This window comes from Ixodes scapularis, unplaced genomic scaffold, assembly GCF_016920785.2.
Source record: "Ixodes scapularis isolate PalLabHiFi unplaced genomic scaffold, ASM1692078v2 PGA_scaffold3__209_contigs__length_174095766, whole genome shotgun sequence".
Lineage (NCBI taxonomy): Eukaryota > Metazoa > Arthropoda > Arachnida > Ixodida > Ixodidae > Ixodes > Ixodes scapularis.
The window spans coordinates 21,285,543-21,357,631 of record NW_024609868.1 but is presented as its reverse complement, the minus strand read 5'-3'; the positions used below and the strand labels follow the sequence as shown (position 1 = coordinate 21,357,631).

At 45.3% G+C, this 72,089-nt stretch overlaps 2 protein-coding genes across 2 annotated transcripts; both read left to right on the top strand.

Moving 5' to 3' along the window:
* The first annotated feature begins 28,030 nt into the window (after positions 1–28,030).
* On the top strand, positions 28,031–35,261 carry LOC120838433 (indolethylamine N-methyltransferase-like). Its single transcript, XM_040208351.3, has 4 exons — positions 28,031–28,134; positions 29,017–29,177; positions 30,102–30,309; positions 34,782–35,261. Exons 1-4 carry the CDS (start codon positions 28,031–28,033, stop codon positions 35,206–35,208), a joined length of 900 nt encoding a protein of 299 aa, XP_040064285.1. The 3' UTR covers positions 35,209–35,261.
* An 11,138-nt stretch (positions 35,262–46,399) lies between these two features.
* LOC115325719 (indolethylamine N-methyltransferase-like) lies at positions 46,400–67,784 on the top strand. Its single transcript, XM_040208354.3, has 5 exons — positions 46,400–46,430; positions 53,462–53,579; positions 61,126–61,286; positions 63,565–63,766; positions 67,358–67,784. Exons 1-5 carry the CDS (start codon positions 46,400–46,402, stop codon positions 67,782–67,784), a joined length of 939 nt encoding a protein of 312 aa, XP_040064288.1.
* The last annotated feature ends 4,305 nt before the right edge of the window (positions 67,785–72,089 follow it).

Sequence of the window (72,089 nt, the reverse complement as noted above, 5' to 3'; positions counted from 1 at the left end):
CGCCAACCTTGTAGGGCTGCAAAAGATTCTTCATTTTCCAGCCCTGCTGCCCCACTGAACTTTGTTTCCCAGTTGCCCGCGCAAGCTCGAGGTCGATCCTGGCCTTCTCGATTGCTCTCTCCTCGGACTCTTTCTGCGCCTTTTCTCTTTCCACGCGTTTCCTTTCTTCCTCTTGCTCTCTTTTCTCGCGTTCCTGAATAAACTCCCAACACTCCTGCAGTTCGTCTCCGTCAGCACCCGACTGATGAATAGCATCCATAATTAGAGGCTTTCTTTTCAGGCCCGCAATGTCGATCCCCAACTCTAGGCAAATTGCCTCTAGATCTGGTTTGCGTAGTGCCTTGAGATCCATGATACCTGACGTGTAAGTCACTTTTCCTAACACACACCTGGAAGTAGCCCTTTTCTTTCTTCCAGGTAGACGTTCAGAACCAGATTAAATATTACTCTTTGATATCCAAATCCTGGTAAATCTCAAAGGAAAAGTGTCGAACACTCACCGGTGCCGCAGCCCGAACTCCGCAGGTTCCGTGCCGTCGCTCCCATCAGGTCTCTTCCGCGGCTTGGCGTCGTATCGTACCAGGTCTCCTCAGTGGCTTGGAGTCGAATCGTACCGCTGCCATCCAGTTGTTGCGACTCGGGGCTTGTCCATGTAGTCGATCTCCGCTGGAGCCATGCGTCGCCCAGGACATCGGGCAGAGTTGGTAGCGAGCCAGGGTGTCTCTTCTCAACTGTTTATTTACATACTATGTACAGTCTGCCGTTCGGCATGAGAACAACGTGAGAACACACCGAGAGCGCGTAAAACCGCTCTTTTTATAAGGTCCTCCTTCCCTACGTCTCTAGGCCAGGACGCCGTTCCCCAACTGGTCAGGCCCCGCCCACTAGCACGCACAAGCACACAGTGTAGTAGCGGCCGGACATCACATCCTGGCGCCGAGTCACTCCCGCCCTCGAATGCCGCGCCGAGGAGGCGACAACAAAGGGTCCACTCTCAGCCCGGGAGACGACGCTGGCCGAGGTGGTGCCGATCTCTCCATTAGGCGGCTTTGTGGCACGAAAAGGGTTGGGCCGGAACAACCGCAAGTGGCGTCCGAAGATGATCCGTGCTGAACACACCCTCACGGAGGTCCCGCAGCTGGCGCACCGTCATCCGGAATCTTCGCACAATAATCCCCGGTTCCTGCGTCGGGTGACCCCGTTTCGGGCCAGTGTAATCCCCGCCAGAAGTAAGGGTCCGGCTCAGCTTCGCGCCTAGGCGTGGCGGCATCAACACGGTGGTCCTCCGTCGAAAGCCATCCCTTTTTCGCCGCTCGCTTCGTTTCCGGGCTCAATCTCAACTGACCGGAACCATATGGCGACGATTCTCAAGGGGGTTCCCCAGTGCCGGGTGGTTTAGATCGAGAGGGACTGGTCCGGGGGCCATTCATAACAACAGTTACCTCGGAAAGTTTTGGATTCGGCCGCCATGAATTACCTTTCCCAGACTCTACTTGTTTCCGAGTCACTAGAATTGACATCCACGAATACACACAGGTAATAAATTGCAGCAGCCGGAATAGTAACGCGACAAAAAATTAAGTTGGGTTGCAACGGCTGTCGTGCAACGTCGCCTCAAATAAATAAGGAAGGTATACTATAAGGAGGATAAACTAAGTATAGGCGTTTGTCACCTTTAAGTATGCGTCTTCACTGGAATTATACATTTTTTTGTTGTTCTTGCCCTGTTGAGTGGGTACCAACTTTACCGAATGACCCCTCCCAGTTTTTGAAATAGTTTTTGCATAAAGCGGTCTGAAGCAAAACTGAGTGAGCTGACGCCGTGATAAAGTACACATGCCACTAAGCGGAAATTGTATCATACCAGAGCGAAAAAGGAAAATGTATGTCTAATATACAAAGTGCTCAATATCGATATGAAGCCGAGAGTAGTATACTATGTCAACCTCAGAATTGTTTCGTTTTCAGGAGTTACAGTTCGGACGCCTTGGGAAGCATGGAAACCCTAGCCCTCAGAGATGTCTACAAGAACAAATTTCTGCCCCGGACATATATGGACACATATGGTCGTTTACAAGGAATGATTGACACTTTGTACATAGAAAAAGTTCATCGCATACTTCAAACGGGTAAATTACATTTAGCGTTTCTGAATGTTAAGTTTTCTTACTTTCCAGAGTTGTACCTCCCCCAAGATGATCGATTGAAAAACACGCAGGTTTGCTGGTCATTTTTTTTTTTTCTCTTTCTTTGCACCGTGAAAGTATTATACTTACTACACAATTCGAGGCAAGATTATAGTCCAACCCAGAGTGCACGCCCGTAGCATACCTTGGCGGCGAAGAGCGGGCACTCTGTCGAAGATGAAGACATTTCCTTATTTTGGGTTTTAAAGGGTGTCAGTGCAGGAACGAAACTCCGCACACCACCGCGAATCGCATTCACACTACTCGTGCATCACGTCAAAAAAAAAAAAAAAAAAAAATGAATGCGTTTGTTTGAGACATAATGACATAATTATTATCCACGCCTCATACATGTTCGAAGCACGTTTGCTTCATACACATGCGAACATTTCTGCAGACAGTTTTTGTATGGCCTACGTGACAGGACCCTTCCACAAGTTACATAAGCCTTAGAAGAGAGTGCCTGCAAACTCTCTTTTGTTTGCTTTATTAGCCGAGGCTTAATACATCATACGAAAGACAGTCTGGAGAGACTGTCTGATGCGTGTTCCTTCCTTGCATCACAATCCCGCCACAGTGATCGTGCAAAAGAAAGCGACGAGTCAAAGTGCGATTGACAGCGATATACGTGCTGCGTTGTGGAAAGGCATGCTGAAGGAGATGCTTCAATCGGCCAGTGTACTGTACAATGCTTGCAATGGGTTCTTTCGCTTTGAGTAGAATTAATGAAGGAGACGTGCGCGAGGAGATGTGTGCTTTGGTGGAACGATTGTGCGAGATGTTGCGTATGTTTGAAAACGACCCAGAGGCTTGTTTTTGTGTTATTTTTTGGCTAAAACGCTTTTTTTTTCTTTAGAACGGGGGATTCCGTTTGTGGTGGAACAAGCCGAAGTGCGTGCACGACGTGTTTTGTAGTGGCGCGGGAGTGCACGAGAACGGAACCTGGGCGGCGGCAGTGGAGAAGAGAGGGAGCGTGTCCGCACAAGGCTACCACGCGGGTATTTCGCAACGGCGCAACGGCGGCGGGAGAGCGTCACCGGAGCAAGGAAAGCGGCGGCCTACGGGGGGGAAGGGATGGGGAAGCGAGAGCGAGAGAGAGCCTTGCCGTGTGGGAGGAACGATGGGGAGAGGCGGAATACTGCATCTGCTCTGAAGTTGACTTTGGCGTTCGTATACTAGCATTTCTTTTCGGGAACGAGCACTAGCAGCTACCGCTGTAAAACAGGAGGTCCGAAGAAGACATTACGAAGCGATCGCCGTGAATATAATTGGGCACTCCGAGAGAGGTGGGGTCAACGCACCAGATGTTTGAGAAAACACAGCTCCCACCTTTTTTTTTTTCCTCTCTGACTTTTCGCACATGCGGAATTCAAGGGAGGGGTCAGGATATCGTGCCTCCCCCCCTTCTAAATCCACCACTGACTGTAGATAAGAAAGTCATATAATGCTAAAGTTTTAGCATTTATTAAAAAAGACCCAAGCGGGCGACCACGCTTGTGCGCGAATGGTGTATCAACGTTCGACTGAAACTCCCGTTCCCAGCGACGGGACACGAGACGTAGCAGAATGCTGACGCAACGCTCGTGTACAAACTGTGCCTCGCGTTCACCTTTTTTTGGATGACACCGAAGATGCAGCACTTGGGTATCGCATTATATGAGACAAGCAACAACGCAGCATATGGAAGGGAAACCAAGCTGCGCGGGAGGAACGTACCCAAAGGGCACACGAGGTGCCCGCCATTCTCGCAAACGACTTATGGCCTCCTCCAAATCTAGGCGTTCTTTTGACCAGTAACGCTATGGTGCCATATCTCGGCAGGCCGTAATCGGAGAACAGCCTTGACCTCGATTTTGAGTTGAGCGAGGTGTTTATAATATTACGCTTTAGCAGATACTCTAAAACCTTTCATTTTCGCGGGCCCTATTTTTCGCGAATCGGTCACATAATTGCGACCAATAAATTTCGCGAATTCCAAATGCATTGAGACTCTTAAACGCCGAAATTTTCGCGCGAACTTATATATCGCGAAATTTTTTCAATTCGTCAAATTCGCGAAAATTAAGGGCTAGCGAACATTAAGGGTTTCATAGTACATTCATTGTGAGTACGAAATACGACATGCACGTGAACTGGGATATTGAAAATAAAGAAAAAAAGGAGCAGAAAAATTTTGAATCTCTGTTTGTTGGCTTGGCAAGTATCAAATTCTGGAATACTTTCTATGTCTCTAGCTCAAGGTGAGAGTCTGCTGGACTTGGGCAGCGGCCCGGTGATCTTGAATGCACTTTTGGCCTCCAGTCGATTCAAGCATATTGTGCTGAGCGACTTAGTCGAAGACAACAGGCTTGAGCTTAACAAGTGGCTCAAGAAGGACGAAGATGCCATCGACTGGACCTTCCGTGCTGAGATGGTTGCTGCCTTGGAAGGTTATGGGTATGTTGGGGTCTATAAATAATTGCGCCATAGGCGTATGTGAATCAGTTGTCATTTATTGGACCCTAGTTCCTTCTTCGGATCATCTTCGATTATCGCTAAAGCCACTTCACCCACCTGGACCTGAGAACTTCTCTAATTGGGATAATATAAAACCGTTTCTAAACGAAGCAATCTCGATTGTCTTGTTATACGGTTTCAAAGTGTCTTCCTCATACTCTGCTACGCAGCTGCTTTCAGAACGCGGTAATAACCATGAAAAGTGTTATATTTGAGGTCGCGTTGCCAGCTTCGTGGGGAGAAAGTACAGGGCTCGATCTAAAAAATGAAGCCCAGCTTTTAGTAGCAATTCCTCTTCAAACTCGACATCTGGTGAGTCCTTAGAAAATAAAAAAATTTTTCCAATGACCATAAAGTTTGGGCCACACACATCGCCCTGAGTGTAAGATGAGTTTGGTAGACACGGCTGCTTTAAGGCAGCACTTCCAACCACCAAGAAAACATCATACCAAATTGATCAGGCATGTACACGTTACCAAAAAAATGGTGACTAAATACCGTTACTCGTCTCACTCAAAAAGCTGTACTAAATACGTTACTCGTTACTAATTTTCAAGAGGAACGCGTTGCTTTGCCTCAATGGTAGCCAGTTACGTTTCTCATTACCTTGACGACCAAATACACAACTGCTCTTGTTTCATGGTTTCTTGTTCCCTTTTCACTAGTGGTTGCATCTAAGCAGTAGCTGCCTCTCAAAATTTTTAGCAGTTATATTTTCCCTCTTCACACAGAATACATCTTCGGCAACGCTAAAGGTGGTTCTTTTGACGCGCTTGAAGAAGCGGCAGTGTTGTGCTTCAGGAAGAGCTGGTGAAACGGGGATTCTCCTCTCTCTTTTGTTATCTCTGCTTCTAAAGTTTCGAGTTGACAATGGGTTTTGTTCCTTCCCGCGTTGGAAACCACCGGGTTTACATTCGGTGTGTACACGATTCTAAAAGGTTCAACCATCAAGTCTTCTTGTGTTCTCTGGATGAAGGGCGTTCCCAGCTGTAGAGTTCGACTGACGTGTTCAGCGATAAACGTTGCTATACTGTCATACGGTTTAGTTGTTTTTCAGGTCGCCCATCTGCCTTTGTCGCAGTAGACGCATACTCAGGTTACAGTTAAGACAAGGCTGTTTTAGAAGATGTTGTGCAAGTTACTCCTCAAAATTACCGAAATACCGTTACTCATTACTTGGACTTACAAGTAACTAAGCACGTTACTCATTACTTGGTCTTACAAGTAACTAAGCACGTTACTCATTACTTGGTCTTACAAGTAACTAAGCACGTTACTCATTACTTGGTCTTTCAAGCAACTAAGCACATTACTCATTACTTGGTCTTACAAGTAACTAAGCACTTTACTCATTACTTGGTCTTACAAGTAACTAAGCACGTTACTCGTCCCTTTTCCAAAAAGTAACTAAATATACGTTACTCGTTACCCAAGAAAGTAACTGAGTAGAAGTAATTTGTTACTAGTAACGAGTTACTCCGACTCAGTTACCACTAACGCGTTATGTAGATGCCTGATCTTGATGTATTGATCAACGGTCTCGACACGCTCGCTTAGCCAAACCCTCAGTTGTTTGATGACATGGAGCAGAGAACTCGAGTGAAATACCCTGCTAAGTGCCACTGTTCAGGATTCCTGCTTTTTAGGAAAGGTCTATCGTCGAATTTGACGACCTTAAAAGAACACTGACACACACACATTTGTATTTTCGCTGCCTTAAACGCTTCCCTGTAATCGTTTTTCTGATCGTGTGTCGCGTCGCCACCAGTGGTTTAATATGCAGAAATATGGAGGTTGCAAAAGTTGCAATTTTATAACATTCAATAATTGCTCGAAGAAAACATATTTTATAGAACGTGACTTGCGCATGACGACTTTGGATTCGAAATGCCAAAATCAAATTCCGGAATGACTCCGTCGTGACGTCAATGCGTAGACGTCACGACAATGCGTAGATGTCCTGTAGTCTATCTGCCTCATTTGCTTTGATCTCTAAAAGTAGTGCCGTTCTATAGCGAGCGCGATGTTGGCGACGGCTCAAAAAATGAGGTGACTTTTTTTGGTACCAGACGCCTTTTCGAACTTCGAGAAGGAATTAGTTGAAGGTTCGCAGAGGTCGGTTCGGGTACCGTACGAGATGTCTGATCGAGAGACAAAAATTCCCGATGAGGGCGTCGCCAAGTCGTGGGTTGTTTCGCCTGCTTAAGATCTGTGGCGCCGCGACAATATAGAATTGTAAGATCGCGTTTCATGCACCGAGCAGTTTTCCTGTAGAAATTTGCTCCAGCCACGCCTGCTTCTCCGCTTCATTATTTTGAAGCTGGAAGCAGCAAAAAAGAAAAAAAAAATAACGCAAATAATGGGTTAAATTTCTCTTGACGTCACCGAGGAGTGCGGGAATTTCAAATTCACCCTTCTTAAATTAATATTTTTTTCCTGCAAATACACTGTCTTCAAGCTTCATATTTTGAGGGTGATGTCTAAGCTTTATGTCCATTTCTTTGTTAAAATAAAAAAAATGCATTTGGGGGTGCCAGTACTTGGATATTTTACGGATGAGTAGAGTTACTCTGTTTGCATCGTCTTTCCCGGCTAGTATTGCCACCATTCTGATGCCCCCCCCCCCCCCCCCTCCCCCATTTTTTTTTTTTTTGTGGTTAACTGAAATTATTTCTTGAGAAATTAACATTTATGATAGGGAACGCACGAAGCGCCAACCGAGAGGTTCACATGGCAAAACACAAAGCAGCCTGCTAGCTATATTAAGTCATATCATATGACTTAATATAGCTAGCAGGCTGCTTCGTGTTTTGCCATATGGACCTCTCGGTTGGCGTTTTGTGCGTTCGCCAGGAGCCATCGTGCATCTCCGTATTCCGGGCTCTCCATAACGTTCTTGGAAAACTTTACCAACCACTAAAATTAAAACACTCGAAACGTTTCGTCGTAAAACAACAACAACAGATGTTCATTGTTTTGCAGTTTTGTTCGGTTTGCTATTTTTTGGTTCTCGTCATGAAGAAGAAACTAGGCGAAGGTGGCGACATGCCTTTTGGCAAATTACCCAAGCACCAAAGAGCATGCTGCGTGTAATAACATGCACTGCACGTGCTGGTGTCTGCTGTACTTACTGTTCTAAAACAAAAGCCTTAAACGAATTTCATCTTCCTTGCGAGTTCGTGAAAGCCTTTATTTGATTATTTACTTCCAATGTTTTATACGGGAAGACGAGCGCGAACGGCGCGTAGAATTACATTTCCAGCATTCTCCTTTATGTTTCGATAATTTAGTGACAGGTCTATTGAGCCTTAGGGTCTGCAGTGAAAGCTTTCGATTCACCTGCTTTTAGCTACACACGTCACATGTCTGAGGACAGGTCTAAAAAGTATAACCCCCAAACCCCAAAAACCCTGATACAGTTTTTCTTAAATTTTTCTTCACATATCTCTACACAGTGTCAGCAATAATACCTGCATAAAAGTAACATGCGCTTCGTTCTGCTTTTCAGCGACGTCAAAAAGGGAGCGCTGGAAATACTTGAGCGCACGCGCTCGGCCATCCATAAAGTGGTTCCCTGCGATGTCCTCAAGCCCGGAGTGCTCCCTGAGGAACACAGGGAAACCTTCGACGTCATTGTTTCCTCGGGATGCCTGGAATCGGCCACGGCAGACCACGAATCTTTCCGTAGAGTGGTCTGCAACGTGGGAACACTGGCGAAACCCGGCGGCCTTCTTATCCTTGTGGGCGCGGGACGTGTAAAGAGCTATCCCGTGGGAACAGTGAACTTTGTCCACGCGAATGTCACAGAAGATGTGCTGAAGGAAGCCGTTACAGACGCCGGCTTTGAGATGAAGGTGTTCCTTTCCAAAGGATTTGAAAAGGTTCTGGAAACTACTGATGAATTCCTTTTTGTTCTTGCGGCCCGTAAAGTATGACTTAGCTCATGAAACTGTACTTTACTTCGTGCGAGATATTTCTCTTTGCCCGGTCCTGCTCTATTTAACTCATGGCATGCGTATTTCAACGAATAAAAGTGCCGTGATTCTTCCTGTCAATTCCAAATGCATTAAAGTTATATCAAATGTGATATTGTTTATGTTTGAAGTCATGTTCATGTATTTAAAGGCCATAAGATGCAATACACGTGCTGCGTCTTAGGTTTCTAACTTATTTAGCCTTGCACTGACGTGTAAAAATGCAAATTTGAGTCAACTGTTTTTATCATCTTGAATTATTGTAATGAAGTAATACAAACGATAGTATTACTCATGTAGGAACATGATAAAAGAACACATTTATATATTGCGTTCCCATGCGGCTTCGTATCACGAGACGAACAATTTTGTTCAAAGAAAGGCACATGACGGGGTACTTGTAAAATGACTTGAAAGTGTATAGCATTCATTTTCCCGCGCCACATTCTCGGGTGTTACATTATTACGCACATGATGCGTGATGCTTGTAAAAATCGGTAGATTGATTTCAAATAAGACAGTACAGAGTGCTGGCTGGTCGGCATGACAATTTTAATAAACCCATCTCACCGAGTGTTCGACGCATGCATGACGGCGTTATAACTTTAGTTCGCAGGAGACAGGTGCCAGTGCACGAGACAGCTCCTGCCGACTCGTGTTCCACGCGCGCAGAGCTTCCGTGCATAGGAGGCTATGTTCAGCGTAATCGTTAGACGTGCAAAAAACAAACAAGAAACTAAGTTTCTCTTATGCATTTCGGCAGCAGTGGCGTAGGAAAAATCATGAGTTCGGCATATTAATTCGACATATTTCTTGTCACATTGCCTAATCTATAGTATAAATGAATCCACAAATATCTTTCCGGAGAAAACTTACTTGGAACATAAAATGGTGTCGGTCATAGATACTTGGGCAATAGCACGTACACGCACCGTAGATCTGCATAAGTGCACCTGCGTTTCGCGAAAGTGTCATGTTTAGGAGTTTTTATAAAATATACGTAACGCAAATAATAACGCGTCCCATACCTTTCCGGCAGCCTAGCTACAACTCCGAAGCGCACTGTGACCCTCTTCAGTCAAGGATCATTTAAGGAGGCTAGGATATTAAGATGATGGAACAGGCTGATCGGCCCACTACTCATCTTCTTCCTTCGTTTACCTGCGCACAAACTCTGGTGGGTTGGAAGCCCCCAAAACGTGTTCCAACATTATATTTGTATTGGTAGGTAACACCTACGGTATTATAAATTTAACAGAAAGTCACATATTCGACCATGCACGCACTGTATTTGTTCATGGCAGGATGGTGTGAAACGAGGTATGCACATCAAAGCCGACACCGTGACCCTTGGGTTCTCAAGATGTGTTTCGCGCGACCACGCCGCTATGATCGCTTCAGTTTTGCAAGAGGTCTACTATTAAGGCGAAACCCTCATATGTCTCATCGTTCAGTCGACCTTCAGAAAACACGTCGGCGACACAAAACGTACCAAAACAAAAGGTACCAATAAAACGGCGCCAAAAGTGCGTCGTTATTGTTGGTTATTGCAGTCCGCCATTGTTCGGGCACGTACTCTGGGCATCTATCTATTGGACATGAGGATTTTGTCAGCGTACGGCGAGAACTCGGCTCAGTTCGGATAGAGAACGAATGCTGCGACAGCGTTCGGTGAGGGCTCGGGATCCAATCACACGCTTGGTGCCGAAGAAATCGCGACCGCCATAGTTGCTTGACGAGGTTTTCAAAAGGGTTTATTAGACCCCTTTGAAAAGTTCGCGCCAACGCCTGTCCGCCGTTACTTACTTACATACCCTGAGCATGTATTGGACACGAGCGTTGCGTCAGCATTCGGTTTGAACTCGGATCCAATCACGGGCTTCGGGAGCAGGCAATGGTGACCGCCAATGTTGCTTGGTGGAATTTTGCAAAGCGTCTACTAAAAGAAAACCAACGCCCCTAAAATGCTAAAGTTGAGGCTTGGGCAAGTTGGTACATACTTTGGAATTAAAAACAGCGGGAAAAGACGAGGTTTTAAATTTTTTTTTTTTGCCAGAGGATTTATACTGGTGTCAGGAGACTGCCCAGTTAATGTTTTGCTGCAGAACCACGTATATATTTAATAAAGCAGAAAAAAAACCTAAAAACCTCTACTGCTCGAAACCAAGACCGAAAGACGAGCACGGAGACTCATGACCGGAAGTCACGTGGCTACACCCGACCGCGTTTTTTTTCCCGACTCTGGTGTGCGACAGCAGACGACGATACGACGAATAGGGGCGCACACTTTGTCGTGCGATTGTTTCGCACTTCTATCCCTTCCGCTCGATGTTCTGCGCTTGAAGATCGATTCCGCGGTACCACGATCCACTGTTTCGAAGTAGCAGCCCACGTCCGTCGCAACATTGGCCCGTCATGCGCCGCCGTCACGTCGTCCAGCCCGCGGTACGTCGCCATAGTAAGCATGACGTAAACACGTACTTCCTGTCATCTGTGAAACTTTTTTTTTTTTTTCGATCAACCTATTTGCAGTTTTTTGAAAGTCACAAAATTGAGGTTCATATTATTTTCTATATTTATTATGGGACATGCGCCTTAGAGCGCAACTACAGATCTACCTGTAGGGGGCGGGGGCTTCGTCAAGCTGCATCTCTGCAGCTTTTACTCCTGCCTCCATCGCCCATTTTGTATTATGGGAATAAATAAAAAAAAATTAATTGAATTGAGGGGACTCGCGAGTTCACATATATTTAATACACAATTTGAACGCAACGCGACCATAAAAAAAAATAAAAAAAAAGAGAGTGAGCGCAACAGAAACCGGTCAATTCACGACCGGATATTTTCGAGCGGAAGGAAAACAAATTTGTAGCAGAAAATGATGTTCTGTGTAGATGAACTCCTATAGGTCATGCTCAGATAAAAACGTCGGCGAGCCTAAACAGTGTGTCAGTGTTCCCTTAGGCTGCATCCTGCCGAGAACATTTTGTATCCTATCGACAAAAGTTGGGGGAAGGGGTTGGGGGGGGGGGGGGGGGGGAGCTTCCTCTCTTCGCCCACGTGCACTCACGTAGTCCCTGGCTGCTCGCTCCTGCGGCCTCGTTGGCTTCGTCCCCAACTGTAGCGCATGTGGCGCTCAATACAGCTGTGACCGCCTACGACCTTAGTACCATCTAGCACATCCGATCTGATAGCATTTCTGCAGGATGGGGAGTTGACCGCGCCACGCCTGGGACCAAGGTTGCGATCGCCCGTGTCACAGCTTTGTTTTTAATCTCTTTTTTATATTTTAGCAATACTTGAACTCTCACCTGAAAGCCACACCTGCACATGTACTCCGTACCCCCCACCCACCAAACCGCTCACCCTCCCTTTCCACACACACAAGCACACACACACGCAAAATTACAGTGTTTTGCTTAACAAAATATTTGACTGCATCGTCGAACGCTCATTTCCCTCCCAAATGTGGCGCTAGCGGTTCGAATCTGTTGCAAAAGTTTACGTACTAACCGCGTTACATTATTTAAAAGTTACAAGTAATTTTCATATAACTTCAAAGAGGTTATTGGGCCCATTGTTGTCTGTTATCAGCAACTGGCGCCACAGAGCTTCGTTTAATCGAAAGCTCTGTCGGCCGCCATTTTTCCATTGAACATTTAAAAAAATCACATAACTTTCGAGTAAAATGACGGTTAGTGCTAAACTTTGGCATCTGGTTCGGAAGGCGAGCGCTACATTTTGGCAAAGAATGTGCGTTCGCCGATGAGTAGTTTATTTTTGAGGCAAAAAATAAGAAAATCAACCCCGTAAACGTTTTTTTCATACCCTACACATCGTTTATATAAAATTATAAAAGCGAACATGGATCTGGCAATAAGACACAAACATCTCAACTTGCAGCAGTATAATATTGCCAAACTGAAGAAGGTGAAGTAAGCAGATGCTTGCGCATTACAAAAATTAACCAAATAATTACATTTACCGTTTCTTATGCAGTTAAATTGTTACAGCTCCTCGCCAGTGAAGTGAGGGACCGTTACAAAAAAAAAAAGTGACCCGTTGATTTCGCGCGTCTTTGCTTTCAACCTTATTGTCCTGCCTCCCAGGGTAAAATACGAAAGAAAAGAGGATTGGTTCAAAGAAGTGCTCACTGTTGCCACGAATCATACTTCCTTGACCTTGAGGGTCGTGTTTTCCTTTTTTTTTTTTCGAAAGTGTCTTTGGACATCCTGCCTCGTGGCTAGAAAACAAATATTTGTATCTAAGGGACGAGAAAAAACTTATTTGAACGCATGCAAAAAGTAGAAAATAGTTTTGATTCCGTCAAAAACACAATTTCAGCTTTCTTATCTTTTTAAAAAAAAAAAATAGTGGCAACTGTGGCTGGGCCTAGTCTCCAGGTCCAAATGCTGTGGTTCAAATAAGAGATCAGTGGCTGAAACCGTGTTTGAAACTAATCTGTACATGACTTCAACATGACGTCACCGCACCTTGTGATGCTCATTCCAACTTTTTGCCGAGACAACGTTTGCGAAGGTGTGAAATATCTGCTACGCTACGCGCTCCGCAGCAAGGCCGCCACAATGGCTGCTGATATGATGTCATTAAAAGTCATTCATATTCTGGTGACGAATGTGCAAACAAGCAGGGAAACCTATACGCCTTCAGATGTCATGAACGAAGTGGCAGTTGCACACTCTGCACTCTTCAGACGGGGGGACCGCTGCTACAATACATTCAATTGTAAAAAAAAAAAAAAACTAGTTTTTATACCATAATATAAAAGAAAACAGAAATGGCGAGAAGCCACCGTAGACTTTACACTTCGTGTCTTTACCAACTTAGCTAGTGCCTTCGTAAATATTTTTGTTTTCATTGTACATTAGCATTAGTATCCCATTTTAGTTGTTTTATTTGTATCCCTTTTTTAGTGTTTTACTGCTCACGTTTGAAGAACCAGAAATATTTTGCGAGCAGGACGAGCCCTCATTCCAACGCAGTTTGTGTTTAAAGGGTTAGTGAACCGAAATCTCGAGCACAGAACAAGGCTGGACTGATAGGCGGGATGCTGCGAAACCTAAAAACATCCCTCATACAGCGATATTTCTAACGGATCGCCGTATCTGGAAAAGACGAGCGCGATTTAACACGGCCGACGAAGCCGACGAGACAAATCACGTCACGATGCTCCATTCCCCCTCCTCCTCGCTTCGTCCCACCGAGCGACGCCGACCTGGTGAACTGAAGCGAGGAGAAGAGAAGCAAGGCCGCTTCCCCTCATTCTCAACTGTTTCAGGAGGATCGTGACGTCATTGCCCTCCCTTCATCGCGCCCTTCTTTTCCAAAAGCACGGCCACCCGTTTGAGATATCGGTTATGGGTAATGTTTTGGAGTTCGTAGCATCTCGTTTAACGCTTCTGCGGCCTTATTTTGAGAAATCCAAATGTCGATACAGTATCACCCGTGGAAAAAATAAAGGAAGAAGTGTTTTTAAACAGGCTGGTTATGACACGCGTATCAAAAAGTTAATTTTACGCGAACAAATAATTTTTGAGCAATATTGACGGCGCGAGACGCGATTTGGTCGGTAGTCACCTCCTTTCCACTTGTTTTCTCTTTCGGCATTTCGGGCGCGTGCCTTCAGCTTTAGGTGGAAAGAGGGAGTGACCATCTCGTTGAGGTCGAAAGAGCGAATGACCATTCTGTGACGTCATGGACTTTACGCGCAGAATTTCGAATAAATCTCTCGTCTTCAATATTGCTCTAATTCTTTTTTCGCGTAATTGTTTTTTGACACCTGTGGTATAATTAAACTGTTAAAAAACATTTTCTTTTTGTTTCAGGGGCCTTTTAGAGGGAAGCTGAAAAGCTTCTTGGAACAAACGTGGTGAACTCTAGAGTATGTTTATCCCGTGAATCTGAATACCACATTTGTTGTCCCGAAGATGTATACCAAAGACGAGAAAAGACTAAAAACATTCGACTAGTCGTCACATCGTACTAAGATTTTTAGACCACCAAGTGCGTATCGCACGTGTGGTCAGCACGTGCAATTGCAGCGTGCCAGGTATATTTCCCCGCACAGAGAGCAGTCGTGACATCTTTTTTATTATCCCTTTGAAAATAGCAAGAGTGCGCGTGCATAACTTTATTAGGTGATAAAGATGCGTGAGATCGCAGATTCCGAATACTTCTGATATGACATCACGTTCCAGGAAGGAGGGACTTCAACGATACTTTGAAAATTATTTTCAGCAGCCCCCGTACACCTAACGGAAATATAATCTTAATATTCGTTATCTTGAAGTCCAAATGAAGACGATTTAAGTGTTTTTCCTCAAACACAAAAGAGCGTCAGTTTTCCTTTAAATAAATATACAAGCAATAGAACACTTGTGTAAGGTTTTACACCACTTTTTATGAAGTCTGACTATAATCAGTCATGTAATTGTTTTTCTCCATTTTTTTTTAGCTCCTTTATCTTCTTGAATTTTCTTAGGTTCGGAGGTGTTTGCATGCGATTGCGTGTGATTCTTATTTTTAAAGAAAGCGGTATAGTGACTCAAAATTATCTCGTAGGAAGAGAGTGGAAATATTTCTTTGGTCGAGGGGAAAATCATTGTAACAAGTGTGGCAGCACTGCTCTAGCCCAGGCTTAGATAGTATTTTATAGGCTATACAGTTTTTTTCATTGTCTGCAAATTTAATAGTTCGTCTAAGAGTAAAAACTTGTTCCTAGATTTATTCCCAATACAAATATGTTGATTCAAGGCAGTGTGTCATTATCTGTAACAGCAAGGTATCTCAATCTTTCTAAGTTTTCATTTTATCCCTGTTCACAAAAAATAATATTGAGTGGAACGTTTTTTTATTTTTTTTTCCTTCGAATTATTGACATTGATACAAAATTCTCCTAATTTCTCCGCATCTGCCATTAGCCTCTTCGTTCTTGTTACTTGAACAGGGTCTAATTAAGTTGGAATCGATTTGGAGTGGATTCCACCCACGTATAAATACTACTTTCATTGGCAAAAACGTTTGATTGAAACATGGATTTATGTTAAAACGTAAACTATAGTAAAACAATAGAAAAAAGTAATTGACCAAGCAATGATCTCTGGGGTACGCCTGCTGTAAGGAAAAGATACGCGGAGGATTTACTATTGCTTTGGACATACTGCGTTAAATTAGATAAGTATGCAGTATGCAGTATGCAGCTTTCGAACATCATAAAAGTTTGTCTGTTTGTCCGATGTCGGTTACCAATCTAGCTGAATAGTTTGCACCTGCTGTTAGCAGAGTAACAGCAGGTAGAAATGTTTAGACATTTTGACATGAAATTAAATATTCTGATTTGTTTAGGGTCTTCTATCTTGCATACGGGGTTTAGTAGCTTTTAACGGCAAATATCCGGAAGTCAGTATATAAGTCAAGAAGAGGAACAACCTAGCCTATTAAGCTTCAAACATTAATTCAGAAAATGTTCTTTTTTTAACAAGAAAATTGTTTATAGGCGCTTAATATATATGTTTTTCTCTGTTCATTGCTGATTATTTCAAGAAAATGTATTTGCAGGGTAACCCCATTTTTATACACTTCCACGTGCGCCACATTCCTACATGTTTTCTTCGGGAATTTCCATTAAACAAAATGGACGATCAGTATTATAGTTACGCAACATTTCTAGCGCACGAAAACGACATCTCCCGACCCCAGACACAGACACACATGTCTCGATGCGCATATGGGCGTGAATAAACACTTTCTAGAGAATACAGATAAAACTTGGAGGACGCGTAAGCTCCGCCTTTAAGAGTGGAAAGCGATAGCGTTATCGTGCCCCGTTCGCATCGCCTTTTCATTCGCCGTGCAAGCGTGCCTTGTGTGGCCTAGACAGTAGCGTGTCTGGCCAACACCACCTGGATAAGCAGAAGGCATCCTTACCGTCATCAAAGTCAGATCGATCCAGGCCTAAGATTGGACACGACTGCTGCGTCAGTGTTCGGCCGGGGCTCGGGTTCAATCAGAGCGTCGAAGGTCGGGCTCAAGCCCAGTAGCCGAGTTAGCGCGATTCAACTGTGATGACGTTTCATGAAGGGAGAGGAGGCGATACGGAGGCTTTGCTTATTATACACCAACTCATCTCTGTGACGTCACGGCGCGGTGGTGGCGCGTCGGTCGCACTTCCGGTCTGGGGCTGTGGGCAGAAGTCCCCATGCCAGACGTGTATTCCTGCGTTGTTTTGAAAGGAACCAGACAAAAACCTGCCTTCTCGTCAAAACGCCGCGATTGGGGCCGTACCAAAAGTGTCGAGAAAGGTTTGAAGGTCAGTTTTCACGAGTTCGGTTCGTCCGAGAATCTGGATATTTGCCGTTAAAAGGGAAAAGCAGACGCCGCCGGACAACGATTGCTTGGGCGGGAAGCACTTTGGGCTGAAATCACGGATACGTGTGGTGATCAGATTTATTTGTTTTGTTCCAACATGAACGCCAGAAAACTCAAGTTGTGCGGACCACCTGTCTACGTTCAGTGCGTAAGTTCAAACGGCCGCCTGATTGTTCGAATTGTCGTCTGCTCTTTCAAATGTTTCTGCTTGTCGTCTGCTCTCTTACGCCCGTCCTTAAACCAAATGTTGGCCCGGTACTTGCGATAAGAAGTGAGTGCAGGCCTCAAAAGACTTAAATTTGAAGGTTGGTAAGCAGGCTCGATGTAAACAGAAGATACAAGGAGATGTTGGTCATTGTTACCAGTGACCAACACCGACTTGTTATGCCTAATTCAGTTGGTCCGATTCTGCTTGCTATTTTCAGTATCGTCGTCGACCATCTCAGCTACGGTTCACGCTTTCGCAGCCCGAGCGGCGTCGTGACTGAAAATTCCGAGCGAAATCTTATCATGCGAATCAGGCTTTAGCGTACAATCTGCGGCGTCCACGCGGAATGAATCGCCACATGTCACATTTTTCACGCGAAGTTTTGCGGTGTACGAGCCTCGGTAATTTCGCTGACGCCGCTCAAGGTAGTTAGACATTGCCGGGAAGACGTAGAACCAACAATTCGAACGCGAAAAAGGGCAGGGGGACTCACACCGACGCCGAAAACATCGCATTTCAATGGTTTGTTTATGGGCGACGGCGAGCTTTTTGCCCACACCCCCACCGCGCATGCGCGGCGCCGGTGGCGTCCGCTAGGGGCGCTCCGGGCGCTCCGGTTTGTTTGTAAACATGAGTTGGTGTATAGGTGGTGTTGGTCTGGCTCGCAACCGAAGGGTTGTGAATTCGAATTCCGCCGAAATTCTTCAAATGTTTCTGCAATGCAAAGATTTACGCTATAAAGTAAAATCATTTGAGACATCCAGCGACCTTTAATTTGCATTACATGTCATGTTTTAATCCCTTTCATTTCACGCGTGACGTCACGTTTCACTTGAGCGTGGTGGGTTGTTTGAAATTCCCACGCAAGGTCATGTGGTTGTGACGTCATGACCATATCGACCAATCAGGATTTTACCGTCACGTCACCGATGCTGTCTTTTGAGCCACACGAGCCAACACCAGCTAGACAGAAAGCCTCCGCATGGTGTCCTCTCCCTTCATGAAACGTCATCAGAGTCGGATCTCGCTAGCTCGGCTATTGGGCCCGAGCCCGACCTTCGACGCGCTGATTGGACACGAGCCCTAGCCGAACACTCCCACAACACTCGTGCCCTATCCCACGCCTCGATCGATCTGACTGTGATGACACGTGCGGAGGCCTTCTATCTAGGTGGTGTTGCATGAGCCCCTTAGTTTATATATCTTTTTTTTTTTCTCTGGTTCAGCAAGATCGCACTGCGAACGTGAGCTAAAGGAAGAGCTGAGGATGCTTTACAAATAAGGTGGTGAACTGGGCCAGTTGGTTGACGTTATACATGATGGGGAAAACAGCTCAGAAAACATGGACCAGGAAGAAGAACATGCACGACAGGACAATGATGTACTCGGAAATGAAGAATTTTAATGAAGGAAAAAGAAAACAGAAAGAAAAATCAGACGTTTACAATCCCCTGAAACGCCGAATTAGAGCGCAGCTCTTGAGGAGGAGGGGAAGGTACGGAGAGGAGCCTATGCCCCTCTTCCTCATCAGTACCCTCTCCTCCTCCTCTCCTGCTCCCCTCCCATTCAGCAGGAAATTTTTGCTATATTTCCCGCTAAAGTTATTGGAAAAAAATTGCCTGCTAAATGAAGCTGGGGTATTTTTTCGCTAAATTTAATGGGAAAATTTTTCCTGTTAAAGTTAGTGGGAAATTTTTTCACTAAATTATGTGGGAATTTTTTTGCTAAATTTATCGGGGAGTGTTTTACGCTAAATATAGCGGGAAACTTTTCCAGCTAAATTTTGCTGGATATTTTTTCGTTAAAGTTAGCGGGGCAATTTTTTTGCTAAATTTAGTGGAAAAGTTTTTCTGCAAAATTTTTTCCGCTAAATTTAGCAAAAAATTTTTCTCCACCCTCGAATTTTTTTCGCTAAATTTAGCGGGACAGTTTTTCCGCTAACTTTAGCGGGGAAAATTTTTTCTGATAAATTTAGCGGGGAAATTTCAGCTACATTTAACGGAGAAATTTTTCTGCTAAATTTAGCTGAAATTTTTTCCGCAGAATTTAGCGGGGAATTGTTTTTAGCAAAATTTAGAGGGAAAATTTTTCTGCTAAATTTAACCGGGGATATCTTCCGCTAAACTTTGCAGGAACATTTTTCACATAAATCTGGCGGAAAAATTTTTCCACGAAATTTGGTGGGGAAATTTACCCATAATTCAACGTGCGGTGACGTCACGAGTGACGTCATTATGGGAAACGTCCCGTAATGCAACACCCGATGACGCCGACGGCGACGACGCTGAAGCCGGAAAAGGGTGCCTAAAAGCTGCTCCCTAAAAAACATACATAGTGTCTTAAAAGGTTGCATACAAAGGACCCCCCTCGCAAACCGTGAAGCGTGTCAGTAATTTACTTTTCTACCCGTTCACTACGTGACTCCTTTTTCCCCGCAGGAAAGATATCTCTTTTGCTGACAGCACCAATGAAGGTTCACTAACACATGAGTGGCCATGACACGAAATGTGGAAGGCCTTTTAATCTCTCTCGTCACCCTATCGTTGTGTGCTCCCGGAACGGTGACCCTGCCAAAGAGAGGGCGAAGCCGGAAAGGGCAAGTAAGCGTGTGGCAGGGGTCCCCTACCTCCACCGCGTTTCCCATGACTTCAAAACAAGTAGGTCGTAGATGTAGAATGCGAGTAGTGTTTTCCGAGCCCCATAAAATAGGCTAGACATGTTCCAATGTTGGTGCGGAGGCAGATGGTCGTTTGAATGTGAAGTGCACCAAGGCCCGCAGAAAAACCCCTTGTCACTTTTTGTGTGTGGTTTATAAGATTCCTTTTGTCATCTAACCGGTGCTACGTGGGGCAGACAGGAAGATGTTTAAATGATAAATTATGATGACATTCGTATTCGCTCGGAGCTACGGTTGGGGGGGCTTTTGTCAATTTATTCCAGAGAGTGCAAATGTCGGCCTGACTTTGGCACGGTCTCCGTTCCGGGCGCAGACAAGGATAGGGCGACGGGAGGGAATAAAAAGGCCTTCCACACTTCGTGTCAGTCATTCATGTGTTTGTGAACCTTCATTGGCGCTGTCAGCAAAAGAGATATCCTTTGTGCGGAAAACAAAATGAGCCACGTATTGAACGGGTAGATTACTGACACGCTTCACGGTTGGCGAGTGTGGTCCTTCGTTTGTGTGCAATCTTTTAAGATACTATGTGTGTTTTTTTTTCCTGTCTTTGTTTCCTTAATTAAAGTTTTTTAGTTGCGAGTACAGCATCGTCCTGTCGTTCATGTTCTTCGTAGTCTGTGTTTGCTGAGCTGTTTTCCCCATCATGTATGCTTTACAAACTCTGTTGCACGTATGTGCCATTTTCGGCTGTCGTTTGGCACAATATAATTACGTTTACACAAACTTTAATTACATTCTAAAGGTCTTTCATGTGCGCTTAAAGAAGGAGTTGCCTCAGCGGTTCCATTCGCCTATGTTGATGGACGTCACAATTTAAAAAAAGATTAGATTAATTCTTCCGATAATAATCCCCGGGGAAGGGGAACATGGAGGACAAAGGACAAACAAAAATCTTGGAGATCTGTGTCTGTCCTTTGTCTCTCTTGTTCCTCTTCTCCATAGATTATAATCGTAATTTTTTTCCAGCGTTTTTTCACCTTTGCATTATTTGTATCATAATATATTTTCCGTTTCGTTCAACCATGTAAATTCTTACGAATTGTCTTTGATATGCACGTTGTAGATGTTAACCGTAATCACGACCATAAATATATTACATCTAAAACAAAAGCCAGTAATCCATATATTATCACACGAATAATACCTGACTCGCGCGTGATTCGGGACACAACTGAAGCCATAGGGCTTCGCGCGATACAGCTACAGTGTACTAGAATACTTGGGTAGTGTTGGAACCGGAGCGGCTCGGCAATGGGAGCTCGTGAGGGCGCGTGTATTGACAGTTTGTGGCGGCGCTGTAGTCGAGTTATCAAAAAATAAAATAAAAGATCGCGCAGCCCGGTTTTCTTTTTTTTACTTTGAGCGGTGCACGTGTCGGTACCACGATTTTATACACTCCGTTTCACCTTATGTTTTACCACAGCGAATGCTAGAAGCGCGAGCTCATAGCGTTGGCAGCTGGCCTTGGTGCACGAGAGCTTGTGCCGCCGAGGTGTGCCATAGAGCAAGGAGCTCGCGCTTGTAGCCTTTCCTGCGGTACGACTCAAGGTGAAACAGAGTATAGTTCCGTGTGTTTTTCACTTCGAGCGGTGCGCGTGTCGGGACCACGATTTCATAGTTCCGTGTGTTCGATCGTAATATGCTTTGAATCTTGTGTTCTGGTTTTGCGGATGGTGAATGCGTAAGGATAGTGCCCAAATGCCGTCGCCGGCGCCACACATCAAGACGACTAAAGGCCGGTTCACACATACAGCGAACCGCTAAGTTAGCGCTACGTGAGCGCTCCAAGGAGCGCTCATGTGGCGCTTCCCAGCGCGTGATGTAGCGCTCGGTTAGCGCTTAAGTAGCGCTCTGTTAAGGCCGGTTCAGACACTTGCGTTTTGAGTGCGTTTGACTGCGTTGCGTCAAGAAACGAATGCGAGTCACCGGCACATCTGTGTTTCGTACGAAGCGTGGAATTCAATTCAAGGAATCATCTTGGCACGCGATATAAGCAGCAGCGATGTCCTGGTTTCTTGCAGCCGCAACGCAGTCAAACGCAGTCAAACGCAACTGTCTGAACCTGGCTTTATACTTCGTCTCACCTTAGCATGAACCGCATGAACTAATCGCGAATGCTGTGCTAGCGCGAGCGGCTAGCCTTGACTGCCTTGTTTGGAGCACTCGCTGCATGAGCGCTCGTGCAGCCGCTGAGGCTTCATTCGAAGCAACTATCTCGCGCTTTTAGCACGCGCGGCTAACAATAGTCCATACTAACGTGAGACGAAGTATAGCGCTTCAGAAGCGCTCTGTTAGCACTCTGTTAGCGCTAGTGCCACTAAATAAGCTACGCTTCAGAGTAACGACACTTGGCCATATTGTGTCTTAAAATCATGGTTCCCAGTTATCTGAAGCTTTATCTGAAATCACAGGAAATGTTTTTGCGCCCTCCACAAATGTTTAAACCGCTCGCGACAGAGCAAAGCAATATTACATGACCTTCCTAACACCGAATCTAATGCTGAGGATGTCGCACTTATGAATCATGACGATCGGCAGTTGCGTCTGTCCTGCATACGAGCCAAAATGGTGGCGCCCACAACAATGTCGGGGAACGGAGTGCCGATACTCTAAGCGCAGCTTATTTAGTGGCTCTAGTTAGCGCTATAGAAGCGTTTTGTTAGCGCTCTCACGCTCCTTGTGCCATGCTTGCTGCTGCGGAACAGCGCGTGCACGGCGATTCCTTTGTTGTTGTTTTTCCTTTGGCATTGAAAGAAGAGGAAGTAAAACAGCCGCTCTACAAAAGAAGGGTCTGCCAGGCGATCCAGAGTCATGGACTCTGAGCGACCAATTGATTGGGTACGACCTCATTGCTTTCTATTCGATATGAATGACCCTGGTTTCAAAGACACGCAGTTAAAAATAACCGCCTTCAAAAGAGCTCTGTGTCTCGGTCCCTCAGCCTAGGAACAAGGTTCACCAGATACCCGTCGGTATCTCGGTAGCGAAAGATTTCGCGCACCCGGAAGGCTTTTCCGTGCATTAAGCCGTCTACACACATATGCACTAATCGCGTATGTAAGAGCATTTGTCGCTTTTCTATTTCAGCATACCACATGTCCGTCATGGTGCTGCTGAAGCACACCCAACCACAGGAATCGGAACCGCAGTGCACGCGCTGATCCGCAGCACCGCGGTACAAGCAGCGCTACTGAAGCGCTAACAAGGCGCTATACTGGAGCGCTAACAAGGCGCTACAGAAGCGCTAATCGCGCGCTATGTTAGAACTAAGTCACGCGCTAGGAAGCGCCACATGAGTGCTCCTTGGAGCGCTCACGTAGCGCTAACTTAGCGCTCCGCTGTATGCGTGAACAGGCCTTAAGTCAAAATTCTACGTATTATTTTCATAGCGCGGTTTCTGAATCAATAGAAGAAAGGCAAAGTTTTACGATAAATTTTGCGAACCTCGTTGCCTTTTCGCGAATTATCGGAATTGTGTTTGCCTTTAATAATGACTCCTTTTAAAACTGCAATTGCACCATGGCCAATTAAGCCGTTATAAACAAGTCAACTAACAGATTTTGGTTAATTATTAAACATTGCAAACGGTTATTCACCCATTTATTGTCCACCGAGCCCTACAGATATAACGAAAGACGGCATCCACATATCTGCCACATTCTTTTTTTTTTTTTTTGTAAAATACGTAAAGTTATGTAAATAATAAAACAAAAACACCCTGTATGTCTGCATGAACCAGATACGCCCCCTGTGGAATACCCAGTTCAGGCGAGACCTACCTTTTTTTGTCAAAAAGCAGCTGTCGGTTAAATGTATTGTTATGAGCTTGTGGGTTTCAGATGGTTTACCCTCAAGAGGATAATGCGCTGCATATTGTAACCATGTGTGCGCTGCACATTGTAACCATTATTTCAATGCCGTGCGGTAAACTATGACAACTTTTTCCTTGCCTGATCTACGTGTGCTCATGTTTTCTGCTCAAAATGGTGTGAGATTGTTGCTTGTTTTCTTTGAATCTTATAAAGCATTACTTGTTCAGCCCACGTTGTCTCAGTTTTTGGACTTAAGTTCAACGTTAAAACGCGTGATAAAAATTGTCACTGCTTATAAGCCATTTCTTACAAGTCAACGTCGGGTGGTCCTCGGATGGTCGTGGCAGCCACGAAGAAATAAAAGATTCTCTCAGCTTTGCGACCGTCGCTTGGGTGCTTCGTCGCATAAATGAACACAAAACTGAGTGACAAGAGAAGCGAGCTGATTAAGGTCAAGAAAAAGAAGACGAGCAGAAAAGAAGACAGAGAAGTTAACCTGGTGTATTAAAAACACACTAAAACAATCTCAGACTTTTGTATGTGCCTTTTTGTTCCATTATAAAATTAAAAAAAAAAAAACTGCTTCCGAGTTTTAGATTTCTTTTTCAGACATCTAATGTTCGGCCTTTGCGACCAAGGAAATGGGCATATCATTTAAAATGCTCACCATCCGACAAACTGAAAGTCGCAGCTAATTCTACGCTGAAACAACTTGCAATCTGCTTCTTTAAAGTCGCAATTGTTTTTATGTAAAGGAAGGGTAATGTAGCTTGTACCGTCCAATACACTGAAGTATCATGTTGCTAACGATCGTGCCGCAGCGTAATTGATGCCGCGGTACGACCGTTGACAGGTCGTAGCTGTACCAGAAATCCTCTGTGCACTCCACCAAAGCGGCACCAAAGATTCATATTTTCGCGCGTGCAGCCACGCATGTGCACACCTTCTAGATAAGGCGCCGGTGTCGACACCTGTCGCGATCAATACCACGCGCTTCAGGCGAGCCCTTTCGGTCCCAACACTACCCAAGTATTCTAGTACACTGTAATACAGCTGCACGCCAGATGTATTGAGAACATGGCGTCTCAGTGCTACGCCGTTATAACTCTTCCAACCGCCACAGAGGACATCCGCCTCGTGTTTTGATGCAGGTGGCACTGCGCAGTGATGTGAATGAGCGGATGAACCCTCAATATAACAGCTTGTCTTCCCACCCAAATCCCGACTCTTGAACCCGTACTGAAACCAACTCGTCGTCGAAACCTGGGACATCGCGAGCTTACTTGATCCAATGTAAGCGAAGTTCTGTTTTGTATCGCATAAATTTTACTATTTCGATCCTTTTGTTTATACATTTGTTCTTTTTTTGGGGGTAAATGCGCAAAGGATCGCGTGTCTTAAAGCCGGCTGGCACTGATAATGCATCATACGAAAGACAGTCGGCATGGTGATTTCAATGCGAGTCACCGCAGGATTCGTGCTTCGAATGCCGCGCATGGCAATGAGTTCAAGAAGAAATCTTGACACGCGGAATTCGAACCAGGAATATTGCGGTGAATCGTGTTTGCAGACGGTCTTTTGTATGATGTACGAGCAGTGTGAGCGCGGGTTTATTGGATAAGTGAGTTCACAAAGGGCGATGTTGCCTGAGTCACATGTGGCTGAGTTATCTCAATTCACTAATTAATACCGCGTTAATACAATCCACAGAGTTCTAAAATTAAATATTTAAATGTTCTTAGTTCTTAATTGATGGGTTGTGTTAGCCCACGCACCATAAAAAAACGAATTATTGAGGTTTTTAGACATTAAGTTGCACTAGTAAGCCAGCTGAACATTCCTACGTGGAAAAGAAATTCAAACGTTCTACTTAGTGGTATTGAAATTATATAGCTTTGTAAATATATTTTAAAATTTTTCCTGAGCCTCTGTTATTTTTGCGGAAATGGCTGGAATGCTACCGAAGGGCAGTGATAGCAATAGTCTACGAATCTCTAGAGCGAGATACTGTGTTATAAATTGTTTCTTGATCTTTTTAAAAATTGTTAACAGTAAGCAGTTTTTATATCTGGAGCACTTAGAACTACGAATGAACTGCCAGAAAATGTTTTGAAAGGTATAGTCTGCTGAAGCAGCAGTTGTCTCCGAAAGAAGTAATATTGCCACGCGCAGGTCCAAGAAGCAACGCTCGGAGACAGACTCCTAGAAAATTCGTGTCTGCTCTTGCTCGGGATGTATTTTTTGTCATTTCGTCCTACTTTCTTGTTCTAGAAGGTTTATTTTTACTCTGAACGCTCGACGCTCGAACCTTCTGGGCCGAAGTTTGGAGATTTCGACTCGCACTAGATAGGGAACTGCGTGTTACCTTGTCGAGTCAGGCTCGCTAACCGGCATAGCGAGTGGTGGTTGGTGACCACTCGGAGAGGGCTCCCGTATAAATGCGGGCGGACTTTTGCGGTAGCCCAGACGACGGCAAGACATTCCTTCACGGTCGTCGAGTAATTTTGTTCTACGTTCGACAACATCCGACTAACGTAGGTGATCACACGTTCTGTACCCTCTTGTCGTTGGACCCGCGTCAATTCCTCTTTTGCTGGTATTCGTGTGAACTTCTGTTTCGGCTGATTGGTCGAAGTGGCCAAGAATAGGTGCAGACTGGAGTCATCGCTTTAGCTCGTCGAATGTCTTCGTCGGGTTGAAAGTGAGTCCGGCGGTCCTCATTGCTTGAAGAACAGCCCGAAGGCGTCGCAAGTGCCCTTCGAAGTTGGCCCAGAATACCACGACGACGTCGAGGTACACAAGACAGCTCTGCCAATTGAGGCCCGCCAGTATGGCGTCCATGAAACGCTGGAAAGCTTCCGGCGCCGTGCACAGTACGAAGGGCAGTCCGTCCGGTGTGACGAAGTTTGTCGACTTCGATCTGCCAGTAGCCACTCTTCAGGTACATCGACGAGAAGTACAGGGAGTGTCGCAGGCGGTCCAGAGTGTCGTCGATGCTGGGGAGCGGACACACGTCTTTCTCCGTCGCCGCGTTGAGCCGCCGGAAGCCCATACAGAATTGAACTGTTCTGTCCTTCTTTTCGCCAGTACGACTGCAGAGGTTCATGGGCTGCTTGAAGGCTGGATGAAGTCGTCGTTGAGCACCTCTAGCACTTGTTCATGAATGGCCTCTCTTTCCTTTTGGGAAACCCGGTACGGCTGCCGATGCACAGGGAGCGCATCGTCGTTATTAACGATGCGATGTTCCGCAACTGTTGTTTGGCGCACTTGACTCTCAGCCCCTTATCTAGTGTGAGCCGGCATCTTGAAATTTTAACCCAGAAGGTTCGAGCGTTGAGGGTTCGGGGTGAGAATGAACAGGCATTTTCGAGAACAAGAAAGTAGCACGAGATGACAAAAGTTACGTCCCGAGAAAGAACAGTCACGAATCTTCTGAAGGTCCGTCACAGAGCGATGCTTGCTCGGACACGCGCGCGGCATGCGAAATACGCCGATGTCTGACCAGAGAATCAGCCTCATTCTCCAGTAATAACAGAACCCGAAACCGCAGGTAAGCAAAGGACGACACACACACACAAGGCTGAAAAGTTAGAAGACTTTTAGTGTGCGTCGTCTTTTGCTTACCTGCAGTCTTATGGTTGTACAATGTCTATTGTTCACGAGCTCGATGTTGCCCCGCTTTTCTGTTCAGTATTCAGAAAATTCGATTAACAAGCGTTCTCTTAAAATTAGTAGCACACCCAAGCAGTCGCGAACAATACACGGAGAATCAGGTACGAAACAGCGTCTGAGCTCGGCAGAATTTACGAGCGCAAGCGGGAGGGGTAAAATATTTAAGAGTAACGAGCCTAAGTGACGTAAAACAATAGGTCACGCACGCGCGTGCTTACATGCCGCTTTGTGAAAAGGGATAATTTAATGTAACATTGATATTTAAATATAAATTAGAAAAGTCTTCAGATTATTTAAATTTTTTCGGAACATACACAGTATATACAGTCATTTAAGCACCACATCCATCGTCGTCAATTGAAAGCTTGCAACCGAGGCTCGCTAAGGTCTTCGTAAAGCAGTTTTCAGTTTTCTTACCCTGTTACCCATTTGAGCGAGGAAGAAAATAAAATGTTCATTCGTTTATAACAAGAAAGTAAACAAAACTATAGCTGTGGTCTTCGTGCGCTTTTGTTTTTTGAGTTCGGATGTTGGAAGATATAAATTACATGTTCCTAGCGTCGGCCAAAATTTATTCATATATATTATATTTCTTTTCAGAAATAAACGCGTCAAGCATGGTTTCAAACATGACGGCCCTGAGGGAGATGCTTAAAGTTACTACTGCCGCCTTGAAACTTGGGGGTCACCGTATGAAGGATATCGTCTCACATAAATCAAGGTTAGAACGCCTCAGTTCCTTTCATTGCTGCCCGCGAAGTACGACGAATGTGCAAGGCAAAGGGACCGGTGTGTTGTAGATAAAGAAATCATCGAGTCATGAGGAGCGCGTGCAACTGACAAATTAGGGTCAAAACGTGCATCTCGCCGATAACACATTCCCAAGCATGTTGTGCCTGTTGCCTGCAGGCACGCGCATAGCACCCAGGAAGGCTACTTTGATAACTTTTCAACGACACGTGCCCGCCCACCCACGAAGATGCGCGTTAGCGGCCTGGGGGCCTGCGGGAACCTTTGATCGGAGCACCTAATTACACTGCACGGCCGCGTTTTCCGGGAGAGCCGTTTTCACTCGAAATAACGTCGACGTTGGGCGTCCGTCGTTGAGGTCGTCGCGTGAAACCGTGACGTCAAAGTCACACGACATGACGGTGTCACGGGACCCGACATCAGGGATTCACGTGACCATAGGAACTCACCTGATGTCTCGGTGTCACCTGGCGGCAGGTGTGTTGAAGACCAGGATTAGCAAAGCCAACACTGGAGAGGAGTCACCTCCTCTACAGCGCACGCTCTGCTAGAGTGGGGAGAGAAAGGTGCGAGTCGCTTCCTACTATAGGAAGCCTATACTCTTTGTATTCTTGCTGTGTTTACGCTGGGGTTAAATCTTTTCTAACGAATTTCTCCAGCTTTCGAAATGTTGCTGAATCGAAGAGTCCGAAGCAAAACTAGATGTGGGCATGCCCCAACAGCACAGAGGTCGCTGAGCGTGTTTTGACTGTGAAAGAGACAAAAAGCCGGTTTCTTTATAATCCTCGAACCGCTCAATGTCGCTATAATGTCGAGAGAGATACGCGTTAACCCCATAATTGTTCGCTTTCAGGAGTTTCAGTTCGGGCACTCTAGGGAGCGAGGAAACCCGAGCCCTGAGGGATACTTACAAAAACAAATTTCTGCCACGGAATTACGCAGACGAGTATGGTCGTTATATCGGTGAAACGGTTTCACCCGAATTAGAAACACTTCATAATATTTTCCAGTCAGGTAAATTATGTTCTGACATTCTCCATATGGACTAATCTATGTTCCAGAGTTGTTCCAGACTAGTGAAGGAAAAAGACGTAGATGTTCTGGCTATATTATGCATGTAAATGTATGAGCTATACACTCTAAGAAGAGCCCGCGCGTCTACTTTCCCGCACTACACTTGGAGAGCCAATCAGCGCAACTTACGGAAGCAGCTCAGCGAATTACGATGCCGAAACATATGTTTAGACCAAATAATGCAGTCTGAGTTGTGACATTAAGCAATGCCAGCGTGACGTTTTGCATTGCCTAATGTCACAACTCAGACTGCGTTTTTTGGTCTAAACATATGTTTCGGCATTGTCATTCGCTGAGCTGCCTCCGTAAGTTGCGGTGATTGGCTCTCCGAGGGTAGTGCGTGAATGTACACGCACGGACATTTTTTAGAGTGCAGGGGCCCTAAACTCGTGAAACACAAAGCTCGGGCAAAACGTTCGCGGAGCGCGCCGATTGGATGCTGGCGACAAAAGCGCCAAGTCATCGTCGTGATTGTCCAATCGGTACGCTCCCTCAACTTCGGCCCCAACTTCGGGTTTCACGAGTTTAGGGCCCCAGGAGGAGCTGCCCGCCATTGAATTGCAAACACTCCCCGCGGTTTGAGTTGCCACAACAGTGAAATCTAGGCTCCCTAGTCCGCAGTAACCTTAGTGTTATTTTTCGGCAGAGCGGTAATCAGAGAACGCCGTTTACCTCCCTATTGTCTTGAGCGGGGTGGGGTGTTTACTGACGCATAATTGGATACATGAATTGTAACTACGAATCACAGCATGTTCGTGAACTGCGATGTTATTGGTATTTTTCTTTTAGCGATAACCGATAAATTATATATCTGCATTTTATTTTGCAATAAAGCTGTATGAAACTCTGGCACGCTTTTTATAGGTCTGGTTCAGGGAAACACCCTGTTGGATTTGGGCAGTGGCCCATTGGTCACAAACGTTCTCGTAAGCTCCAGTCGATGCAACCACATCGTGATGAGCGATCTAGTCGAAGCCAACAGGTTGGAACTCATGAAGTGGCTCAACAAGGACGAAGATGCCCTCGACTGGACCTTCCGCGCGGAGAAGGTTGCCGTGGTTGAAGGCTATACGTACGTAGCGGTGTTAAAATTATTAACGCAGTACTTAGTGTATGAATTATACAATGCACGACTTCCTATTTTTTGCATGAAATTATTCTGGAGTGGTTGCTACTAGAAAAACTTTATTAAAATTATTGTAAACATTTATTCAATTTTCGTGCTTCAAAAAGTGAAGAATTACTTCGTGTATCATATCGTATACTCGATGTATTGGTGCGTCGCGGGTTGTTGAAGCGGCGAAAGGAGTATTTGTCTTTCTTTAAACACAGCGCACCTGCACATTTCTCGCAAATTACAAACGTAAGGGATGCACACTCTGGAAGCCTGCAGCGCTGCCTAAAAATTGAGCTTTTCATACACGCGTTTCCAATATCAGGAAACCGAGCCTCTGATCGCCAAGCCTCCAAGTGGCTCCATCGAGTGGAGCCTCTTTCAGACAGGTGGTAGAAAATATGTGTATCCAATGTGATACAGGATGCATACACGCTGCCTTTCTGCTCTGCTTTCTTGCGAGGCCCTTTTTACAGAAATGTATCATATCAAATACACCATGTGTCGTAGGGTTACACAGTGAGTCATTTATTCGATCTTTCTTCTCGTTTACTTCGTCTTCGATCAAGAAAGCTGTTCCCTTCGTCTCCCCGAACTGAGAACTTATCCCCCCTGGGATAATACTGCAAGCAGTTTTTAATCTAGGCAGTCTCCATCATGTCGTTAGGGCCCAGGTATCAAATCGTCTTCACCACACTATGTCTTGCAGTCGTTTTCAAAACGCGGTATGGCACAGGGAAATTGCTGCTCGATCTGGTATCACGTTGTATTGTAGTCCATCCAAATTCTTCTTTATGCCTCTCTTGTACTTTGTTTTTCGGAAACTTTTTTCGGTGTCTTTCTTTTTAGCAATAACTGCTGATAAAACAAAATTGTAATGGCCACTCTACCTGGGTTTTATCTTCGTCTTTAGCGTAAGATCAGTTATGGTGAGACACACAGCCACTGTGAGACGCTACTTCTTGTCACCAGGAAAATATGAGTACATCTTGATGTAGGGCTCAATGTCTCAAATAGCTTGGTCTAACATAGTGTTGGCTGCTGAATAACATGGAGTGTAGAACATGAGTGAAACTCTTACTGTGATGACCATTGTTCGAAAGGTTTCATCGTCGAATTTGGGCACTTTGACGTTCCTGAACTTCCTGCGAATGAATAGAATTATATCACTGCATACATTCTCTTCGTGCTGGGTGAGGCCACCGATCTGATGCGTTCATAAATAAAGAGACAGAACGTTGCATACGTGTTACTCCTTTGAAACGTTTTTTGTTTTAACGCATAATGTGTTTGGGCTGACTTTTAAGCGAACATCGTCACACGGAGATTAGCGCAACATAACGGAAAACAGCATTATAAAAGAGAGAGTTTATCACACTTAATCATACGTAATTATAACTATTAATATTTAATCGCACCAAAGTTGATTTACTGAGTGACTCAGTAGCATCCCGTCCCCAGACAGCGGGATCCTCAACCCGATACTTTTCCTCGAAGCCACCAGGAGGAGGCAAAAGCTAGCCGCCGGCAGCTGTGCTGAGCATAACTCAGGGAAGCCTGCAGTATCCTATCGGCACACACACACTCTAAAAAACGTTTGTGCGTCTGCTTTCACGCACAACACTCGGAGAGGCAATCAGTGCAACTTACGGAGGCAGCTCAGCGAATGACGATGCCGAAATATATGTTTAGACCAAAAAACGCAGACTGAGTTGTGACATTAAGCAATGCAAAACGTCACGCTTGCATTGCTTAGTGTCACAACTCAGTCTGCGTTTTTTGGTCTAAACACATGTTTCGGCATCGTCATTCGCTGAGCTGCCTCCGTAAGTTGCGCTGATTGGTTCTCCGAGTTTTGTGCGTGAAAGTAGACGCACATACTTTTTAGAGTGCACCGGACTCCCATTGCCGAAGCGTAGCTTGCCACGTATCTCACGACGTCATGGCACGGTTCTTAAAGCACCAATGAATAGTGCAGCGGGCGTATCAAGTGACTGCTTCTCATGGCAGCCAGTAGATAGCGTAGAGGGCACGATAAATCTCATCCCCTTTGCGATTATCTTATGGTGAATTCCACTCGTAGATCCGGAGCGCTTTCCAAAATCCGCGAGGGAGGCAAAATTCCGCTCCGTGGGACCCGCTCTGAATCGACGAGGGGAAGATAACTTGCCATTTTTGGAGCAACCTCCCCCACACCCCTCCCCACCCCTTCTCCCTCCGCCGTACAAAATGGCTGCTGCTTGAACTTGACCAGCCCACCAACGCCTCAGCCGGCTGATCTTTCCAACGACCAGTGACGACTGTCACTGCTTAGCTGCAGAAGTAACACGCGACACAGGCCGGGCGAAATTATACGTACTGCGGCGCCCATGTCACAAATAACGAAGACGTCCGCGTTCGGCACCGTCACATACCTTTCGGCCGCCTCGAAGCGGCGGGGCACGGACACCAATTGCCAGCGTGGAGTTCAGATTTGTAGTACGACTTTAATAAACACAGAGGTAACAAACCATCACTTGCGCGGTCGTTGCCTAACCACTTCTTTCTTTATTTCATGGGAAAACGCCGACGGAATGCAGTGTAAAAAGGTAAACAATCACTGGCTGCAGAATGAATAGGCCTAACCTTGCGTCTGCCTCCGGCTTTTCTGTCGTTCTTTTTCTCGTTCTTCCTCTCACGATCACAGACGTCAGCGTTAACGATTTGCCACGCTCCACATTCCCGGCTTTTTATCCCTAATCTACGCGAGGTAGAAGCGTTCGAGCCGTCACAATCCAGAGTAAACAACCGACGCACCCGAACAGATCCAACTCCACGACCCGACCGGCCCGCCGATCTCTCCAACCTCGCCGCGCATGCGCACCGCCGATTTAGACGGAGGTCACGTGGGCCGCTCTGTCAGCTTCCGGAGAGATCCGTGAAACCCCGCAGAGCAAGTTCGGCGGAGTTTGGGGCGCTCCGTGGAGCGGGCGCTGCCAGAGATCTACGAGCGGAAGATGACCAACTTGAGCCAGATCTGCGAGCGGAATATGCGCGCTCCAAATGGAGCGCTTTTGGAGCGCTCGAGATCTGCGAGCGGAATTCACCATTAGCTACCACAAGGGGCTCCTGGCTATCCAAGAGAACGCAGATCTCAACGCGCTACATTCACCTACAGAAGCAGTAGAACCCATGGAAACTTCTCTATAAAACATACTCCTCACACAGTCCACTCCAGAATAAATTTAAACTTATCCCGATAATTCTGATAAAACAGGGAAGGCATCCGAAACCACCCAAAGCTCCCCGCAACCAATCATAACAGATCATAATGCGAGTATCACACAGTCAGGACACATTACACGCAAGTTTTTCTCTTTTTTTTCTCATTTCAAGTGTGAAATTTAAGTGAACAATTTAAAATGGTGTCTTCGTGAACTCGGCAGTTGACATTACTTTTTGAACTTTGTCGTTACTTCTTGAACTTCTTAAAAATACAGTGTTGATTAAACGTCGTTGACTTCAACTAAATATTTTAAAACTATATTGAAAAATCCGTTTTGAAGTTCCTGGTTCTTCGCAGCTCACTTTCAGCTGAGTCTGAAGAACTTTCTTTTTGCTCCCTGCTTCAGTGGACGTTGTGCAACTGACTCGTAAGAAAGCGAATATGGATCTATGACAAGGAGAATATAGCGTGATATGGCCGGTTGGACAAGCCTGCAGTATAACTACTTTTCATCTTCTCAGGGTCAGCTCATGATTTTGTGTTTATATGCTGGATCTCATCAATATGGTATATAAAACAGGGCGACGTCTTAGTGCGAACAACATGCTCGTTTTAGAACGATATCATCTTCATGTTTACGTCAAGCAAATTTCGCTTAAGTCGCCAACCGGATGTAAATGGCGGGTCGTCTCCATCCAATGCCGGGACTCCAACACACGCTCGTTGTGCTCCGCCATGCTTCGGATGCGGCTGCACACTCGAGGCTCAGGAGATGCCGAAGCGTTATCGAAGGCAGAAAGCTCGCCCTAGAGGCACCTCTCTGTCTTTCTGCTTCTGTCATTTACTACAAATAAGGTCATATAAGGCCAATACGTCTAAATGGCAAGCACGCGCGACAGATGAGAAGGTACCAGCGATATCCGACGAGATCTAACCTGGATCTCTAAGTTGAACACTCGTCGCAAAATTGGCGAGATCCCCGACCGCCGTGATTGGCCTGCGCTAATGTCAAGTGTAACGCTGACGAACCGCCGCTGTTGGCGATCTTGCCGGCTTTCTCGAAAATTGTCCAAACTCGGAGTCCCTGGCATGTCTGAAGACAACTTAAGAAAGGAACCCCAGAACCGCAATACCTCTGATTTCTCTGCACGTACAGTACTGTGCAGTGTGCGAGCTATCAATCTTGCATAACAGCTTACTTCCACTTTTTCGTTCTGCTTTACAGCGACCTCAGGAAGGGGGCCCTGGAAATAATCGAGCGCACACGCTTAGCAGTTCGTAAAGTGATTCCCTGCGATGTCCTGGAGCCCGGAGTGCTCCCCGAGGAACACAGGCAGACCTTCGACGTTATTATATCATCCGGATGCCTGGAATCGGCCACTGCAGACCACGAATCTTTCCGGAAGGCGGTTTGCAACGTGGGAACACTCGCGAGACCTGGCGGTCTACTTGTCCTTCTGGGCGCGGGTGGTATAAAGAGCTATCCCGTGGGTGACGTGGATTTCGCTCACGCGAACCTCACCGAAAAGGTGGTAGAAGAAGCTATTAAAGATGCCGGCTTCCAGATGGAAGTATACCATGCCCATAGAGTTGGGGAGTTTGTGGAAAATCCAAACGTGTTCACGTTTGTTCTAGCTGCCAGTAAAGCCTGAATCAGGTTATAGAATTGTGTCTCAGTTTGTGCCAGATACTTTGTACAAGTAAACTTCCGACAATTTCTCTTGTATATCAGACTACAGGAAAGTCAAATAAAATTTTATCAGGTTCAATGTTAAAGTTAGAGCCAAAAACGCAAGACAAACTTACTATTCAGGAATTTAAAGACCATGACACAAAAATTCGCGTACCGTTGCTAAGATTTCTGCCGCATTTATCTTTCCGTTGACATGTGGAGTGGCAGCTTTCAGTTAATCGTTTTTAACTCGAATTTCTGTAACAAACGTTTAAAAGCGATTTTCTAATAAACTCAGTTATGTTGGAACATAATGAAATGATTGCTTTCTATGTTGCATTCGCAAGTGATTTCAGATATCATGATTAACAATTTTGTTGAAATAAAGGCACGCAGCTTTAAAGCTGCGTGCGACAATTTCTAACAGGACAGAGCAATATATATATATATATATATATATTTACAGTTGCAGCATTACCAGGAGAGTTTACAGATATTTGCTGGGGTGTAAGATCTACCGAAGGGAGAAGCTGAAATATCTACAGTACGAGTCTTGAACGCGGTGCAGCTAGCCTTAATCTCCTGTTGCATCCATTTATTTACTCGAATACCTACAGCTTCATCGGGCATTTCAACAAGAGGGGGCGAATATATTTGAGAGTGGAGGAAATAATAGATACACAAACTCTTAAAATTTGACAATCACATTACAGTAAAACACTCCACAACAGCTCATAACAACTGGTAGGCTGTTCTACCACAGGGTTACTAATAGACTCGGAAGAGTACGAGATCAGTGCTGAATAAAATAGACACTGGCAGTCAGTTTCCATCCTGGATTTTTTTTAAAGGGTTCCCAAACGAAAAAGGAAAAAAGAAACCAGTTCTGCAGCAAAATTGCTCCTTCTTATAAACGTGATTCCTTCTTTGGAAAATAAAATTCGCTCTGTGACGGTAGATTTCTCTTTTAATACTAGTTTTATTGTTAAATTGTTCACAAACAAAAATGACAGATAAATGTAAAACTTTAAAAAAAAAAACTAATTCTGAAGCGAACTTCTCCCATGAAGGATTCGTACATTCGGCGAGAGCCGCAAAAAAAGAAACCGTCCTTCAATCTAATAAACATTTAGAGTCGAAGTAATATCCTTCTAAAGCTCAACTACATACATCTAAGGATCTCTTGAGCTATTGCTATTTTCAGTCGCCTGTCGTAATTGTTACAAAGAAATGTGGAAGCTTGGTTTGTACCTTTTCAAGCTTGGTTGACTGAACAAATGATTCGAGTTCCACACAGCACATGAGCGAACATGAGAAACAATGTTGTTCTCTCAGGGAAAGCGGCACAGGCCGCTTTCCCTGAGAGAACAACTGACTTCTTGACTTGACTTGAGAACTTGACTGAGAGAACTTGACTTCCTCTCTCGTAATATACGAGAGAGGAAGTCAAGCATTCTGGAGGATTTAGAAACAGTATAGCGTATTTTATATACTGTGAGGGGCGTTCTGATTGTTTAAAAAAAATTCGCATGTGTGTTCTATAAATGTGTGAGACTTATACCTATTTGTTCGATTCGTTGACGAGAGTGTTGAAACCTGCTACCGCTTGTGCATATATCCTAATCACAATGCACATATGCGTGCTTATCATTCCGTTTTGCCGCGCCGACCCTACAAATAAGTAAGCACAACATATACAAAGATGCAACTTGTATACCAACATAAACAAAAGGCTTTATGAGGGTTTGCGACTTGTAGACTGAAAATACGGTAACCTACGAGTAGGGGCGGATTCCAAGGGGGGGGGGGGCGACGGTGGTGACCTCCCCCCCCCCCCCAACAAAGTCAACCCCCCCCCCCCCCTCCCCCCTTCCGGGAGGGCAATTTGACATGGGTGGACCCCCCGGTGCACAAGAAATAATAGGAGAGTAGTATCCTTACAAATCCCCCCCCCCCCCCCCCCGCAAAAAAAAACAAGAAAAAAACAAAAAAAAAAAAAACGGAGTTCTGGATTTGCCCCTGCCTACGGGCTGGTTCTAACATAGGTTTGAAGTTAGGTTAGGTTTGAAGTTATTTGTCAAACTCTTGTAAGTAGGGCGAGTTGGTATGATGACGTAGTGAACAGAACAGTGCACACAAAAATAAGGACAGAGAGAAGGAACATAGCTCTTGCGTGTTGTGCATGTTCCTTCTCTCTGTCCTTATTTTTGTGTGCACTGTTCTGTTGGCTATGTCAGCAAGATATTTTGACTCGTGGATAACATGGAGGTTCATCAAACTATTTTTAGCACTGTGGAAAAAAGAATGTCATCTTGTGAATGGAAACTGAAATTATATTTTATGATTAATACTTTTTTGACAATGTGCACCAATTAGAATTAGCCTCGAGAATGGTTACATCATCACATGTTCGTACTTTTGTGCAAACAACGGAACCGTCTGCAAATTGACACGCACTTTAGATGAAACCACACTGACGACATGGATCCAATGCGACAAAAACAACAGCGACCCAAGGGTAGATCCTTGTTGAACTCCCGATGAGACTGCGGCAGGAGGAGAGGAGCAGGAAAGGAGGAGGAGGGAAGAAGAGGAGGAGGAGGGAAGAGGAGGAGGAGGGCGGCGATCTAATTTGACATTACAGATATTTGTAAACGTTTTTCATTTTTTTCTACTCGGGTTATGGAACGTAGAAGATGCTGCTGAGGAAATAAGCGTTTTCCCTGCAGATCGTACGTTCGACACCCTCTGCTACGGTTAATTTTTTCCTTCACCTTCTTAAAATGCATGATTTAGTAGGTACTATAAAGACACTCTGGTGTTAAGAACACTTTAAAAGTGTGTTTATTCTTTTTTTTTATCTAAAACTAATTTTTTTGGAAATTTTTTCGCTAACTCTGACAGGCCCCTATGTTCGTTAGGCTTAACAGGCGGGGTGCTTAATGAAACACGAAAGACTGCGAAGGCGATGGTGAGGGTGCCCACGGGTCTCAAAAGCTGCAAAACAACGAGATTCGCAACTTGAAGGCAGCTTTCAAGTTTATGTACTTTGTGGTGTCGTATCTGAGTTGCAGCGTCATCCCCCCATGGTTGGCTTCAGTTTTCCTCCCGCACGTGGGAAATAATATGTTTCAGAGCGTAGCTCTTAGACGCCCGTTCCCGCGTATAGCGGCGTGGCCGTCGCCGTCACCGTCGCCGTCGCCGTCGACGTAAGCGCCTCGCTAAATTTAGGGGGAAATTTAATTGATGTTGAGGTCACGTGATGTGAATTTTCCCGCTAAATCTAGTGTAAAAACTGCATTTGTTCTTGGGTCACGTGACTCAAGATATGTGACGTAATTTCCCCCTATATTTAGCTGTGGAGGAGGAGGGTGGGAGTTGTAGGCAGGAGGAGGAGGGGAGGGTACGGAGAAGGAGTGGAGAGGAGGAAAGAAGAAGGGGAGAGGAGAAGGATAGGACGAGGCGAGGGTATGAAGGAGGAGGAGGGGCATACCCTCCCCTCCTGCTCAAGAGCCGCGCTCTAATTTCACATTACAGAGCTTTGTAAACGACTCCAGATTTTTTTTCTTGCACTTTTTCTGGGAAACTCATTCTCACGTAATTTTACTACAATAAATGCACCATCTAAAGACATCTCAGTAAGATGTTTCATAACACCCAACTATATAGGGTGATTTCAGATAAGATCGACCAAAGGGTGGCTGGTCGACATTTTTAAATCAACTGATGTTTTTATATGACATTGTCTAGTGTCTGGTATAAACGAATCCACACTTAGTTTTGACCAGAAAAAAAAATTTGGAGACAAGAAAAATCGCAAGGCAGGGAAAGGTGGACAGTTGCAATAACGCGCACTGATGGAGGGGGCAAGTTTGAAAGTGAATAATTAAAACAATAAAATTAGGAGAATTTTAAAACCTTTTACAAACAAACTATGGGTACAACTTGCTTGTAATATAAAGTAATAATATTTATTAAAAATTTATTTAGTTTTCTAAAAATTGCCAAACATGCCTGCTCGAACGACAAATGGCAAACTTTCGAAATCTGTATCTCATGAAATAATTTAATCATTATTACATAACTTGCAGACATTATTTTACTAATATATGGCTATTATTGAAAAAATAAATAAGGTATCTGAGTGACACAATAGTTACAATATATTTAGGCAAACATGGGAAAAAAATCAAACAAAGAAAAATTCCAATGGGAATAAAAAAAAAACACCAACTTCGATTTTTTTTAAATTTGGGTGCCCTGTTATACTCTATTTCGGCATTCATTTCTATTAAAAACATGTTGCATCATTGCACTGTGAAAGAAGAAACAACTCCCCAAAATAGGGTCCTTTTTCAAAGCCTACACTTAGCAGTGCCCTATACATGAAGTGACTCTGAGTTCCAGTTTCATGAAACTTGCACAAATCTTTTATATACATTTATTCAGATGAGGTCATTGATAAAAAGAGCGATCGGTCACACAGTAAAAGGGAGGAGAAACTATATACAGCATTTTACATAAGCGTACAAAGTGGTATCATATTAGTGACTAATGATTTGAGAAAAGATGATGCAGTGTGAAGTTGTACCTTCCGGTATATTTTACATCTAGAGTAAAATAAATAACTTTACTTCCACACACAAAAACAAAGATATAATAGTAAGATATTTAGGTTGGCTGTGTATTTACGATTACAAACAATTTCAGGTGACGGATGCCATAGTGCCTAACTGGAGCAGCTTCGATGCTCTCGGTGTATGAATGAATCGTGGCAAGCCGATATATTTTATCCTGCTCGAGGATAACATTTTGGGATTTTTTTTATAGTGATCAGATAAAAATTATTAGTAACCACCAACAAAAACAGTAGGTTAAATACCCTGTGAAGAAAAATGTGATAAATAAGATGTCCCTGCATTTAAAATGAGCAGTCCTTGGGAAATCAAATTCGGCACTTTACGCTAAGGTTTTCCTCGCTGTACCCATTTAATAAAGTTGCTTCCAAGCAGATCCGACTGTCCGTGCTACATATACGTCACAGGTCCCTTCTTTTGATGACTTGCTGAGCCGCCACGCGTGCCAAGACTGAATGCCAGGGAAGGCGCGCACCGTCAGCCACTCTTCTTTTTTTTGTTCATGATACCGAACAACCTCATTTTCGTCCAGATATACAAGATGCACGCCTTTCAGTTTCTTTGAGAGAACGCTCACCATTGTCCTGGCCGTCTGAATTGCGCTTACTGAACGTTCTCTCAGGTTGTTCAGCGTGGCCTGGTGCTTCACGAGTCCGCCAACTCCGTCACATGCATTTTTCCCATGTCCACATGCAGAAAATAACCACTGGGCTTGTGGGCAATCGTCCTTTGCAAATTGGTGAAGCTGGTAGCGATTCTTGAAATGACTGGCGGCGCCGTCACTTACGTACGTCACGTACGAGTATACCGCAACGTTGTCTTCAACCCACTCCTTCACTTTTTCTAGAGCCAAGCAAGCGTGAGCGGCGTCGTGACACAGGTCCTCACTGATGATGGCAAAGCTGTTTGTAGATTTTCTTGTCGTCACTACACATGTAAATATCGAAACTTGCTTTTTTTTTTCCAGTGATATGCTTGCACTTCGTCAGGAAGCACGATGGTCCAGTTTTCAGCAAAGTCAAAATGAAAGACCATGCTCCCGCGTTGCATGCACTGTTTTTCATCGTAAATCGCTTTACCTTGCGTTTGCCGGATATGGTTGTGAAGTACCCAACTTCCAACCGTCACTTGGATGACTTTTAGGAAAGTCTCAGGTTCCAAAGTTTTTTTCACAAGGTCGCCGGACTCCCATGTTGCAAGCACAATCTCTTCATCCTCCGGGATATCAAGTTCCTGGAGTGTAAGAAACTGGCCTTTTGGGCAGTGATCACAGTCTCCTTGAAGGCACAGTTCTGTTGCTGGGTCGCACAGAAATGCCGAGTTCATTTCACCAGTGTTGAATGTTGAGCCTGTAACGTTCTCTAGAGCGGCAATACAAAGATAATAATTGGCGCAGCGCACACAAACGCACACTTCCTGGTGTGGAATACATTGGACCCATCTAGGGCGCAACGAATAAAATTTCGTTAGCCCAACGCCGGAATCGGGATGCTTGTCTTTGTATATACGGAAGGCCTCTCGTATTGAGCGTGTCATGAAGCGCTTTGGCACGAACGTTTTCTCTCCGTTGAGCATGACAGAGATGACGTCCTTCTGGTTGGGACTTTGGCGCGAACATTGTAGGTCGTCTTTCGTGAAGTACTCTAGGGCAGCAGACAGGTTCTCAGGGCTCACCTTGCACCTCGTGTAAGGATCCGGCTCATACCACACGCCATGCTTTTCCTTGAGTTTTCGGGATTTACTGATGAGGTACATTGAGGCCTGTGGAATCATCTTTTGAACCTCATTCTTCGTCAGTGTTGACGGCAGGAGTGTAAGCAGTTGACAACGTTCCCGGAGAGAGGTGGCGGTTTTAAAGGCCTGCCGAAAGTTGTCCACCCACTCAGTGCATGTGGAGCATGTTGGTTCGGACGACCCCGATGGTGCGTCCCTGTCGTACGCAATACGTAGCCTTGAGCGTATATTCTTGACAGCAACCTGCTCCAGTTCTGTCTGCTTTCTCTTGACATTGGCAGGCCTGTCCCGACTTCTTACGACGCTTGGTTGTCTCAGCGGCGACACATCTGTAGGTAGTATGCTGCGATTTAGATCTTCAATTGCTTCTTCAGCTGGCACAAATATGTCAGGGCACTGCTCTGAGCTTCGCATCGAGATCTCCTTAGTGATGTGCATGAAGCAATGGTAGCACAGGTAGTCCGTCGCACTCACTTTGGTGGAACAGTCAGGCGGAAGAATTTGCTTCAACGAGTTTAGGTCCAACTCACCAACACTTCGAAAATTCCGCTGCTTTGGTATAGTCTTTTTGTGTTTGCAAAAGTAATCTGCACAAAACACTCGTTCGGAGCTCCAGGACGTCTTCATAATGTATACATAAATAATAGAAATTAAACCCCAACTGATGGCATATAATTGCCAAGTGAAAGAACTACTGGGTGCACAAGTGACAAGTCCGAGGCTGAGGAGCTCACTCACTGCAAACGTACATTTGAAAAGAGAGGTCACAACTGAGGCTGTCGGCAAAGCTTGATCCACGTCAAAGGAAGAAAGAGGGAAAGTCTCCAGACAAAAAATTGTGGTCAGCGGCCTTCGAAAAAGACTTTCCGGAATCGCACTGTCGTCCCTCCACGCGCTGATATGAAAGCACCCGAGCTTCTACCACGTGGTTCATGACACAGCCTGAGCCATGTCGGCGACCGGTTCGCGAGGGGTTGGCGGTGGGGTTACGTTGATGGTCACTCGGATTAGCCCTTGCTGTACTCAGCTACCGCCTGCAGTGCCTTATCGCCGGCTGGTGTCAACAACGAGAACACACACACCCTGTCTACACCAAAACTACAAGCGTTCACCGCACACGCGTCGCCGCCGCTTTTAAGCTTTTGTGAAATTGCTTTCTTTTGCCGCGGAGAACCGCCTTATCTTAACTAGGCGCCTGAAATCCTTCCAGGCGGGCGTACACAATATCAAGCGTTTCGAGAAATGCCCGTGGAGTAGAACTATGGGAAAATTCGGAGCCCGCGATGTCGATATCGTCGCCGTTGTGTTATGTACGCCGTCGCGTACTGCAGTCCCCCGTTGGGGGAGGGGGGGGGGGGGCGGTCTTACTACGATAACATGGCGACAGCGTTTACACTCTATGTATTTACGCGAGGCTCGAGTATTTGGGGATAATGCTGCCGGTTGGTGTGCCCCTTTGTGCCTGATATTATCGCCCGTGACGCCAGCGAGTGAGATGGCGACAGGCATGACTGCTCAGTAAACAGGCGTCGGCGGCCATGTTTTGCTGGTTGAAGCGAACCCCCTTGTCCATGACAGCGAGCGGGGAAATGCGAAAAAAAGATTGTATCGGCCGTTTTGCCAGAACTAGCGACGAGTGTCGTCTGCGGTTTCCGGCAACTATTTTGCCATAATCGTGAGCTTAGCGAGGAAATGATTTTTGCTAGCCACAGAACACTACCACGCAGAAAGGGAATGCTTGAACATGTTTTTGTTCTGGATATATATCAGGGATATATATGAGAGAGAGAGAGAGAGAGATGAAGGTAGAGCGGAAGAGGGAATAGCATATAGTGTCGCAGGAGAATAAAGTGAACAAAGTTCCTAGTGGCCGATGGCTGCATGATCTTTTCTCGGATCACTAGTCCGTAATATGATACCTCTTTGTACACAGTAGTTTCTCCTTAATTTAAGTGTGTGAACGATTTCTTTAGTTATCATTGGCCTCATCTGAATAAAAATATATAAAAGATGTGTGTTGGTTTCATGAAACTGGAACTCAGACTCAGTTCTTGTATAAAACACTGCTAAGTGTTTTATACAAGAACTGACTCTGAGTGCTAAGTGTTTTATACAGCAGTGTTTAAACACTGCTGTATAAAACACTTCTTAATTTTTCATGATTTAATTTGCATAAAAAAATCTAACTACATGGACATACGCTTGGGTGAATCCACAAGGCACCGTCATGCTATGTACATAAGAGAGCCGTCTGTTAGAAACGATTGCTTCAAGTATAGTTTCTTTGCTAGAGCAATTACGGAGTGGAATACTCTGCCAAGTGGCACTGTCACCCTAACCTCAATCAATGAGTTTGTTAAAAACGTCGAGAGCTTAGTACTTTGTCACGCGTCGTAAATGTTGATTAATCACGATGCCTATCTAGTGTTCTACTCTTAACCTCAGAGTCCATTTCCATCATTTTTTTTTTCACTTGTTGTGTTGGCGTTCATTTGTATAAGTACTTGAGCACTTCGAACGCTGTATCATTGCCTGTCTAGTCACCAAGTCATATAATAACAGCATCTTTTTTTCCTTACTTTTCGTGCTTTTTGTCGCAGCAGGTATTAGTATTCTCTGCCGCCGTTCTCTCTTTTTTTTTTCCTTATTGTGCATCGTTGTTTGCATGTATGTGATTTACTGCATTGTATTACCCACTCCTGTAAAAGCCCTGTCTAGGGCTGACAGTATCAATAAATAAATAAATAATAAATAAGTGTAGGCTTTGAAAAAGGACCCTACTTTGGGGAGTTGTATCTTCTTTCTCAATAAAATGATGCAACATGTTTTTAATGGAAATGAATGCCGAAATAGAGTATAACAGGTTACCTAAATTTAAAAAAAATCGAGGGTGGTGTTTTTTTTTTATTCGCATCGGAATTTTTCTTTGTTTGATTTTTTTTCCATGTTTGACTAAATATATCCTAACTATTGTATCACACAGATACCTTAGTTATTTTTTAAATATTAGCTATATATTAGTAGAATAATATCTGCAAATTATATCATAATGATTAAATTATTTCATGAGATACAGACCTCCAAAGTTTGCCATTTGTCGTTCGAGCAGGCATGTTTGTCAATTTTTAGAAAAATAAATACATTTTAAATAAATATGATTACTTTATATTACAAGCAAGCTATACCCATAGTTTGCGCCTAAAACGTATTAGAGTTCTCCTAATGTTATCGCTTTAGTTATTCACTCTCAAACTGGCCCCCTCCATCAGTGCGCGTTAATGCAACTGTCCACCACCTCATGCCTTACGATTTTTCCTGTCCCCAAGTATTTTTTCTAGTCAAAACTAAGTTTGGATTCGTTCATACCAGACACTAGACAATAACATATAAAAACATCAGTTGATTTGAAAATGTCGACTATCCATCCTTTGGTCGATTTTATCTGAAATCACCCTATAGTGGCTTATTTATACTAACCTATTTACGCACGAACAGAGCTCGAAAACACCCAGCTGCTGGTCGAAATTGCTTTATACGATTGTAATAAATTCACATGACGGTAGTTTAAAAGGTTTTGCATATTAATGCATAACTTTCAATGTTTTCTTGGTAACAGCCAGGTTTAGGAGCGGGTGCTCTCCTCTACCACGAGAACTCGCTGTAGCCTCCCCCCCCCCCTCCCCCCCTGCTTTCGTACAAGTGGCCGTGTGTTTAAATTCCAAGCACGCAAGCTGCCGATACGAAGTGCTACGGTAGATAAGGCCGACCAATCAGTCAAATGATGGCGCTAAAGTAGGACCAGTACCACATTTCAAACCCATGCACACTTCATGTACTCACGAAGCTCTGATTGCGTAAGCGTAAACCTCGTGATTCCTTTCTATAGAAACCTTGAAAATGCCCTCATACGTTGAGAACTATTTAAACATTTCGGACAATGAAAATACTTCAAACCCCAGCTTCAAAGGACTGGGAACAAGGCGCGTAAAGCCAGAACATAAAAGATGACAAAAACAATGCAACCTCCCAAAGGACTTTTTATTGTGGAACCCTCCCCAACGTAAAGTTGGAGGATCCGCAAGGTAGACGGAAACTCCAAAGGAAGTGCATCACAAGGTCACACAATGAAAACCTCCAAAACCTCTCTCATTTCCACAAAAACAAAAATACAAAAAAAAAATTATAACTTGTTCTATATATTGCTCCAAAATACTGAATTTCTCGATTAAACCCGAATTCTCACAAATGAACTTAGGAGTACCTGTCTCGCACGTGATTCGGCACGAAACAAAAAAAAAAACAACAAAAAAACACATTGGTCCTCTGCATACCGCTGTCCGCCGGATGCAGAAAGAGCATGGCTCCTCGCTGGCTGAGTACACGCAAGTATGCTGTGCTGCGCCGCCATGACGTTCCCTAGGGCCGGATGCGGCGCATGCATCGCGTACTGTCGCAGCTGGCGATTCAGCGCGGTGGAATGAACAGCCGAAAACATCCTCTATAAAAGCAGGTTTTCTGCGCCCATAAAACGCTACCATCAAGTCCGCTCCGAAACCAATTACCAGGAGAAGCCAAGGAACACTGCGATCTCCTTTGATTCAGTGTGAGTGAATTTCGATTCTTATATCTCATTTGCTCGACCGTCTCGGGTGTTTCCGTTGTGCAAAAGATGACCTGTTCACTAAATTTTTAGGGTGTTTGTAGGAATAATCGCTTGTGTAACGTACATATTGAATAATGATGAACTGACATAAACGATATTGGTTGATTCATTTACAGCTGAGTCAACCCCAATCATTAATGCAGTATTTATATAACAAAAAAGTGCCAAGTATGTTTCGTCTTATGTGTTCAAATTTGCATAGCTCTCGGTGTCGTGCATTAGCAGACATAATTTGCAGGATAGCGTAATTTTCACGCATTAAATTCAACCAGTAGTCAGGCTGGACATTCCTCCGTGAAAAACAAAAACGAAAACAAAATATTTATATACATTTTAGGCGTGCTGATCAAGACGATTCAAGCACCCGAATGGGAGTTATATAAAAGATTACGCTCTCTAATTATATTTTAATATTATCAGGAATCTCGAATTCTAAGGAAACCGCCCTCGTTCAAATTGCGAGCCAGTGACACCTAAATAGGGCGCGCCGCTCCGCCTTGGCATATAAAGTCCCTTGATACTTATTTTTACAAGTAACGACAACGAATACAAACAACAAAGCACATTCCGCTGCAACAAAATGGCGTCACTCAGATTAGTCTTCTTCTGTACGCCGCCATTCGCTTCCTAAAACCTGCACAGCCACGCAGTCGGCACTTCAAGGAATGTCGCTTCTTGGAGGAAGCTCTTATCCAGAAACTTGATCTTGCCAGCTGTTCGGCAGCGTCACCAACGACTGCGTCCGCATTACGTCACGGGTTCTGTTCCAAATCACATTAAAAAAAAAGATCCCAGTTACTCCGGCGGGTCCTGTTACGTGACAACACAGAGAAAGACTGCGCGCAGGTAGGTTTTCGGACGCCAAGGTACAAAACTTTTACCCTGTAATAAGTTCGAGCGAATTTCAGAACACGGGCACAATGAAGCGCTCCACAAAGTCGGAAGATGCACTGCTCGCGTCGAGATTCACGGTGAGACGTGCCCTGTAAAGTTCGTCGTTCTGCAAGACTGTGCGAGGGACGTTATCCTCGGAATGGACTTTCTCAGCGAGTATGGCGCCGTCTTCGACCTCGGGGCAAACCAGCTGACGGTGCGAAAGCCTGTTCTGCCGCCGGTGGAGACAAACACGATGTCAACCGCGATCCGAGTTGTTGCCGATCATGTGAACCTGCCGCCGCGGTCGAGTATTTTCGTCACCGTCATAACCGACGCAGCCATACACGGTGAAGCTTTTCTGGAAGGCAGCGTCCAACAGCTCCTTGAAAAAGGAATTGGCGTCGCATGAGGCGTAATGGATCTCCAAGAAGGACGTACAACTGTTCTCGTGGCAAACTTTCGAGAGGAGCCGCAGCACCTAACGAAGGGTGCCATGCACCGTGCAGTCTTATATAGTAACGCGTTACTAGTAACGCGTTACAGTAACTTCGTTACTTTTTTGGTAACTTGTAACTATAACGAGTTACTTTTTAAAAATGTAACTTGTAACTGTAGTTATATTACTTTTTCTTAGGTAACGATGGAGGTAACGACGTTACTTTTGTCGTTACTTTCCATTTTTTTATGAATAATATATCATTGAACGAGTACAATCTAGGTATACCTTGCACTTTCCAAATTGTCTGTTTTAACACTTCGAGTGTGAAGTTGGCCTTGCACAAACTTGGGTATACCTTCCTTCTCGCGAGTCACGACTTGAATATAGCCACGTGTAGAATTGATGAAAAAAAAATCTAGTTATCCTTTACAAATGGGATTGTGATTTGTGACTCAACACTTACATCTTAATATCTTAAAGCACTATCTATGTTGAGTTGTTTTTTTTTTCTGCGCAAAAGCTTTTTATTTTGGTGCGTCAACCGTGAAACAACAAGACACGCGGATGGCACGCGGGACGCCGGAGTAGTGGCGTATTTTGATTTACGTCACGACCCCGGCGTGGTGTCAACAGTCGAGGCAAAATTAACTGCTGTTTGCGCGGGGTTTGTTTCTGGCTTGCAGGGTACGAACTTAAATATGTGCAGGGCCACGGACCCTATGAACCCAGCGCAACCGTCAACGAGCCAGCAATGGGCTAGTGCTGCTAAGGAAATGAATGTTGATGATAACAAAGTAAAACTATCATGGCCGGCGTACAGAGATTATGTTTCTGTGGTAAAGGTGGTTGCTAACAAAAGCGTAACCACCGTACTTTTTAATTTTATGCAATAAAACTTGGTGAGAAGCGTTTTCTAGTTTTTCCTAATTTTTTGTGTTGTAGAAAAGCAACTGAAAACAAACTTGGTGCTTTTTAGAAGTAACTGTAACTGTAACGAGTTACTCTTTTGTTGCGGTAACTGTAACAATAACTTCGGTACTTTTTATGTGAAAGTAACTGTAACTGTAACGAATTAATTTTTTTAAAAGTAACTTACCCAGGACTGCCACCGTGAGCCACGTCGAGGAGCTTCAGGCGCCAGCTGTGGTCACCGCAATCTCCGAGGAAACCTCGTCGTCACAGCAGAAGAGCACGTCTCCGCCGCCGCTCGACATCGACCCCGAGCTCCCAGCTCCTAAGCACCGGCAACTGGTTGATCTCCTCGCCGAATACAGTGACTGTTTTGCCACGTCGTCGAAAGTTCACGAAACACCAATGGCGAAACCGCATTATTACACACGACGACGCGCTCCCTGTCCACCAGTCGCCGTATCGAGTATCCCTAACGGAAAGGAAGGTGATTCAAGATCAAGTACAGGAAATGCTCAACGACGACATCATTCAGCCCTCAAGAAGTTCGTGGGCGTCTCCAGTCGTCCTTCTAAAGAAGAAGGACGGAACTTTGAGGTCTTCTGTGGACTATCGTCGACTGAACGCTGTGACGAAGAAGGATGTCTAACCGCTCCCCCGCATCGACGATACGTTAGACAGACTGCGTCACTCCCGATATTTTTGGTCGATGGACCCGAAGAGCGGGTACTGGCAGACTGAGGTCGACGAGCGCGACCGGGAGAAAACTGCTTTTGTCACTCCCGACGGACTGTACAAATTCAAAGTGATGCCGTTCGGACTTTGTACAGCACCAGCCACCTTCCAGCGTGTCACGGACACCATGTTGGCAGGTCTGAAATGGCAGAGATGCCTCGTCTACCTAGACGAACACCTGAGACGAACACCTGAGGCGACTTCGAGCCGTGCTTCGAGCCATCAAGACCACCGGCCTGTCACTCAAGCCAACAAAGTGTCGATTCGCCCATGGTGAACTAAATTTCTTGGCCACGTCGTGAACAACAAAGGTGTTCTCCCTGACCCTGAGAAGACCCGCGCCGTAGCTGCATTTACGCCGCATCAGACAAGAAGGCCGTGAGAAGATTCCTCGGACTCTGTGCCTACTACAGACGGTTTGTTCGGGACTTCGCCAAGCTGTCTGCACCCCTGACGAACCTCACGAAGGACGCCCTGAAGTTTGAATGGACAGAATAACACCAGCGGTCATTCGATGGCCTGAACGATGACTCGAGACGCCCCCGATTCTTGGCCATTTCGACCAGTTCGCTGAAACAGAGATCCGCATGGACGCCAGTAACACCGGACTTGGCGCGGTACTGGTCCAAATGCAAGATGGGGCAGAGCGAGTCATCGCATACGCGAGTCGGATGCTGTCCAAGGCGGGGACGCACTACTCAACGACTGAAAAGGAGTGCCTTGCTGTCGTCTGGGCAATAACAAAGTTTCGCCCATATTTCTATGGAAGTCCATTTCGCATCGTCACGGACCACCATGTGCTCTGCTGGCTCGCGAATCTGAAGGACCCCTCCGGACGCCTCGCCCGGTGGAGCCTACGACTGCAGGAGTTCAACATGACCGTGGCGTAGAAATCTGGCCGGAAGCACAATGACGCCGACTCCCTGCCAAGGGCCCCAGTCGAGGCCGGTCCTGCCTGCATCGAAGAAGACGACGATAACTGTTTTCTCGGCGCTCTATATGTCAGCAACATGGCAACACTCCAACGAGACGACCCTGAACTACGAGCGCTCATCGAGCACCTAGAGGGACAAGCGAGTACGGTTCCCCGTGCTTTCTTACGAATCCTGCCCACCTTCTCCATACGGCAAGGGGTGCTGTACAAAGAGAACTTTGTCAACAACAGCACAGCATGACTGTTGGTTATTCTTTGCAGCCTTCGAGAAGAAATCTTCCAAGGATGCCATGACGACCTAACGGCTGGACACTTTGGCTACAGCAGGACGCTCGCCAGGATTCGAGAAAAGTACTACTGGCCGAGGCTACCGAAGACCGTTCACCTCTACACTCAATCATGCCACGAGTGTCAGTGACGCAAGAAACCCCCGACGAAGCCGTCAGGACTTCTGCATCCGATTTCTCCCTCGTCCACGCCGTTCCAGCAGATCGGAATGGATTTACTTGGCCCTTTCCCACAGTCAACGTTGGAAAACCGCTGGATAATCGTCGCCACCGATTATCTCACACGGTACGCCGAGACGAAAGCCCTTCCACCAGGTACGGCTGTTGAAGTCGCCGAGTTTTTCATCGCGTCCATTGTCGTCCGGCACGGCGACTCTGAAGTCCTCATTACCGACCGTGGATCATGGTTCATGGCCCAGCTGACGCAAGAGATCCTTCGTGTCAGTGGCACCGGCCACCGTCGAACGACTGCGTACCATCCGGAGACAAATGGACTAACAAAACGGCTAAACAGAACAATCGCCGACATGATCTCCATGTATGTCGACGTAGAGCAGAAGACATGGGACGAGGTGTTACCCTACTTCACGTTTGCTTACAACACGGCGGTGCAAGAGACCACAGGAGCAACCCCGTTTCAGCTGGTGCATGGCAGGAAAGTAACGACCATGCTCGACGCGATGCTACCCCACGAACCAGCTGACGATGGAAGTCCCGACGCCCAGGTGGTTGCTCAACGAACCGAGGAAGTTCGCCAGCTCGCCCGACTCTTAATTCAAAATCACCAACGTGTCGACGCTACCCGGTACAACCTTCTTCGTCGGGACGTCCACTTCCAGCCCGGAAACAGGGTATGGCTCTGGACACCGATTCACCGCTGTGGTTTGAACGAGAAACTCCTGAAACGGTATTTCGAAGCCTGCAAAGTACTTCGTCGACTTGGAGTTCTGAACTACGAGGTGATGCCCGACGGAACAAGAACATCATCACGCCGCCTACCACGACCTGAAGTCGTCCACGTCGTGCGCCCGAGGCCGTACCACGCTCGATAGAACTTTGGACATTATGTGTCTTAAATAACTCTGTAGATTACCGTTCTTTTTATTTGGTTTGTTTTGTTTTGTGTTGCATCGGGGCGATGCAATTTTTAAAGGGAGGTGTAATGCCGCGCTCGCAGCTGGCCAAGTAGGCAGCGCGCGCGTAGCCTAACGGTTGTGGTGCCTGCCTCCCACGCAAAAAGCCAGGGTTCGATTCCAGTAAGCGACGCATCTGTTGTTATTTCTGAAATTTTGTGTTCTGGTAATTCGAGAATCTTGTTGCTTGTTCAAGGTCCGAATGTTCTATGCGTCAAACCTTCTACGCCGATTATTCCAGAAGCCCACGCATCTACATAAGGGGCTCCGCGTGGCCAGCCGCAGTCAGTTTCGCCTCGGCGTTCGATACTGGTGTTACGCCGACTTCGACGCCCGCGACGCTCTCCTGTTATCTTCTGTTTCCGTTTTATTTCTGAGCAGAAATTCGCCCTATTAAAGATTTAGTTTCCCCAATTATTCTTTGTTTCATTAACTCTTCATTCGTGACAATATGAGTTCAAATCTTATGCACGAACCCAAAAAAAAGCAGGACCCATGGAAAACTTCCCAATCAAACATGCTCATGTCAGACCCGACTCTGAAGACCTGAAGACATTTAAACTTGTCCCGATCATTTTTATGAACCTACAATTCGCGAGAGTGTCGTGTGTGCAGAACATCCGAAACCACCGAAAGCTGCCCCCGCAACCAAGCATAACAACTCATAACGCACGCATATTACACCCGTGACACAATCTGTGCTTCCCGTGTTTATCGCAATAATTGAGACAAGCTTTTTTTCTCTTTGTTTTTAGGTTTGGTCGAATTATCACCAAACACCCTGTATATTCAGTTTTTTTTTAGAGCGCAGCTCTTAGGGTCCCGTTCCCGGCTTGAGCGGCGTCGGCGTCGCCGTCGGCGTCGGCGTAACCAAGGTCATTCCAAGGTCACGTGTCCCCCAAGGTCATCCCAAGGTCACGTAACCCCCAAGGTCACCCCAAGGTCACGTGACCCCCAAGGTCACGTGACACCAAAGTCACGTGACCCCCCTGAGGTCACGTGACCCCCCAAGGTCACGTGACCCCCGCCGAAGTCACGTGACCTCCCCGATGACGTCATCGTCACTGATGACGTCACCGGCATCCGCATCGTCATCGTCATCATCACTGATGACGTCATCAGTGACGTAACTGATGACGTCACCGGCATCCGCATCGTCATCGTCATCATCACAGATGACGTCATCAGTGACGTCACTGATGACGTCACCGACATCCGCATCGTCATCGTCATCATCGCTGACGACGTCATCGGAGTCCGCATCGTCATCGTCACTGATGACGTCATCAGTGACGTCACTGATGACATCATCGGCATCGTCACGTGACCCCCCAAGGTCACGTGACCCCCCCCCAGGTCACTTCACCGCCCCAGTACCCTTCCCTCCTCCTCCTCAAGAGCTGCGCTCTAATTCGGTGTTACAGGGAGTTGTAAACGGCTTTCACTTTTTTTTTTGCAGCCATATCCCTCGTTTAAAATTTCTACCTTGCAGCCGGGGTTTGTCGAGCTGTGCCTGTTGGAACTTTCTGCCCCTGTAGCAATCCTTTTTGAACAAGCAAAGCAAAGATTCGATAATTCATTCATTCATAAAAAAAAAAATGTATTCCGCGTGCGCTCATAGCTGTGTGCGCGAATGATGAGCGCGTGCTGATGGCGAGCTTCCACAGTTCTTTTGCAACGTGCATTCCGCACCATCAAGAGTGCCGGTCTAAGCAGCTTATTGATCTGAGCTCGTTCTGAGCATGCGTTCCAGACAGTACTCACAAATATGGCGTCCAGTGAATACTCCCTATACAGCGCAAGCGTTGAGATACTGGCTGCCAAAATATATACATTTTCGTTGGATCTCCGAACATTTACTAAACAAAAAATATATTTGTTTCTAGAAAATACGACGCCAAACGTGGTTTCAAGCATCATGGCCTTGAGAGGGGTGCTGAAAGTTACTACTGCCGCCTTGAGACTTGGAAGTCGCCACCTGAAGGATGTTTCATATAAGACGAGGTTAGAACGCTACATTTCTCTTCATTGTTGCAAGTGTGTAGGATTAGTGTTCAAGGCTAAGAAGCCAGTGTGTAGATAATAGACTAACTAAGGGCGTGAGAAACACGTGTGACACTGAGATTTGGGTCAAAAGCGTGTCTCACCGACATTACTCAATCATAAGCATGTTGTTCCCCAAACCTTAGAGCGAACGCAGAATGCACGTGAAACAAACCTAATTTCGTAACCTCGGAATCGCACGTGCATTTTCACCCACCCAGGAACGCGCAACGCAAATGGTCTGGAAACCTGAGAGAAGCTTCGATTGGACCACCTGGTTATATATACTGCAAATTAATTATACCGTGAACTTTCGTCTCAAACAAAGTTTGAGACGAATGTTCGCGGAGCGCGCCGAATGGTTTTTGGTGACAAAACCGTGGCGTCATTGTCGGGAGAGCCCAATTGGCTCTCTCCGTAAACTTGAGTTCCAACTTTGTGCTTGACAAGTCTAGGGCCCCGGACGCATGTTTTCTGTGGGGGTCTTGTTTTTCGAGTGAAGCGCTCGAGCGGACGCACCTCGCGTGCACGCCACAGCTCGCACCGGATGTGCTGACACAGTGCTGTGACTCGGGGCTTGTCCATGTAGTCGATCTCCCCTGGAGCCATGCGTCGCCCAGGACATCGGGCAGAGTTGGTAGCGAGCCAGGGTGTCTCTTCTCAACTGTTTATTTACATACTATGTACAGTCTGCCGTTCGGCATGAGAACAACGTGAGAACACACCGAGAGCGCGTAAAACCGCTCTTTTTATAAGGTACCCCTTCCCTACGTCTCTAGGCCAGGACGCCGTTCCCCAACTGGTCAGGCCCCGCCCACTAGCACGCACAGAGAGAGAATATCTTTATTGAAACAGAGAGTTTAGTCTGAGCTTTGCGCTCTAACAGGCTTCTCTGTGGTAGGGAAGGCGAGGGGGGACAGAAAGACGATCGACAAAGGGTCAATGATGATGAGATGAAACGTTAAAATATATACACGCTATAGTGTCTAGTTTCAGAATGGGATATGAGAGAAAGATGAGAAAAAGAATTAAAGCACTGTCAGCAAGTCAATGTCTTCGAGAAATTTAAAGAGAGCTTTTAGGGCTGCTCGTTGTGTCTTAGCAGGCCAAGGTCCGAGGAGCTTTGGTAGATCGAAAGGTCTGCAGTCCAGAGCATTCGTAGAATTTTTGTAAACTTTGCGTTCATTTTCATATGCTTGACATGTGAGTAGAATGTGTCTGATGGTTTCCGGCGCACCGCATTTCTCACAGTCCGGGGTCGCGCGTTGTTTTATATTAAAGCGATAGTTCTTCGTGTACGCACAGTTGAGGCGAAGTCTATGTATAAGAGTTTCTAAATTTCGTGGTAGATCGCTTGGTAGTTGTGTTGTTAATAAAGGGTCTATGTCATAGAGAAATTTGTAGTCAGAATCTGGTGAGAACCAAAGCATCTCACGTGCACTTTTTGCTATTTGTCTTGTCAGAGATGTGCAATCGCCTTTCGTAAAAGGAACCATTCGTGTTGAGATGTGCTGGTGGGCCCTCTTGGCTGATTTGTCAGCGCATTCGTTACCCCGTATACCGGAATGTCCTGGTATCCATTGAAAGGTTATTTGGTGACCGTATTCGAATGCTAGGTGGTGGTACTCAGCTATTTCTAGGGAATAAATCGAATACATTGATTTCTTCCCAATAGGACTGAGCGACTGTAAAGCGCATTTCGAATCTGTAAATAAGGTCCATTTTTGTGGTGGTTGTTGGCATATATACTTGATTGCTTCCTTAATTCCGTGAAGCTCAGCGGCTGTTGATGATGTATGATGGTTTAGACGACAAGATCTTGCAAGAAATCTCGATGGAACGAAGAATGCTGACGATGAAGTTGTCGCCGTCGTTGAGCCATCGTATATATGTGCGTTGTTCTAGTGTAAGTTTCATATATGTAACTCATTACAAGTTATAGCATAACTAAGCTACTCTGTTGGTGCTTTGCGAGGATTCCGGGGATGTTTAGTTTAATATCCATTTTTCGAAGCGTCCATGGAGGTATTTTGGAGTAGTCAGTAAAAGTTGCCTGCTTTGGAATATTGTCAATATTTCGACCTAAAGTATCCCCATAGCTGGAGTTTGGACGTTTTATGTGTATTTTAGAAAGATAGTGATTCTTATGCTGAGTTTTATGGCGTAAATGAATTCGTACTATTTCTTGTTTCTGTAATACTTCCAAAGGAAGGCATCTGGCTTCTGCTACCGTGCCAGGTCCAGATGAACCTCTTGGTAGACCAAGGCAGATTCGAATGCATTTGTTAAGCGTCCCTTGAAGCTGTCGTTTACTCGTCAGGCTTATATTTGTTAGGTGTGGAATAGAGTGCCTTATTAGTCCTTCAACCAGAGATTTGTACAGTAGAATCATTGATCTGCAGTTACATCCCCAAGCTGTTCCTGCGAGGCAGCGTAGAACATTGGTTGCTCCCGTGATTCGCTTTTTTAGAGAATTAACTTCTTTCGTCCATGAGAGATTTCGATCAATGTTGATCCCTAGAAATTTATGTACTGTGACGTAAGGAACTGTATGTCCGCCTAAAAAGATCGGATACTTTTTCATAGATTTCTTCGTAAATGCCATGGCAACTGTTTTCTTGGGAGAGATCTGGAGGCCTTTGGAACCTAGAAAACTTGCCAATATATGGAGAGATTTTTGCAACCGCAGCTTTACAGTTAGCCTAGAGCGGGAAGTAGACCATACGCAGATGTCATCAGCGTATATGCTAATACTAACTCTTCGGGGAAGATGCTTTTTTAGTGCTAGCAGTGTGATGTTGAATAGAGTGGGACTTAGTATTGCACCCTGAGGTACTCCTTTGACAACATCAAAATAGTTGGAACTTCCTTCTGAAGTATCAATGTAAATTTTTCTGGATTTGAGATAATCGTATATCCATTTATAAATGCGTCCTCCAAGTCCTAGATCTGCGAGAGCCATTAATATTGCCTCATGCTGAACAGAATCAAATGCTGCTGTAATATCTAAAAACAGTGCAGTGGTCGTGTGACCTTTGGCTCTACCTTCTTCGACACTCGTTGTAAGATCAATGATGCAGTCTGTAGATGACCGTCCGTGGCGGAAGCCATTCATTTGTTCTGAATAACATTTGTTTTGTTCTAAAAACCATGAAATTCTACCGAGTACCATTTTTTCCATTAGCTTTCCTACACAACTTAAGAGTGCAATAGGTCGGAAAGATTCGAGACTAGTGGGCGGCTTACCAGGCTTCAAAATCGGCACAAACTTTGCAATTTTCCACACTTGTGGTAAGGCTCCTTTGATCCAGGAATTGTTGTAGTATTCAAGAAGTCTGAGTTTGGAATGTTGGGATAGGTGTGCCACGGCGTTATACGTAATGCCATCTCTACCTGGCGCTGAATTATTTGCACCTTGAATTGCTGCATTTAGCTCATCAATAGTGAAGAGCAAATTTAGACTTTCGTTTGTTGCAGCAGGTGTTGTAGGTCCCGGAGTCGAGATAGTACTACTATGTATGCCACCACTTGTTAGGAAAGCGCAGTAATTGTTCGCAGTATCGACTTCACTTTGATTTTCACGTAGTGAGAGTGCTTTAAATGGATATCGCTGCTGGGGGCTTCTCCTTAGACCTCTGATAATTTTCCATATGTATGTAAACGACTTACGAACATCGAGATTTCTGCATATCTCCCTCCACCTCTTTTTCGCTAATTTTTCGAGATGTCTCCGAATGTGTAATTGTGCCCGTCGTGAAGCTCGCATATCTACCGGGTCTTTCGTACGAAGAGCTTTCCGCTCTGCTTTCCGTCTTAAAGCACGTAGTCTTAAGTATTCTTGATCGCATGCATTTTCAACCTGACGCACAAAGGAAAAAAATGTTGCCTCTGTAAGGGAATATGATAAAGTTGGAATTAATTCATCATCACTTGTCGCAGCTGTTATGCCTTGGTTTGCCATTTCTCTATATTTGTCCCAGTTGATGGATTGTAGTTGCTTCTTCCTTGAGGGTATTCCTTCTAATGCCATGAGTATTGGATAATGGTCACTTCCTCGCGTTTCAAGGTCCGTGTGCCAGGACATTTTGTTGAAGAGGTCGCTGGATGCGAAACAAACATCGAGACAGCTTCCTGATTTCGCATTTTTTAGAAATGTTACACTTCCGTCATTAAGACAGAGAAGCCCATATTTTTCCATGAGGTCGGCAAGAGCTGTACCTCGTGACGTTGTTTTTCTGCTGCCCCAAAGTTGATTGTGGGCATTGAAATCTCCACAGACGACGTGAGGGGTTGGAGTAGTTTGCAAAATTTGATCAAGTCTTCCTGAATCGAAAGGGACATTCGGTTGGATATAGGCTGTGATTATAGTCAGTTTGGTTTTCCCAAGTCCTACTGTGGCACAGATATATTCATTTGTTGGATGGGGAGCAATAGTGTGCTCGACTACTGTAACGTCAGTTCGACATCCGAGAAATAACCTACTTTGCTCCCCGCCTCTTTCGGACTGATATATTTGATAGCCATTGAGGCGAAATGAGTCATCAACTCTTGACTCGGAAATAGTAATAAGAGGAAATTGATGTTCCCTAATTAGCTGACGGAAATCAGACAGCTTTGAACAAAGTCCACGCGCGTTCCACTGAAATAGTGTGCAAGATTTAAAATTTTGTAAGGATGACATAATGATAATAAAAAAAAAATAAAAATGATGCGAAGGCCAAGTGTTTTAACCACACCATGTCTCAATAATGGGTAGGAAAGAGTCCATGATCTTAAGGGCAATTAACGCGTAGGGGGATGTAAAGCGCTGAAGAATTTTGCGGATTACTTCAGAGATGGATTTAAGGAGAGCTCCAATGCCCTCGGATTTTTCGGCTGGTGCAGACACCTTGGAAGCTTGCGTGGGCTTGTCGCCGAAAGGCTGACTCTGATGCAGGTTTGCTTGCTTGGGGGGTTCTACACCTCTGTTGTTTGGCACGGGATTTGGATGTTGAGTAGGTTTTCCCTTGCTTTGTCTTGGTTCCCCTTGTAGCGCTGCTGTGTACGTTTTCTGAGGAGTGGAGCTACAGGCAGCTGTTGGGACTTGTAGAACTGTTGTTGACGGTGTCTGAGGAGTGCCGCACGGTGGAGTTGTTGCAAGTTGGTTTGAACCACGTGTAGAGCCAGGTATCGACGGGGTTTTCTTAGTTTGTTGGACATTACGATTACCGGGCTCGTTTTTCTTGGGGGGGTATTCCACTGCAGGTTTCGAGTATATTCCAGAGCAAACTACTGTACGTGCTGTGATGTAGTCTACTTTCTTCTCCATCTGATATTGTTTTATTGCGCACTCCCGCTTCCAGTTCGGACATTCTGTGGATGTGAAAGGATGTGCTTCTCCGCAGTTTGCGCACTTAGGGTCTTCTTTGCATTGTTCCGTGGTGTGGCTTTCGCTTGCACATTTGCTGCACCTTGCAGAACGACGACACACCGCTGGACGATGGCCAAAGCTTCCGCATTTAGAGCACTGGATAGGGCGATCCTTGAAAGGCGTCACAGGGTATCTTACATGTGCTAGCGTTACGTGCGTCGGTAAGCATGGGGATAAAAATACTATCCGTACAGCTTCAGTGCTCCCCAGGCGTCGAGCATTCGATATGGGGCAGCTTGCTTGTAACGATGTATTGAGATGAGCGTCTGTTACGTCAGAAGAGACGTTCTTGATGACACCGACGAGAGAGGAGCTATTCCGCGGTTCATAAGGCGCGACCGGGATTCCGCAGATGCTGCTAAGACGGAGAAGTGCGTTGGTTGATTGACCGTTTCGAGTATCGACAGCGATGAGATTTAGGCGTAGGTTATATCGTATGAGTATGACGCCTTCGGGAATGATTTCATCGAGGGCTTTGGAAAGTTTTATGCTACTCAGTTTTGTTAGCACCGTTTCTGGGGTTTTAGGCGCCAACATAACGGTCAGACCAGTCTGGCGTTGTGATTGAGATAGGATGGTGTCATCGGTTGAGTTGGAGCTGTTGCCGTTCTGGCGTCCTTTCTTTCGTTTAAAGCTTTTTCTGCTGCTCACCGTTTTGAAATCTGCATCCAGAGATTCAGCATCGTTGGGTGCGTTGCCTTCTTCGATTAGTTCGTCCATCGAGGTTTCTGTAGCTGAGTCGTCATGACTGGTCTCTGCGTCCAATTGATTGGTTTCCATTCGAATGCCAGGTTGGTCGGCCATGTTAGTTGAGTCGATGTGGAACCCCAAGCCTGTGTCGGCTTGACGGGGTGGCCCACCTTATGTGCTGATGAAGGGGTATTCTCGTTGCTGATTATGTTAAGGATCCGAAAAAGGTTTTCGTCTTGTCCTGTCGGCGGTAATGAAATATTAGGCCAGATTCCTTGGAGCGAGGTACGCAGATATCCTTTGGCTGTACTTCTTCGTCGTCTTCCCAGCACGCACAAGCACACAGTGTAGTAGCGGCCGGACATCACATCCTGGCGCCGAGTCACTCCCGCCCTCGAATGCCGCGCCGAGGAGGCGACAACAAAGCGTCCACTCTCAGCCCGGGAGACGACGCTGGCCGAGGTGGTGCCGATCTCTCCATTAGGCGGCTTTGTGGCACGAAAAGGGTTGGGCCGGAACAACCGCAAGTGGCGTCCGAAGATGATCCGTGCTGAACACACCCTCACGGAGCTCCCGCAGCTGGCGCACCGTCATCCGGAATCTTCGCACAATTATCCCCGGTTCCTGCGTCGGGTGACCCCGTTTCGGGCCAGTGTAATCCCCGCCAGAAGTAAGGGTCCGGCTCAGCTTCGCGCCTAGGTGTGGCGGCATCAACACGGTGGTCCTCCGTCGAAAGCCATCCCTTTGTCGCCGCTCGCTTCGTTTCCGGGCTCAATCTCAACTGACCGGAACCATATGGCGACGATTCTCAAGGGGGTTCCCCAGTGCCGGGTGGTTTAGATCGAGAGGGTCTGGTCCGGGGGCCATTCATAACAACAGTTACCTCGGAAAGTTTTGGATTCGGCCGCCATGAATTACCTTTCCCAGACTCTACTTGTTTCCGAGTCACTAGAATTGACATCCACGAATACACAGGTAATAAATTGCAGCAGCCGGAATAGTAACGCGACAAAAAATTAAGTTGGGTTGCAACGGCTGTCGTGCAACGTCGCCTCAAATAAATAAGGAAGGTATACTATAAGGAGGATAAACTAAGTATAGGCGTTTGTCACCTTTAAGTATGCGTCTTCACTGGAATTATACATTTTTTTGTTGTTCTTGCCCTGTTGAGTGGGTACCAACTTTACCGAATGACCCCTTCCAGTTTTTGAAATAGTTTTTGCATAAAGCGGTCTGAAGCAAAACTGAGTGAGCTGACGCCGTGATAAAGTACACATGCCACTAAGCGGAAATTGTATCATTCCAGAGCGAAAAAGAAAAATGTATGTCTAATATACAAAGTGCTCAATATCGATATGAAGCCGAGAGTAGTATACTATGTCAACCTCAGAATTGTTTCGTTTTCAGGAGTTACAGTTCGGACGCCTTGGGAAGCATGGAAACCCTAGCCCTCAGAGATGTCTACAAGAACAAATTTCTGCCCCGGACATATATGGACACATATGGTCGTTTACAAGGAATGATTGACACTTTGTACATAGAAAAAGTTCATCGCATACTTCAAAGGGGTAAATTACATTTAGCGTTTCTGAATGTTAAGTTTTCTTACTTTCCAGAGTTGTACCTCCCCCAAGATGATCGATTAAAAAACACGCAGGTTTGCTGGTCATTTTTTTTTCTCTTTCTTTGCACCGTGAAAGTATTATACTTACTACACAATTCGAGGCAAGATTATAGTCCAACCCAGAGTGCACGCCCGTAGCATACCTTGGCGGCGAAGAGCGGGCACTCTGTCGAAGATGAAGACATTTCCTTATTTTGGGTTTTAAAGGGTGTCAGTGCAGGAAACGAAACTCCGCACACCACCGCGAATCGCATTCACACTACTCGTGCATCACGTCAAAAAAAAAAAATGAATGCGTTTGTTTGAGACATAATGACATAATTATTATCCACGCCTCATACATGTTCGAAGCACGTTTGCTTCATACACATGCGAACATTTCTGCAGACAGTTTTTGTATGGCCTACGTGACAGGACCCTTCCACAAGTTACATAAGCCTTAGAAGAGAGTGCCTGCAAACTCTCTTTTGTTTGCTTTATTAGCCGAGGCTTAATACATCATACGAAAGACAGTCTGGAGAGACTGTCTGATGCGTGTTCCTTCCTTGCATCACAATCCCGCCACAGTGATCGTGCAAAAGAAAGCGACGAGTCAAAGTGCGATTGACAGCGATATACCTGCTGCGTTGTGGAAAGGCATGTTGAAGGAGATGCTTCAATCGGCCAGTGTACTGTACAATGCTTGCAATGGGTTCTTTCGCTTTGAGTAGAATTAATGAAGGAGACGTGCGCGAGGAGATGTGTGCTTTGGTGGAACGATTGTGCGAGATGTTGCGTATGTTTGAAAACGACACAGAGGCGTGTTTTTGTGTTATTTTTTGGCTAAAACGCTTTTTTTTTTCTTCTTTAGAACGGGGGATTCCGTTTGTGGTGGAACAAGCCGAAGTGCGTGCACGACGTGTTTTGTAGTGGCGCGGGAGTGCACGAGAACGGAACCTGGGCGGCGGCAGTGGAGAAGAGAGGGAGCGTGTCCGCACAAGGCTACCACGCGGGTATTTCGCAACGGCGCAACGGCGGCGGGAGAGCGTCACCGGAGCAAGGAAAGAGGCGGCCTACAGGGGGGAAGAGATGGGGAAGCGAGAGCGAGAGCCTTGCAGTGGTGGGAGGAACGATGGGGAGAGGCGGAATACTGCATCTGCTCTGAAGTTGACTTTGGCGTTCGTATACTAGCATTTCTTTTCGGGAACGAGCACTAACACCTACCGCTGTAAAACAGAGGGTCCGAAGAAGACATTACGAAGCGATCGCCGTGAATATAATTGGGCACTCCGAGAGAGGTGGGGTCAACGCACCAGATGTTTGAGAAAACACAGCTCCCACCTTTTTTTTCCTCTCTGACTTTTCGCACATGCGGAATTCAAGGGAGGGGTCAGGATATCGTGCCTCCCCCCCTTCTAAATCCACCACTGACTGTAGATAAGAAAGTCGTATAATGCTAAAGTTTTAGCATTTATTAAAAAAGACCCAAGCGGGCGACCACGCTTGTGCGCGAATGGTGTATCAACGTTCGACTGAAACTCCCGTTCCCAGCGACGGGACACGAGACGTAGCAGAATGCTGACGCAACGCTCGTGTACAAACTGTGCCTCGCGTTCACCTTTTTTTGGATGACACCGAAGATGCAGCACTTGGGTATCGCATTATATGAGACAAGCAACAACGCAGCATATGGAAGGGAAACCAAGCTGCGCGGGAGGAACGTACCCAAAGGGCACACGAGGTGCCCGCCATTCTCGAAAACGACTTATGGCCTCCTCCAAATCTAGGCGTTCTTTTGACCAGTAACGCTATGGTGCCATACCTCGGCAGGCCGTAATCGGAGAACAGCCTTGACCTCGATTTTGAGTTGAGCGAGGTGTTTATAATATTACGCTTTAGCAGATACTCTAAAACCTTTCATTTTCGCGGGCCCTATTTTTCGCGAATCGGTCACATAACTGCGACCAATAAATTTCGCGAATTCCAAATGCATTGAGACTCTTAAACGCCGAAATTTTTGCGCGAACTTAAATATCGCGAAATTTTTTCAATTCGTCAAATTCGCGAAAATTAAGGGCTAGCGAACATTAAGGGTTTCATAGTACATTCATTGTGAGTACGAAATACGACATGCACGTGAACTGGGATATTGAAAATAAAGAAAAAAAGGACCAGAAAAATTTTGAATCTCTGTTTGTTGGCTTGGCAAGTATCAAATTCTGGAATACTTTCTATGTGTCTAGCTCAAGGTGAGAGTCTGCTGGACTTGGGCAGCGGCCCGGTGATCTTGAATGCACTCTTGGCCTCCAGTCGATTCAAGCATATTGTGCTGAGCGACTTAGTCGAAGACAACAGGCTTGAGCTTAACAAGTGGCTCAAGAAGGACGAAGATGCCATCGACTGGACCTTCCGTGCTGAGATGGTTGCTGCATTGGAAGGTTATGGGTATGTTGGGGTCTATAAATAATTGCGCCATAGGCGTATGTGAATCAGTTGTCATTTATTGGACCCTAGTTCCTTCTTCGGATCATCTTCGATTATCGCTAAAGCCACTTCACCCACCTGGACCTGAGAACTTCTCTAATTGGGATAATATAAAACCGTTTCTAAACGAAGCAATCTCGATTGTCTTGTTATACGGTTCCAAAGTGTCTTCCTCATACTCTGCTACGCAGCTGCTTTCAGAACGCGGTAATAACCATGAAAAGTGTTATATTTGAGGTCGCGTTGCCAGCTTCGTGGGGAGAAAGTACAGGGCTCGATCTAAAAAATGAAGCCCAGCTTTTAGTAGCGATTCCTCTTCAAACTCGACATCTGGTGAGTCCTTAGAAAAGAAAAAAACTTTCCCAATGACCATAAAGTTTGGGCCACACACATCGCCCTGAGTGTAAGATGAGTTTGGTAGACACGGCTACTTTAAGGCAGCACTTCCAACCACCAAGAAAACATCATACCAAATTGATCAGGCATGTACACGTTACCAAAAAAATGGTGACTAAGTACCGTTACTCGTCTCTCACTCAAAAAGCTATACTAAATACGTTACTCGTTACTAATTTTCAAGAGGAACGCGTTGCTTTGCCTCAATGGTAGCCAGTTACGTTTCTCATTACCTTGACGACCAAATACACAACTGCTCTTGTTTCATGGTTTCTTGTTCCCTTTTCACTAGTAGTTGCATCTAAGCAGTAGCTGCCTCTCAAAATTTTTAGCGGTTATATTTTCCCTCTTCACACAGAATACATCTTCGGCAACGCTAAAGGTGGTTCTTTTGACGCGCTTGAAGAAGCGGCAGTGTTATGCTTCAGGAAGAGCTGGTGAAACGGGGATTCTCCTCTCTCTTTTGTTATCTCTGCTTCTAAAGTTCCGAGTTGACAATGGGTTTTGTTCCTTCCCGCGTTGGAAACCACCGGGTTTACATTCGGTGTGTACACGATTCTAAAAGGTTCAACCATCAAATCTTCTTGTGTTCTCTGGATGAAGGGCGTTCCCAGCTGTAGAGTTCGACTGACGTGTTCAGCGATAAACGTTGCTATACTGTCATACGGTTTAGTTGTTTTTCGGGTCGCCCATCTGCCTTTGTCGCAGTAGACGCATACTCAGGTTACAGTTAAGACAAGGCTGTTTTAGAAGATGTTGTGCAAGTTACTCCTCAAAATTACCGAAATACCGTTACTGATTACTTGGACTTACAAGTAACTAAGCACGTTACTCATTACTTGGTCTTACAAGTAACTAAGCACGTTACTCATTACTTGGTCTTACAAGTAACTAAGCACGTTACTCATTACTTGGTCTTTCAAGCAACTAAGCACATTACTCATTACTTGGTCTTACAAGTAACTAAGCACGTTACTCATTACTTGGTCTTACAAGTAACTAAGCACGTTACTCGTCCCTTTTCCAAAAAGTAACTAAATATACGTTACTCGTTACCCAAGAAAGTAACTGAGTAGAAGTAATTTGTTACTAGTAACGAGTTACTCCGACTCAGTTACCACTAACGCGTTATGTAGATGCCTGATCTTGATGTATTGATCAACGGTCTCGACACGCTCGCTTAGCCAAACCCTCAGTTGTTTGATAACATGGAGCAGAGAACTCGAGTGAAATACCCTGCTGTTCAGGATTCGCCACTGTTCAGGATTCGTGCTTTTTAGGAAAGGTCTATCGTCGAATTTGACGACCTTAAAAGAACACTGACACACACACATTTGTATTTTCGCTGCCTTAAACGCTTCCCTGTAATCGTTTTTCTGATCGTGTGTCGCGTCGCCACCAGTGGTTTAATATGCAGAAATATGGAGGTTGCAAAAGTTGCAATTTTATAACATTCAATAATTGCTCGAAGAAAACATATTTTATAGAACGTGACTTGCGCATGACGACTTTGGATTCGAAATGCCAAAATCAAATTCCGGAATGACTCCGTCGTGACGTCAATGCGTAGACGTCACGACAATGCGTAGACGTCCTGTAGTCTATCTGCCTCATTTGCTTTGATCTCTAAAAGTAGTGCCGTTCTATAGCGAGCGCGATGTTGGCGACGGCTCAAAAAATGAGGTGACTTTTTTTGGTACCAGACGCCTTTTCGAACTTCGAGAAGGAATTAGTTGAAGGTTCACAGAGGTCGGTTCGGGTACCGTACGAGATGTCTGATCGAGAGACAAATATTCCCGATGAGGGCGTCGCCAAGTCGTCGGTTGTTTCGCCTGCTTAAGATCTGTGGCGCCGCGACAATATAGAATTGTAAGATCGCGTTTCATGCACCGAGCAGTTTTCCTGTAGAAATTTGCTCCAGCCACGCCTGCTTCTCCGCTTCATTATTTTGAAGCTGGAAGCAGCAAAAAAGAAAAAAAAAATAACGCAAATAATGGGTTAAATTTATCTTGACGTCACCGAGGAGTGCGGGAATTTCAAATTCACCCTTCTTAAAATAATATTTTTTTCCTGCAAATACACTGTCTTCAAGCTTCATATTTTGAGGGTGATGTCTAAGCTTTATGTCCATTTCTTTGTTAAAATAAAAAAAAAATGCATTTGGGGGTGCCATACTTGGATATTTTACGGATGAGTAGAGTTACTCTGTTTGCATCGTCTTTCCCGGCTAGTATTGCCACCATTCTGATGCCCCCCCCCCCCCTTCCCCCATTTTTTTTTTTTTTTTTTTTTTTTTTTTTTGTGGTTAACTGAAATTATTTCTTGAGAAATTAACATTTATGATAGGGAACGCACGAAGCGCCAACCGAGAGGTTCACATGGCAAAACACAAAGCAGCCTGCTAGCTATATTATGTCATATCATATGACTTAATATAGCTAGCAGGCTGCTTCGTGTTTTGCCATGTGGACCTCTCGGTTGGCGTTTTGTGCGTTCGCCAGGAGCCATCGTGCATCTCCGTATTCCGGGCTCTCCATAACGTTCTTGGAAAACTTTACCAACCACTAAAATTAAAACACTCGAAACGTTTCGTCGTAAAACAACAACAACAGATGTTCAGTGTTTTGCAGTTTTGTTCGGTTTGCTATTTTTTGGTTCTCGTCATGAAGAAGAAACTAGGCGAAGGTGGCGACATGCCTTTTGCCGAATTACCCAAGCACCAAAGAGCATGCTGCGTGTAATAACATGCACTGCACGTGCTGGTGTCTGCTGTACTTACTGTTCTAAAACAAAAGCCTTAAACGAATTTCATCTTCCTTGCGAGTTCGTGAAAGCCTTTATTTGATTATTTACTTCCAATGTTTTATACGGGAAGACGAGCGCGAACGGCGCGTAGAATTACATTTCCAGCATTCTAATTTATGTTTCGATAATTTAGTGACAGGTCTATTGAGCCTTAGGGTCTGCAGTGAAAGCTTTCGATTCACCTGCTTTTAGCTACACACGTCACATGTCTGAGGACAGGTCTAAAAAGTATAACCCCCAAACCCCAAAAACCCTGATACAGTTTTTCTTCAATTTTTCTTCACATATCTCTACACAGTGTCAGCAATAATACCTGCATAAAAGTAACATGCACTTCGTTCTGCTTTTCAGCGACGTCAAAAAGGGAGCGCTGGAAATACTTGAGCGCACGCGCTCGGCCATCCATAAAGTGGTTCCCTGCGATGTCCTCAAGCCCGGAGTGCTCCCTGAGGAACACAGGGAAACCTTCGACGTCATTGTTTCCTCGGGATGCCTGGAATCGGCCACGGCAGACCACGAATCTTTCCGCAAAGTGGTCTGCAACGTGGGAACACTGGCGAAACCCGGCGGCCTTCTTATCCTTGTGGGCGCGGGACGAGTAAAGAGCTATCCCGTGGGAACAGTGAACTTTGTCCACGCGAATGTCACAGAAGATGTGCTGAAGGAAGCCGTTACAGACGCCGGCTTTGAGATGAAGGTGTTCCTTTCCAAAGGATTTGAAAAGGTTCTGGAAACTACTGATGAATTCCTTTTTGTTCTTGCGGCCCGTAAAGTATGACTTAGCTCATGAAACTGTACTTTACTTCGTGCGAGATATTTCTCTTTGCCCGGTCCTGCTCTATTTAACTCGTGGCATGCGTATTTCAACGAATAAAAGTGCCGTGATTCTTCCTGTCAATTCCAAATGCATTAAAGTTATATAAATGTGATATTGTTTATGTTTGAAGTCATGTTCATGTATTTAAAGGCCATAAGATGCAATACACGTGCTGCGTCTTAGGTTTCTAACTTATTTAGCCTTGCACTGACGTGTAAAAATGCAAATTTGAGTCAACTGTTTTTATCATCTTGAATTATTGTAATGAAGTAATACAAACGATAGTATTACTCATGTAGGAACATGATAAAAGAACACATTTATATATTGCGTTCCCATGCGGCTTCGTATCACGAGACGAACAATTTTGTTCAAACAAAGGCACATGACGGGGTACTTGTAAAATGACTTGAAAGTGTATAGCATTCATTTTCCCGCGCCACATTCTCGGGTGTTACATTATTACGCACATGATGCGTGATGCTTGTAAAAATCGGTAGATTGATTTCAAATAAGACAGTACAGAGTGCTGGCTGGTCGGCATGACAATTTTAATCAACCCATCTCACTGAGTGTTCGACGCATGCATGACGGCGTTATAACTTTAGTTCGCAGGAGACAGGTGCCAGTGCACGAGACAGCTCCTGCCGACTCGTGTTCCACGCGCGCAGAGCTTCCGTGCATAGGAGGCTATGTTCAGCGTAATCGTTAGACGTGCAAAAAACAAACAAGAAACTAAGTTTCTCTTATGCATTTCGGCAGCAGTGGCGTAGGAAAAATCATGAGTTCGGCATATTAATTCGACATATTTCTTGTCACATTGCCTAATCTATAGTATAAATGAATCCACAAATATCTTTCCGGAGAAAACTTACTTGGAACATAAAATGGTGTCGGTCATAGATACTTGGGCAATAGCACGTACACGCACCGTAGATCTGCATAAGTGCACCTGCGTTTCGCGAAAGTGTCATGTTTAGGAGTTTTTATAAAATATACGTAACGCAAATAATAACGCGTCCCATACCTTTCCGGCAGCCTAGCTACAACTCCGAAGCGCACTGTGACCCTCTTCAGTCAAGGATCATTTAAGGAGGCTAGGATATTAAGATGATGGAACAGGCTGATCGGCCCACTACTCATCTTCTTCCTTCGTTTACCTGCGCACAAACTCTGGTGGGTTGGAAGCCCCCAAAACGTGTTCCAACATTATATTTGTATTGGTAGGTAACACCTACGGTATTATAAATTTAACAGAAAGTCACATATTCGACCATGCACGCACTGTATTTGTTCATGGCAGGATGGTGTGAAACGAGGTATGCACATCAAAGCCGACACCGTGACCCTTGGGTTCTCAAGATGTGTTTCGCGCGACCACGCCGCTATGATCGCTTCAGTTTTGCAAGAGGTCTACTATTAAGGCGAAACCCTCATATGTCTCATCGTTCAGTCGACCTTCAGAAAACACGTCGGCGACACAAAACGTACCAAAACAAAAGGTACCAATAAAACGGCGCCAAAAGTGCGTCGTTATTTTTGGTTATTGCAGTCCGCCATTGTTCGGGCACGTACTCTGGGCATCTATCTATTGGACATGAGGATTTTGTCAGCGTACGGCGAGAACTCGGCTCAGTTCGGATCGAGAACGAATGCTGCGACAGCGTTCGGTGAGGGCTCGGGATCCAATCACACGCTTGGTGCCGAAGAAATCGCGACCGCCATAGTTGCTTGACGAGGTTTTCAAAAGGGTTTATTAGACCCCTTTGAAAAGTTCGCGCCAACGCCTGTCCGCCGTTACTTCCTTACATACCCTGAGCATGTATTGGACACGAGCGTTGCGTCAGCATTCGGTTTGAACTCGGATCCAATCACGGGCTTCGGGAGCAGGCAATGGTGACCGCCAATGTTGCTTGGTGGAATTTTGCAAAGCGTCTACTAAAAGAAAACTAACGCCCCTAAAATGCTAAAGTTGAGGCTTGGGCAAGTTGGTACATACTTTGGAATTAAAAACAGCGGGAAAAGACGAGGTTTTAAATTTTTTTTTTTTTGCCAGAGGATTTATACTGGTGTCAGGAGACTGCCCAGTTAATGTTTTGCTGCAGAACCACGTATATATTTAATAAAGCAGAAAAAAAACCTAAAAACCTCTACTGCTCGAAACCAAGACCGAAAGACGAGCACGGAGACTCATGACCGGAAGTCACGTGGCTACACCCGACCGCGTTTTTTTTCCCGACTCTGGTGTGCGACAGCAGACGACGATACGACGAATAGGGGCGCACACTTTGTCGTGCGATTGTTTCGCACTTCTATCCCTTCCGCTCGATGTTCTGCGCTTGAAGATCGATTCCGCGGTACCACGATCCACTGTTTCGAAGTAGCAGCCCACGTCCGTCGCAACATTGGCCCGTCATGCGCCGCCGTCACGTCGTCCAGCCCGCGGTACGTCGCCATAGTAAGCATGACGTAAACACGTACTTCCTGTCATCTGTGAAACTTTTTTTTTTTTCGATCAACCTATTTGCAGTTTTTTGAAAGTCACAAAATTGAGGTTCATATTATTTTCTATATTTATTATGGGACATGCGCCTTAGAGCGCAACTACAGATCTACCTGTAGGGGGCGGGGGCTTCGTCAAGCTGCATCTCTGCAGCTTTTACTCCTGCCTCCATCGCCCATTTTGTATTATGGGAATAAATAAAAAAAAATTAATTGAATTGAGGGGACTCGCGAGTTCAAATATATTTAATACACAATTTGAACGCAACGCGACCATAAAAAAAAAATAAAAAAAAAGAGAGTGAGCGCAACAGAAACCGGTCAATTCACGACCGGATATTTTCGAGCGGAAGGAAAACAAATTTGTAGCAGAAAATGATGTTCTGTGTAGATGAACTCCTATAGGTCATGCTCAGATAAAAACCTCGGCGAGCCTAAACAGTGTGTCAGTGTTCCCTTAGGCTGCATCCTGCCGAGAACATTTTGTATCCTATCGACAAAAGTTGGGGGTAGGGGTTGGGGGGGGGGGGGGGGGGGGGAGCTTCCTCTCTTCGCCCACGTGCACTTACGTAGTCCCTGGCTGCTCGCTCCTGCGGCCTCGTTGGCTTCGTCCCCAACTGTAGCGCATGTGGCGCTCAATACAGCTGTGACCGCCTACGACCTTAGTACCATCTAGCACATCCGATCTGATAGCATTTCTGCAGGATGGGGAGTTGACCGCGCCACGCCTGGGATCAAGGTTGCGATCGCCCGTGTCACAGCTTTGTTTTTAATCTCTTTTTTATATTTTAGCAATACTTGAACTCTCACCTGAAAGCCACAACTGCACATGTACTCCGTACCCCCCACCCACCAAACCGCTCACCCTCCCTTTCCACACACACACACACACACACACACACACACAAAATTACAGTGTTTTGCTTAACAAAATATTTGACTGCATCGTCGAACGCTCATTTCCCTCCCAAATGTGGCGCTAGCGGTTCGAATCTGTTGAAAAAGTTTACGTACTAACCGCGTTACATTATTTAAAAGTTACAAGTAATTTTCATATAACTTCAAAGAGGTTATTGGGCCCATTGTTGTCTGTTATCAGCAACTGGCGCCACAGAGCTTCGTTTAATCGAAAGCTCTGTCGGCCGCCATTTTTCCATTGAACATTTAAAAAAATCACATAACTTTCGAGTAAAATGACGGTTAGTGCTAAACTTTGGCATCTGGTTCGGAAGGCGAGCGCTACATTTTGGCAAAGAATGTGCGTTCGCCGATGAGTAGTTTATTTTTGAGGCAAAAAATAAGAAAATCAACCCCGTAAACGTTTTTTTCATACCCTACACATCGTTTATATAAAATTATAAAAGCGAACATGGATCTGGCAATAAGACACAAACATCTCAACTTGCAGCAGTATAATATTGCCAAACTGAAGAAGGTGAAGTAAGCAGATGCTTGCGCATTACAAAAATTAACCAAATAATTACATTTACCATTTCTTATGCAGTTAAATTGTTACAGCTCCTCGCCAGTGAAGTGAGGGACCGTTACAAAAAAAAAAAAAGTGACCCGTTGATTTCGCGCGTCTTTGCTTTCAACCTTATTGTCCTGCCTCCCAGGGTAAAATACGAAAGAAAAGAGGATTGGTTCAAAGAAGTGCTCACTGTTGCCACGAATCATACTTCCTTGACCTTGAGGGTCGTGTTTTCCTTTTTTTTTTTTTCGAAAGTGTCTTTGGACATCCTGCCTCGTGGCTAGAAAACAAAT

Coding starts and splice junctions, on each gene's coding strand:
- LOC115325719 (XM_040208354.3), top strand. CDS start 46,400: ATGCAGTATTTATATAACAAAAAAGTGCCAA. Junction 53,580..61,125: donor GATGTTTCATATAAGACGAG/GTTAGAACGCTA, acceptor TTTCGTTTTCAG/GAGTTACAGTTCGGACGCCT. Junction 63,767..67,357: donor GCTGCATTGGAAGGTTATGG/GTATGTTGGGGT, acceptor TCTGCTTTTCAG/CGACGTCAAAAAGGGAGCGC.
- LOC120838433 (XM_040208351.3), top strand. CDS start 28,031: ATGGTTTCAAACATGACGGCCCTGAGGGAGATGCTTAAAGTTACTACT. Junction 28,135..29,016: donor ATCGTCTCACATAAATCAAG/GTTAGAACGCCT, acceptor GTTCGCTTTCAG/GAGTTTCAGTTCGGGCACTC. Junction 29,178..30,101: donor TCATAATATTTTCCAGTCAG/GTAAATTATGTT, acceptor CGCTTTTTATAG/GTCTGGTTCAGGGAAACACC.